This window comes from Pelodiscus sinensis, chromosome 3, assembly GCF_052426305.1.
Source record: "Pelodiscus sinensis isolate ZL-2025 chromosome 3, ASM5242630v1, whole genome shotgun sequence".
In the NCBI taxonomy this organism is placed as follows: Eukaryota; Metazoa; Chordata; order Testudines; family Trionychidae; genus Pelodiscus; species Pelodiscus sinensis.
The window spans coordinates 91,934,925-92,007,013 of NC_143054.1; the positions used below are offsets into that span (position 1 = coordinate 91,934,925).

At 41.2% G+C, this 72,089-nt stretch overlaps 1 protein-coding gene and 1 long non-coding RNA gene across 2 annotated transcripts; one reads left to right on the plus strand and one right to left on the minus strand.

Annotated features, from left to right (window-relative positions):
• Nucleotides 1-2,198: 2,198 nt before the first annotated feature.
• LOC149524677 (uncharacterized) lies at nt 2,199-10,720 on the minus strand. The gene is made up of 2 exons (XR_016349167.1): nt 10,394-10,720; nt 2,199-5,408 (listed from the first exon to the last, which is right to left on the minus strand). It is a non-coding gene; the product is annotated as an uncharacterized LOC149524677 (long non-coding RNA).
• A 33-nt stretch (nt 10,721-10,753) lies between these two features.
• Nucleotides 10,754-28,465, plus strand: CENPW (centromere protein W). Its single transcript, XM_075924117.2, has 3 exons — nt 10,754-10,934; nt 25,885-25,998; nt 27,475-28,465. Exons 1-3 carry the CDS (start codon nt 10,845-10,847, stop codon nt 27,499-27,501), a joined length of 231 nt encoding a protein of 76 aa, XP_075780232.1. The 5' UTR covers nt 10,754-10,844; the 3' UTR covers nt 27,502-28,465.
• Nucleotides 28,466-72,089: the final 43,624 nt, after the last annotated feature.

The following is a 72,089-nucleotide window of genomic DNA, read 5'->3' on the forward strand; positions in this document are numbered from 1 at the left end:
ATACTGGGCAGGGAGAGGCCATTTTTTCATCACACCTATGTCCCCGGTGGTCAGATGACCGGTTGCTGATATTCTCCTGAGAAGTAGCTGCTTAACAGCCATCTGTAACAGGGCCAATTTCTATTCAGACCCATGCTTCTTATCTTCAGAAGAGAAGAGATGATAAAGAAGCAGTGGGAAATACCAGCAGGAGTCAGGGATGGGTCAATTTACATCAAGTTCCTACTCATGGTGGTCAGAGCCCCTGTTCCTTCCTTCCCTTCCCTGCCTATTGGAGAGGAGAAACTGGAGCAGCAGAGGTCAAAAGAGGCCATTTTCCATCAGTGTCTCTATTCCAAGGAATCTGAGGAAATCATCTGAGAGGGTACAACCTGCATGAGGAAAACCAACAGGGAATGACTGAGTTCTTTATTGGAGAGGAATGTTAATACTTCTAGGAATAAGAAGAGGAGGTGATTCTAGCATTACTGGATAAAAAATATCCAACTCAGACAGGCCTCCACTTGGAAACTATTGCCTAGTCTCTTATTTCTTCTTTCTAGGAAATATTGTTGAGAAGGTTGCAAAGGTACAGGTACAACAAAAAATATCTGTCTATCCATTTTCCTTTGGAGCTTGTGCTGGTGTCCATCATTATTTGATCACCACATCTGATCACCAGTGACATTAGACTGGTATAGTAAGGGCCCTACTGGGCTTTCTGGAGTTTTTGTCTCTTCTTCTTTTGGAGTGATACCTGGCTGGGATAGATTTTTGGGAAGGGAGAAGTTATAAATATTCTTTTCGTGATGGGAAAAGTTTATCCGAAAGAAGGTCTTGCAGCATGACCTATAGGTGGATAGACTCTCAATTAATCTCATCTCTTCTAGAAGTTCATTCCACACCCAGACTTTATGTGTGTTATTCTGAGCTTTGTTGATCTGATATTTTCTGTTTTTTGGACTCCAGTCAGGTTTTAGACCTCAGAATATCTAGGAAAAGATATTAATTATAGTGGTTGATGACCACTTCAGGGGATTAGATGAAGGCCAAACATCTTTCTGCAGCCTTTGATTCTGCTTATGAGATACTGTTGATATAACTGCAGGCCCTGGCAGAGGTAGCTAGAATTGCTCATTGCTTTCAGTTTAGTCCGCAAGGATGGGATTTATTGATTGCACCTCCTTCTCAAAATCTTTTAAATGTGACCTCATAAAGGACTAAATTATGTTGCTTCTCTTGTTGTATGGAAATGTTGGCGGGTGTGGGGAAAATCTCGCTCCCCTAGGGTACAGAGCCCCCAGAAGGATCCGAGGCAGGAGGTCAAATCAGTGAGGCAGGAGAGAAATCTAGAAGGAAAAAGCTTTATTATGCATGCATGCAGGCTGACAGCAGAGCAATAGCAGTCAGCACCGAGAGACAGTTTCAGGGATTCTTTATACAGTATGTTCAGACAGTAGTTGTTGATTGTTTTTCTTTAAGATATCAAAGTCTCAGCAGAAGTACTCTGAGATGTTTTTGGTCACACCAGGAGTGCTAGAAGTAAGTTTTACAGTACACAAAGCCACATGAGAACTTGAGTGGAGGAGTCTACAAGGCAAACTGTGACAAAGATAAAGGTTTACATGACAAATTGTGACAGACTAGGAGTATTCATGAACTTGAGATAGGCATTGTAAGGGTCTTGATTAGAGTTAATTTGATTTCACTCTGATACAGGGAGAGAGACACAATTGGAGTTATTTGATTTTTCTCCCACAGGGGACCCTGTCTTGAGTACTGTCAATATGCTAATGATACTAGGCTCTACACTACTGCTTCATCTCACTCAAATATAATCTCTTCCATGCTCTCTCAATGTCTGGTAGAAGATCAAAGTCATTTAAGATTAATCTGCATAAAACAGGTGATGGGATGTGTTTTGACAAAATGGGAAAGTATATACTTACTAATTGGGACAGGGCAGCAAGAATATAATAATCTTCTGCTCTACAAATACAAATTATATTGTCCTTACTCAGGCAGAAAACTTCATTTGAATATATTTTGATCAACATAATTTTATGTATATGTTCTCTTTCATCACAATTAAAACTCCTTTAGTTAATGCTGCTGTGAGTCACCCACGTTCCCATGTGAAATTACTTTTCTTTGTTAGATGCATGAAAGACTGGAAGATTTTACATAAGGAAAGGCGAACAGATACATTAAAACTGAAAATTGGGACTTAAAATTTATTTTTATAGAAGAGAAATAAAAGACAAAATATCATTTAAAAATGGTTTCTGTTAGGCAGCTACAAAAATCCCTGTGATTATTAACTGGAGTTGAACAAGCTATTCAATACAGGCAGTCCCCGGGTTACGTACAAGATAGGGACTGTAGGTTTGTTCTTAAGTTGAATCTGTATGTAAGTCGGAACTGGCGTCCAGATTCAGCCGCTGCTGAAACTGACCGCCAGTTCTGACTTACATACAGATTCAACTTAAGAACCCCAAGCGTCCCCAAGTCAGCTGCTGCTGAAACTGATCAGCCTCTGATTCCAGGAAGCCTGGGGAAGAGCAACTTTGCTCTGGCAAAGCCTCAGAAGCGTGGGAACCCGCCGCTGCTGCGACTTCAGTCCCGGTGCCCCTGGTCTGCTGGAGACGGTCCCCAGCAGACCACAGGCACCGGGAGCGAAGCCGCAGCAGTGGCGGGTTCAGTCCCGGTGCCCCTGGTCTGCTGGAGACGGTCTTACGAACGGGGCTTTCTCGCCCCGGAGCTCGCAGGCAGCAATCCGCCACCTCGACCTCCTGGGCGAGAAAGCCCCGTTCGTAAGTTGGGGACTGCCTGTACAGAAAACTTTTACTTGCTGGATGCAGTGTTTTTTCCTGTTTGTTGTTGTAGCTATGTTGATCACAGGATATTGGAAAGACCAGATGAGTGATGTTATATCTTTTATTAGGCTGACTTCTGTTTGGTGAGACAGAAAAGCTTTCAGGCTTACACAGAACTCTTTCTCAGGTTGAAGAAACTAACTCAAGGTATGTCTACACTTGCCAGTAGAGCAGCACTGCTGCAATTAATATAGTGAGTGTTGCTTTTCACGAGACTCAGTAAATCATGTTTTCCCATTGATTTGTGTACTCCTCCTCCCCGAGAAAAGTATGGGAAGTTGATGGGAAATGCTCTTCTGTCAACACAGCATAGAGTATCCATTGTGGTAAATGGCTCTAACGTCTACTTCAGTTATATTATTTACATTAGGTCAATATACCGCAGTAGGGTAGACAAGCCCTCATTGTGTCACTACTAAATAAAAAGTGGAATATATTGTTTAGCATAAACAGTTCACACACATTTCAAATGACCATTCAAGGTGAAGTGACTCATTAATAGCCCTCATCATAGGGAGGGGAGAAGCAGCTGAGAGGAATCATTGTTAGCGGGTCACAGATAGTTGTCATACATCATAAAAGTAGTGTCTCCCGATGGGAATCCCCAAGTGAACATAAAAACATAAGAATGGCTATACTGGGTAGGACCAATGGTCCATCTAGCCCAGTATCCTGTCTGCCAACAGTGGCCAATACCAGATGCCCCAGAAGGAGGGAACACAATAGGTACCCTGTTAAAGTCCTAGCCTTCATCACATCCTCTGGCAAGGAGTCCCACGGGTTGACTGTGCACTGAGTGAAGAAAAACTTCCTTTTGTTTGTTTTTAACCTTCTGCCTGTTAATTTCATTTGGTGAACCCTAGTTCTAATATTGTGGAAATAAGTAAATGACTTTTCCTTATTCACTTTTTCCACACCAGTCATGATTTGACAGACCTCTATCATATCTCCCTTTAGTCTTCATTTTTCTAAGATAAAATTCCAAGCCTTTTTAATCTCTCTTCATACAGAACCCTTTCCAAACCCCTAATCATTCTTGTTACCCTTTTCTGAACCTTTTCCAATGCCAATATATCTTTTTTGAGATGAGGCGACCACATCTGCATGCAGTATTCAAGACGTGGGCATACCATGGTTTTTTATTGAGGCAATAAGATATTTTCTGTCTTATTCGCTATTTCCTTTTTAATGATTCCTAACATTCTATTTGCTTTTTGACTGCCGCTGCACACTGAGTAGATGTTTTCAGAGAACTATCCACAATGAGTCTAAGATCTCTCTCTTGAGTAGCTGTAGCGAAATTAGTTCCCATCATGTTGTATGTGTAGCTGAGATTATTTTTTTCCAATGTACATTACTTTACATTTATCAGCATTAAATTTCATTTGCCATTTTGTTGCCCAATCACTTAGTGTGGTGAGATCTTTTTGAAGCTCTTCACAGTCTGCTTTGGTCTTAACTATCTTGAGCAGTTTGGTATCATCTGAAAATTTTACCACCTCATTGTTTACCACTTTCTCGAGATCATTAATTACCTGTTGGCTTCATTGTTACATCTTTTTGGAATTTGGTATAGGGAATGTGGCAGGTAGAAATAAGGTGTCAGATCCTGTGACCATTTGTGCCAGTAAAAAAGTCACTCAAATAATCTCAGAAAGTGAACACAAAAGCAATCTCAACATGGCCAAAGCAAATTAACCAAAAATGTGAACAAATATTCATGAGCACAGTTTGGCATTATTTGCTGAGTGACTTACACTGAGCTAACATCTCAGATTAGTTCTCTCATATGGCAGTAAATAGAAACAAAGTAATGAACCCAAGATACAATGTGGCCTTTCATGAAATTATTTTAAGAACAGTGGAAATATGTGATGCAGCACTTCAAAGTATACATTTTATCAATACTCATTCCCAGGGTAGAAGGAACATATCTAAAGATAAGTGACCGCTGAACTCTAACTTACATCCCTTGATTTCTTACAGCATGGGTTTGTAAGTAGCAATAGGCAAGTGGACCCCCGTGCCTGGATAGAGACTCTTTGACTTTTAAAGGGGCTTTGTGCAATCTTTGGGGTCTAACTATGTCCAGCAGCCTGCAAGACTAGACCTTAAGGTATAATACTATAATCTTCTCAGTCCTTCCTCCCTTCACTCCCTTTTCATTTGTGCATTGCCTATTTTGGCTGCCTGCAAACAGACACAGTGAATGTTTTGAAGGCAAAAAAGCAACTTCTCATATCTGGTTAGTTCTAAATTCTTCTCTCCCTTCTTCATGGAATGACAGGATATGATGATAACCACCCCTCTTTTTGGACTTCTAGTATCTGCTGCATTAGAACTGGTGGTTGCTTCAGGGAATTTAGTTACTCCATTCATCTGTCTTATCACAATAGCCTTTTCTCTCTCTAATGCAACAGATTAGTTTCAAGTCCATGGATCGATGTCTGACTTTCTCTTAGTAGTTTGATGTTTGTCGGTTTGGTCTTTTTCTTCTCTTTGTCTTGATTTCCTCCTGCTCTTGATAAGGTTCCCAGCTACACACCAGTTGCCCTGCATACAAGCCATGGGAGAAAGAAATACAGATGCAAGATGTGGAGAACCATGCTGTTTACTTATAACCATTATATGATCAAACCTATCATCTACATCATAGCAGAGTTTATTTTTGCTGGATTGCTATGTTCTGTTTTAGAGATCTTTTCATCACTGATAAAACATCAAAAGACTTAAGGCTTTGGCATTCATATTCAGGATAATTTCAAAGTCTTTCATCAACACTTGAAACTGGATTAGCACCAGTAACTATATTACATTCATCATCTGACCAAAAAGAAAAAAAAGGTAGATACACACTTGACTGAGCAAGAATCTATGAAATGTGAATATTAATTAAAAATACCATGCATATATAAAATGAAATTCTTCATCTTTTCTGCAGTAAGGTTTTCTTTAAAGTAATGAGTTGATAAAGGTCAAGATCATGAAAGGACCAACATACTGGTGTTGGTTGGTGTATTTAGAAGCCATAAACACAAGAAACAGGTTAACAGATGGAAAGGCAATGTAAAAAATTATGTTGAACAGTTTGAGACAGGCTTAACGCATTTAAAAAGGTACGGAACAGAAAGGGACCACTGTTACTTAGGCCAGTATTTTTACAAACTTGCTTTCCTAACCGTACAGTTTATTCCAACATCCAACCTATGAGACAAGTGGGTAATTCAGTTTTTAAATTCATCACCTTCTCGAAAATGATGAAAATAGAAAATATTTTCTGGATTGCTATACATTAATGTTAGCACCTGACCATATTTCTTTTCAGTCACGCTTTGGAAGAGATCAATATGATAAGGAGTAAAAGTGACAAAATAATACCAACTAGGGATGCCAGGTGTCCAGTTTTGAACTGGACAGTCCAGTATTTGAGCTTTCTGTTTGGGAAACAAATTGAGAAAATATAAATGAGAAAATATAAATGAGAAAATGTCCGGTATTTTCTAAATAAGATGTAATATAGATTGTGATGTAATTTCAAGTGTGTCCGGTATTTTTGTTGAAACCATCTGGCAACCCTAATACCAACAGACATATTCTTAAATGTATGGTAATCACAAATATCTCTTATTTTTATATGACCTACTTTTGTACGTAGACATCAGCTTTCAGATACGATATACTAAAAGTATAGGGAACATATTCAAATTACAAGATACAGAAACACATACTCAAGGGCAAGTTTTAACTGGTGAAATCCATGCACAAATTCCTTCACTAGTTTTAACATCATACATTCTGTTCTATCTTAAGTTATTATATTTACTTAATTTTCAACTCTTTCTTGAAGTATACTAATTAGTTCTAAGTTTTTTTCTGTGAAGGAGAATGAAAAACTTACAAGTAATTTGACCCAGAGTCTGACATATAATAATATGTTATGTTCTATAATTAAAATAAACACCCATTAAAATATCATAAAATTAATTAGGCAAATGAAAATAAATAGCATTCATTTCAATTTTTATATTATATCCACATTGCCCATCTGGATGTGTCTGTAACAAAGAGCGTGTTTAACTCATGATCATTGTTTGCAGGCCATTAGATAGTTTTAAATTTGAAATATGTAAATGTAATCAGAAAAGTGTTTTTTTTAAACGTGTATCTGCTTTTTGCAGGCCACATACTACTTTTAGACCTAAATCCTCAGCTGGTGTAAATTGATGCAGCTGATTGGAGCTATGCTGATTTATGCCAGCTGTGAATCTGAACCCCAATTGGCATGCTGAAGTACTGTTGATGCCAGCGGGAGTTTGTCGGTGCAGACTGTAGTACAGTACAGACCCTAAGTGCCTTCTGAGTCATATCCATTTAGTTTACTGACAAAAGCAAATGTTTATTACTGTCAGCACTTTTGAGCCAGTTACTGCAACTATGGGGCTGCAGAAATGTAAGCTATGTTTTATCCTGCCTCATGAATCATCAATAAAATAATCTGTTCTGATTCCAGGATCTACATCACTGATGATGGCTGGTAAGTAATGATAGCCAAGGATGAAAAAACAGAGTCTGATTTTTCAAATACCAAAGCCTGCAGAGTTTGCAAATCATAAGCTTACTCTTTCTCTCGAATACAGCACTTCAATTCACGTTACTGCATATGCTGAAAAATTAGCTGAAACACTGAGGCATGCTGATGTATTTTAATACAACTGATGCATATCCTACTATCTTATAGGGCAACCTATCAATTTTTTAATATGTGAAAAGGAAACTGACTAATATTAAATTAAGCTCATGATACTGATCTATGCTGGTAGTTAGAATCTATTTATGTATGCACTTATGTACCCCCCTTAATCATAGCATCTGAATGTAAGAGTAGTGCTGCAGGCTATAAACAAGTGTTTTCTGGTTGAACCATTCCCTTGACACTGTCATGATTTGCATTCTCCACCAAAATTGACAGCAAGGGCATATTTTCACTTGGTTCTTTGTTGTGTAGACATTTATATCTGTGAAAAGTAGGTGTATCAAAAAATCCTACCATGCCATAAATCTAGCTCTCCTCTCTTACATCTGTTCTGCATAGATGTAAAAGACTACACAAAATATAAAGGAGCATTGGGCACACTCCAGTAATGGGACATTTGTGAACAAGCATTACAAATGCATAATATGTCCCTAGCTTTAACAAAATGGAAAAAAGCAAAAACTGCATGAATATACTCTGGAGTTGTGGTAATTGGTTTTTATCACTATGCAACAAAACAATGCTTTGTCTACAGAAGTTTAACTGTGGACCAAAATGATATGTGGGGTTGATCCTCAGCATAACTGCCTAGAATCAAGAGCTACATTAATTTACAGCTGGGCTACGTATACTCTGCAGTGCTATTTCAGGGTATCAGAATATCCCAAATAGCTATTCCACGTCTTCACAGCAAGCCCATTATTTTGGGCTCACTTTTCTGATGTCCCTGAAAACCACATTCTACGAGGAGTAAGGGATGTTTTGGAATAGCACTTTATTTTGGAATTTGGCTCTGTGTAGACAGTGCCAAATGATGTAATAAGCTATTTCAAAATAGCATCAAAATAAGATACACAATTTGCATAGTTCAAATTGCGTATCTTATTCTGAATTACGGTACAGTGTAGACACAGCCCTGGTGAGGATCTTGCCTTTCTTGTTTTAAAGACAAACAAATACCCTCACTTCCTAAATGTACTCCTTTTTCTAGGTCTCCCAATGCTTCCTATCTTGAAGGTGTTTATAGTATTTTTCCAAGTCTGGTTGTCTGGAACCTTTCTCATCAAAGTAGTCTGTTGAAATTGATAGGACTATTGCATAAGTCAGGGGTGGGAACCTAAGGCCTGGGGGCCAGATACAGCCCCTGGCTTGCCTGGATCAGGCCCCTGAGGCTTAGAGCTCCCCCCAGCATTGGGGAGCCCATGTTGACACGTCAGCCCCCGCCCCCCCCCACTATCTCCTATGGGGCTGGACCACACAATCTATTAGCCTGGGCTCACCTAGTCTCTCGTGTGTAAAGGGAATGTGGGGAGTGTCTTTCTCATCCTCAGTTAGGGGCAAAGTCACTGAGGATTTTTTTGTTTTGTTTTGTTTCTCAGTTGTGGGCAGCCCCCAACTGGTTTTTCTTGTGGTCAGCAGCCTCAGACCCCAAAAAGGTTACCTACCCCTGGCTCAAGTGTTTACTAACATCATAGTTATTCTCTGGATTAAGTACTTTCAGTGCTGAACTGGTCTTCATTTTGTCATTTACATTTCCACGCACATTGTATTTAAACCATAAGAAATAATACTAAAATGAAATAATGTCCTCTTATGCTTCAGTTTAGGATGCTAGTCCTTACACAACTACCTATTAAGAATACCAAATTCAGTAGATTTAGTATAGTATCGTTCACATTATATTTTCAAAGCAACATACTTTTATTAATTACTCTACACAACATCTCTGTAAAGCAGGTAAATATACTTATCCCCATTTTACAAATAGAAAACCCTAGGCAAGAGATTAAGTGACATAATTGTAGTTGTACAGCAAAACAGTGGTAGAGTTGGGATTACAGCCCAGGCTATCAACTCTGCAATCTACCAATAGACCAGACTAGACTGAACTGGTGAGTCAGCACTGCTGGCTGGGAGAGTGGTCAAAGGCATCAGGGGGTTGTGAGGTGTTTGAAAATGAGATGACAGTTCTAAAACACAATGTTTTAGCTACCTCAACTCAAAGTTTGTGAAGCCTGGGTTGTAACAGATGCAGCTGTAGCAATGAGTGTTTATGCAGGCAATTGTATCTCGTTACTTTGTTCTTTCTCTCCATGCACAATGTTATCAGTCAAAGACAGGTATTGTCATTTTCTCAACACACACAGAAACAAATTATACAGGCTTCTCTCTGATACCCCTTTTACTCCTCTAGCAAATACAAAGGAGTCATAACATATTGTGATTTCAAATAAGGGGGTCAGTGGGAAAGACCAGAACAGGCAACCACTGAAGCTCTGGCAGGGAAGGGATGGAGTGGGGACAAGCTGCACTCAAGGGAGAGATGAGACTGGGAAGAGTTGGGGGGGGGGGGGGGGGGAAAGGTAGGGGTTTACTGGCAAGGCCTGGGGCAGAGTGGTGTGTTGTGCACCTGCTGGGCCAAGAGGAAGCCAGTGTGTGTGTAAGATGTCATGATTTGTTTACAGTGCTCTCTATATTGCACACTGACCGACGAGCGCAATACTGATATTCCACGTGGTTTAGCTTTTTAATATGATTAACATGAGAAAGCAAAATGCAGGACAATGTAGCACTTTAAAGACTAACAAGATGGTTTATTAGATGATGAGCTTTCGTGGGCCAGACCCACTTCCTCAAAGTGGGTCTGGCCCACGAAAGCTCATCATCTAATAAACCATCTTGTTAGTCTTTAAAGTGCTACATAGTCCTGCATTTTGCTTCAACTACCCCAGACTAACACGGCTACATCTCTATCACTATGAGAAAGCAAGTCATTTTTGAGTACCGGCGTGCTGTGGGACTCGGGTGTTGGCAGGCCAGCAGGCTCTAGGGAAGGTGAACTTGGGGTAGGCAAGTCAGTCTCCTGGAGGACGCGGAGTGGTTCGGAAGAGTTGAGAGCCAGGGCACTAGCTGCGCTCCCCGCAGGACCACGTCACTAGGAACTAGCAGGCACCGCTGGAGTCCCTGGTGCGGCTCCTGGCCCTGTCACCTTGACTTTCATTGCCGAGGGGCAGCGGAGGGAGAAGTTTCCGTTCCCCAGGAGGTGCAAGCAGGCAGCGGGGAGGTCACGCGGGGCAGCGCGCGCGTAACGTCCCGCAGCGCGCGCTTAACACTAAGGAAAAAGGGGGAGGAGCCTTCGCCTTCACTGTGGGGAGGGGCGGTTGCGTCAGCCAAGCGTCGTGGTGCGGCTGCGCGGCGGTTGAGCGGCCGATTCGAACGGCGCCCCGGCGGGGAGCATGAAGCGAGCGGCGCCGCGCAGCACCTTGCGGAGCCTCATCAAGAGGCACAAGCCCCAGCTTCGCCTGGCGGCCAACGCCGACCTGCTGGTGAGCGGCGCGCGGGGGCGGGGGATGCGCCCAGCGGCCGGGACTAGCTCCTGCGTGTCGAGCCGTGAGGGGCTAACGAGCAGGACCAAGTCACGGGGTGTGATTCCCCCCCCTCCACCCACCCACCCAGCGCCCCTAGCCCCTCGCTGAGCTGGACGCGGGGTGAACGGGAGAGCTGTGCTGCCCCACTCGGTGCGGGGGGCGAGGTTCTGGGGTTGCGGGTTGGGCCCAATGGTGCGTCTACACGGCACCCTAACAACTCCTAACAGATGCGCAGATTGTGTATCTAACCTCGATGCTATTTCGAAATAGCTCATTTCCTCCTTTGGGGTATGTCTAGACCACAAGCCTCTTTCGAAAGAGCGTCTAGACTGCAACCTCTTCTTTCGAAAAAGCAAGCCGCTTTTTTTGAAAGAGAGCACCCAGGGGCTATGTCCAGACTGCAAGCCTCTCTCGAAAGAGGCTTTTTCGAAAGTGTCTCGACTGCAAGCAGTACTTTCGAAAAAGCAAACCACCTTTTCGAAAGAGAGCACTCAGGCAGTCTGAATGCTCTCTTTCGAAAAAGCCCTGTTTGCATTCAAGAACGCCTTTTTTCAAAAGAGCACTTTCAAAAAAAGGCGTTCTTCCTCGTGAAATGAGGAGTACTGCTGTCGAAAGAAAAGCCACGTTCTTTCGATTTAATTTAGAAAACACAGCTGTAGTCTAGACGCAGGTGAAGTTTTTTAAAAAAAAAGCTACTTTTTTTCAAAAAAAAAACTCTGCAGTCTAGACACAGCCTTGGTGGTGTTTACACAGTATCAGCTCTTGAAATAAAGCGCTATTCCGAAACATCCCTTATTCCTTGCAGAATGAGGTTTGCAGGGACGTTGGAATAGCGAGCCCAAAATAACGGGCTTGCTGTGAAGCTGTGGGCTAGCTATTGCTGGATCCTCTGGTATCCCCAAATAGCATTGCAGTGTAGGTATAGCTAATAGGGGTACATTAAAAGATACTACATTATCATCAAGGACATGAGATTGGCCATTGTATTGTTAATCTTTAGGCTAGTAAATGTTTGATTGTGCCCATGCGACCCAATTAAAAATATTTCTGGCCCAAATCAATATCTGCAGATGGAAAAAATCAGGAAAGTGCTAATTAACAATTGCATTAAATTTAATACTTGGTGTATTTTCACATGTGGTAACTTGTGTTTTAAAGGTGTTAATTAAATTTTTTTGAAACTCAGGGCAGTTCCACACTTAAAATGCCGCATTCACTATAGCTGTACTGCTGTAGTGCTTAAGTGAAGCTGATCCTATGCGGATCCCAGAGCTTCTCCTGTTGGAGTATTTAATCCATGCCACAGTTGATTAGAGAAGCACTACCACCAGCATAGTTCTGACTATGGTTCGATTGGTACAACTATGTTGCTCAGGGGTGTGGGTTTTTCACAGCCCTGAGAAACAGTTATACTGATATAAATCTGAGGTAAGGTCAACTCTACAGTGTTTGAGTCATTGAATTGTCTGACATTCCAATAAATTCCTGAAATTATTAATATATACATTGATAAAATTGAAAAAATACTTAAACACTGATATTATCCATCAAAATTGTAAAGGAAAATTGCATTCTGCCAAGCCTATTTTATTTTTCAGTTACTTATATAGCAGGGATGGGCAAAAGGCCATGGAGGCCCTACTGCTCCCCTACCCTGAGGCCAGTTCGGGGTGGGGGGAGCGCGTGATGTTTCCTCCACCCTGCCAGGAGCACGTGGCGCTTGGAAGTAGCATGCGCTCCTGGCAGGGCTGAAGGAGGCTTCATGTGCTTCCCTGCTCCCAGGCCAAACAGGGCCTGGGGGCAGGAGGAGTGTGTGAAGACTTTGTGTGCTCCTCTGCCCCCAGGCACTGATTAGCCTGGGGGCAGGGGAGTATGGGAAGTATCCTCTCAGCCAGGAGCATGGGCACCTAGTGGAAAGGAAGGGTGGCTGGGCAAAGGCACTCCCCCACCCACAGACCAGTCATGGTCTGGGGATGGGGAACCCAGAAGTATCTCGGTTCTGTCCCTTCTGGTGTGGCCTGGGGCCACTACAGAAATTTTTGAAGTGCCCCCTCCCCCCCTGCAAAAAATTATTGCCCACCCCTGCTATACAGGCTCATCAGATACAGACTCCTCAACTATAGTACAATAGAGTGAGTAAATGCTTCTGAAGAGTTTACAATTCAAACCAACCAACCCCAGATTAAGGGAGAGAGGATAACACTAAGAGGATGTAAGCAATTGTAGCCAATCAGCAATAATTGCAGCCTCTCAGTATCCTAGCTCTTACTAGATTGCAGTTTTCCATATGTATTACAGCATAGATGAATTAGCCATTAGTTAGTAACTATATGGTTATTTGGCCTACCTCTGATAACATGCAGAACTGTTGGTTGAACTGTTTATAACTGTATATAGATGCTATATTTTGAAAAAGGAGGGGACTTGGGATAAATGTGTGTAATGCCAGTATTGTTTTGCTATTGAAGGGCTTGTTGACTGTCAGTTAATTGAATGTTGGTTAATAAGATATTTATTGAATGTATGCATCTTAAATTGTGCAAGTCCTGAATAGAGGGGAGAGTGAGCGAGCATTCCATCTAGTAATTTGAAGTGTGCCAGGCATCAGAATTTCCTAGGTTCCATTATACCTGTTCGACAGCAAGAACAGATGGAAATACAAGATGGATGTAGGGATAGAAAATCAGACATCTACTGCAGAATTTCAGAAAATGGGGGTGATCAGAGCTATGCCGAGGATGTAGTGTATTGATATTTTGGCTATACTACTACTACTACTGACTGTAGAGATGGGATGGCAGCATAGGAAATGTGACAATAGCTGTTTAGCTAAGGGTAGGAAGATCCTTAGGTGGCAGGCTGACTTTATGTGAGCTTGTGGTAAGAACACAAAGCTGTCCTCTTGCACAGAAGTATCTGGATCTATATAGTTTGGGATGAGATCAAAATACTAAAATCTGTGTTTGGAAGTGGTGTTTAGTTTGCAAATTACTCATTATAGAGGAATTTTGTTTACGTTCCCAAACAGGGTGTTTGAATGCACTACTGCATTCAATCACACATTTACAATCACAAAATGTTTCATTTAAATTCAAAATCTGCTAAACATGGAATTTGGCAGCATTCCTGAGGCTGGGATTTAGAATAGATAAATATAGATATACCAAATTAAAATAGAAATAATCATGTAGAAATAGCGACGACGAGTCCTGTGACTAACAGGCATCTTATAGACGAACAGATTTATTGGAGCATAAGCTTTCATAGGCAAAGACCCACTTCGTCAGATGTCTATAAGGTACCATAGGACTCCTCGTCGCTTTTGCAGATTCAGACCAATACGGCTGCCTCTCTGAAAAATGTAGAAATAGTCATTGCTCATTACATGTTCTAAGGAACTGCCCTCAGGTCATGTGCTTAAAACAATGTGTGACAGATTCAGCGCTCAGAACATGATAGTTAACAATCATTCTTGAAAAACTTTGTTAAAAATATTTATAGTTGCTGAACACACTTCCTGTTGTAAGCAGAAGCTATTTGTTTCTCCTATGTTTTAGAAGGAATGTCTAATCATCCATAGGTGACATCCCTCTTGGTTACAACTGCTCCTTTCTAGCAATACCAACTACTATGAACTGGGGATGTAAGTGATTAGTTGGCTATCCAATAAGCAAATGCTTATTGGATAGTTTAGCAGCCACTTGACTAGTCACTCCCTCCCACCTTGCTGCCTCTGTCAGAGAGGCAGCAAAAGGGGGGAGGAGCAGGAGCTGGTCCTGAGGGGCATAGTGGGGAAATAGCACGAGAGGGGACTGTTTTGAGTCCCCTCCGGGTTTACAGTGCTGGCGCTTGTACATTTCAAAAGCAGAAGTGCCACAGGGAGCACAGGGTGAGCGGGGACTTAGGCAGTCCCTGCTGTCTGTGCGCTCTCTGTGGCTCCTCTCCCTTGAGAGGCACATACCACTGTGAGAGGCAGTAGGGTGTGAGGGGACAGGAGCCGGTGCTGGGGAGATCCTGCTTAAAAGCTGGTTCCACCCCAGCACCATCTCTGGGGTGCTGTCTACTCCCTTCTCTCCTCCCCCCCTCCACCCCCGCTGTCTCTATCAGAGGCACAAGTGGGTTGGGGGCAGTAGGCGATGCTGCTGGGAAGCAGCCCCTGCCCACAGGGGTCTCAATGAGCATGATTCAACAAATCCGCTTATCTACTTGCCTGCAAGTAGATTTCAGCCGGTCACCCCGTTCACTGGTGGTTTGCGCATGCGCAATGCAGGTCTCGCGCATGTGCAGTGCAGGGCTGGCGAGTGGTTTTTGCCACTATCGTCGAGCCTTGCCAATGGGGACCTGTGCTTCCTGTGAATAGGGGCTGTTGCCACCAAGCAGCCTCTTTGTGGCAGCCAGGGCTGCTCCGGCACCATCCCCTGTTTGCAGCAGCCAGGAATGGCCTGAATAGTCCCTTTCCATGACCAGCCCTGTTCACCGTGAACAGTGGCTTATCCAGTGCCAGTCCCTGTACATGGTGGACAAGGCTCATACTGATCACTGTGCCTCTGCATTAGAAATGTGAAATTGTGGAACTATTAACTGTCGTTTGTAACCTATCCTTTAAATCAACTTCCGTATCTAATGACTGGAAGATAGCTAATGTAAAGCCAATATTTTAAAAGGGCTCTAGAGGTGATACCAACAATTGTAGACCAGTAAGTCTAACGTCAGTAGCAGGGAAATTAATTGAAACAATAGTAAAGAATAAAATTGTTACACATAGAACATAATTTGTTGGGCAAAAATCAACATGGTTTCTGTAAAGGGAAATCATGTCTTATTAATCTATTAGAAGCTTCAGCAGATAGCCGAGTTAGTCTATACAGGACTCTATTAGAGTTCTTTGAAGGGGTCAACAAATATGTGGATAAGAGGATCCAGTAGGTCTAGTGTACTTAGATTTCCATAAAGCCTTTGACAGGGTCACTCACCAAAGGCTCTTACGTAAATTAAGTTGTCATGGGATAAGAGGGAAGATCCTTTCATGGACTGAGAACTGGTTAAAAGACAGGAAACAAAGAGTAGGAATAAATGGTAAATTTTCAGAATGCAGATGGGTAATTAGTGGTGTTACCCCAGGGTCAGTTCTAGGACTAGTCCTATTCAACTTATTCATAAATGATCTGGAGAAAGGGATGAACAGTGAAGTGGCAAAGTTTGCAGACAATACTAAGCTGTCCAAGATAGTTAAGAACAAAGCAGACTGTGAAGAATTTCAAAAAGATCTCACCAAACTAAGTGATTGGTCAACAAAATGGCATAAGAAATTTAATGTGGAAAAATGTAAAGTAATGCACATTGGAAAAAATAACCCCAACTATACAAATAATATGATGGGGGCTAATTTAGCTACAACTAATCAGGAAAAAGATCTTGGAGTCATCGTGAATACTTCTCTGAAGATGTCCATGCAGTGTGCAGCGGCAGTAAAAAAAGCAAACAATGTTGGGAATCATTAGAAAAGGGATAGAAAACAAGATGGAGAATATCTTATTGCCCTTCTATAAATCCATGGTATGCCCATATCTTAAATGCTGCGTACAGATGCAGTCGCCTCATCTCAAAAAAGATATATTGGCATTGGAAAAGGTTCAGAAAAGGATAACAAAACTAAGGGGTTTGGAATGGGTCCCATATGAAGAGAGATTAAAAAGACTTGGACTTTTCAGCTTAGAAAAATGGACACTAAGGGGGGATATGATAGAGGTCTATAAAATCATGATTGGCATGGAAAAAGTGTATAAGGAAGTTATTTACTTGTTTCTGTAACATAAGAACTAGGGGTCATCCAATGAAATTAATAGGTAGCAGGTTTAAAACAAACAAAAGGACATTTTTCTTCATACAGCGCACAATCAACCTGTGGAACTCCTTGCCAGAGGAGGTTGTGAAGACCAGGAATTTAACAGGATTTAAGAAAGAACCAGATAAATTCATGGAGGTTAGGTCCATCAATGGCTGCTAGCTAGGATGGGTAGAAATGGTGTTGGCATTAGAAAAGGGCAACTAAAATGATTAAGGGTTTGGAATGGGTCCCATATGCAGAGAGGTTAAAGAGACAAGTCTTTTCAGCTTAGAAAAGAGGAGACTAAGGGGGATATGATAGAGGTATATAAAATCATGAATGGTGTGGAGAAAGTGAATAAGGTGGGGAAAGTGAATAAGGAGATGTTATTTACTTGTTCCCATAATATAAGAACTAGGGGCCACCAAATGAAACTAATGGGCAGTCGTTTAAAACAAATAAAAGGAAGTTTTTCTTCCCATAGCGCATAGTCAACCCATGGAACTCCTTACCTAAGGCAGTTGTGAAGGCTAGGACTATAATAGGGTTTGAAAAAGAGCTAGATAAATTCATGGAGGTTAAGTCCATTAATGGCTGTTAGCCAGGATGGGTAAGGAATGGTGTCCCTAGCCTCTGTTTGTTAAAGGGTGGAGGCGGATGGCAGGAGAGATATCACTTGATCATTACCTGTTTGGTTTACTCCTCTGGGACACCTGGCATTGGCCACTGTCGGCAGACAGGTTACTGGGCTAGGTGGACATTTGGTCTGACCCAGTATGGCCGTTCTTATGGTCTTATAACTGTAGTAAGTGCCCAGCACGGAGCAGCAGTACAGGTGGCTCCAGAGCCGGCTCCTGGAGCTACCTCTGCTGCAGCTCTGCATAGCAGAGCTTATTGACTATTCGTATAATCAATAGGAATGATATCAACTATTCAATTAGCCACATAATATTTTAACACACTTACTATGAATTGGCAAGTAAAATCCAACAATCGATGTGCTTGGATGGACATTTATGAATGAGTACGGGAAAGTGGTTAATCCATTACCCTGTATGTGCGTGGTGCCAGTTAACTTGTGCTTGGAGCAGCCCCCAGCCCGCCATGGAGCCAACAACAGGGCTGAGATTGGGAGCCTTCTGTTGCTGGTGGAGGCAGCAGCCCAGAGAGCCTCCTTACTTGAGGTAATGGGAGAACAAAAAACCTATTTGACTGCTTTGTTTTGGAACCACAAATATGTGTATGAATCACAGAAACCATCTTAGATATCATCCTGGTGCTGAATCTTAAGAAATAGATCTTGCACTACTGTTTCATTTCAGGTAAATCCTTCACTTAACAGCTAGGTGATAGCAGTACAACAGAAGAAGCTTGTACTGATTCTTTTAGTACTATTTTCATTGGGGTAAAAGGGAGGAGTGTACTCGAGTGATGGCAGTCTGGCATCTTCATGATGACAAATTTTTCTAATTTATGGGAACTCAGTGTACAGGTTGAACCTCTTTAGTTCAGCACCCTAGGAACCTGACCCGTGCCAAGCCAGAGAATTTGCTGGTCCACCAGAGGTCAACATTGTCTAGCAGCATTATCAAGACTTATACTGTTTACTGGGATGACACACAGAGGTAAATTAGTATTCTATGCTATTTTTTAGCTTGAGAACCAAGACTGATGGCTATAAATAAACTTTATGGAACCTTGGAAAACTTCGCCACACCCATGATAAGTGGACATCCGGCTAACTAAAATCATGCCAGTCCACAGGTGTTGTTGGATCATAAAGTGCCAGATTAGGGAGGTTCAACTTGTATTGAATCCTAATTTAGGGTTAATGTTGCAATGAATAATGTAGAATTTTGAATAGCACCTTTTTTGCTTTAGGTATACAGGAGACCCCCGACTTGTGATCGGTTCTGGAGGAAGTGTTGCAAGTTGGGGGTGTCATAACTCGAACCTGCATTTACGGTAGGCACCTTTGTAAATGCAGGCTGAGGACATGAGTCGGGGGTTTCTGGCCCCTTCTATACTTACAACCATTTTTGTAAGTGCAGAGGATCAGAACTCAGGAGGTCGCATTTTGGTGAGCCTCGCGTACTAGTATAATATACAGCGATTCGATGACTATGGACAGAATGTGTGGATTTACAATAACTTACTTGCTTGGCCACTTTGTTGAGAGGATCACTTCCCCCCCCCCCCCTCCCGCTCTCCCTTTCCACTTACCTTGGCCTACTTACTCCTAACAAAATGAGAGAATAACAATATAGCTGGTCAGAGAAAGAAACACTTTAAAGGTAGTTTTAAAATGAAGGTTTTTATCTTTTGTTGTTGTCACAGGAAAGGATAAATGAATTCATTTTTAGATTAAGAATTTAAAATGTGGAAAGTTTGTGTAGTTACCATTTCCAAAAATATAATCTCCATGTTGATATGTTCAATAATCTAGGTTCTTATGCTGAGCATTTTAGTGCCACTACTGTTTGAATGTTTCAAATATTCTCTGCATGAGTAGTTAAAAAAATTTAATCAGATTAAAAATTGCTTTGATAGTTTGCCAGGCAAACCTGCAAGAATATCTGTTTTTTATATACTGCATATATTTATGTAAAAGTTGGCATGATTTGGAAATATCTGTTGCATATTAATACTTCTGTAGTTCAGCAGATTAAAACATTTCATCCATGTGGCAAGCGAGCATTAAAAATATGCTTGTTCTCAACTGCAGATCCTCTGTGTGTATTGTATGTCTATTACTAAAGCATTTCCAGGAAATAAACTCTGAATTGTGTTTTCATTGTTTATATAATTTTCTAGCTCTGTGAAACAGATATATTGAGAGAAGCAAGAAATTGCTTTTATATTTTTATGCTTACATGATAAGAAGGAAATATAACTTAATAGTCATATTCCAGTGGTCTTTTCTAAACTTTCTGGTTGACAATGATTTTTTTTGTATCTTGTAGATTTTATGTAAACCACATTAGAGTCTTTCTTCTTTCTCTTGTGAAATGCCTAACAGATTTCATTTACTCTATTTAAAATTCAACCATTAGAGTCTTAGACCATTTAGTGTTTGAAATTCCATTGACCATCTAAGTCACTTATTTCTTATGGCAGAGATTTTATTCTAAGTGCTTTGCAGAACAGATATATTCTGTGGAACATATAATACATGTTGAAATACTCATAACTGTGATTCTCTGATCGGCTATGGATGTTGCAGGACCAGAGAGTCCCAGGAGAGGACCAACAGCAAGGATCCCTGCAGGGCTTGCAGGGCAGTAGGCTGCTTGCAGGAAGCTAACGGCGGGACAGTAACGTGTGCCAGTGGTGCTGCCTAGTGGGTTTGGGAGACCTGCCGTGTGGCTGCCCAGGAGGGTGGGCAGCACGTGCATGTGGCTGCCCACAGTGGGCCCTGGTGTGTGGTGTGCTCATGGCTGCCCAGGGAGAGCCCCGGCAGTGAAGGCTGCCCAATGGGGTCCACAGGGCAGTGGAGCCAGCAGGAGGTGGGGAGCCAGCTGGGCCAGGGAGGCTAGTGGCAGGGGTCCAAAAATGACCTCCACTGGTCCAGCAAAATCCCTCATCTGGGATCGGTCAGATCCCAGGGGTTCATGGCCAGGGAGGTCGAACCTGTATCTCAAATACATATAAGTTTACAGCTGAAAATTTAGACCCATGTCTACCCTTGATCCATGATGGAGTTTCTATTGCTGTCAGGGAAAAATTACATATGGAGATCAAGGGCAGTGTATAACAGTCTTAAATTGGTCTCTATTAAGATTACGAGAGTGGGTTTATTCAAGTAGCTCATGGGGATGTTAGTGACTAGTTGGCTATCCAATAAACATTTGCTTATTGGATAGTTGAGTAGCCATTGGACTAGTGACTTCACCCCTTCTCCTCTTTCTACCTCCCCTTGCTGCCTTTATCAGGGTATGTCTACACTAGCCCCCTAGTTCGAACTAAGGCTAATGTAGGCATTCGAAGTTGCAAATCAAGCCTGGGATTTAAATATCCCACGCTTGATTTGCATCTTCCCGTCCGGTCGCCATTTTTGAAATTTACAAGTCTGGACTAACTACACGCGGCAGGGACCCGGTAGTTTGAAATAAAGCCCTAGTTCGAACTACCTGCTGTTGCTCCTGGAATGAGGTTTAACAGGTAGTTTGAACTAGGGCTTTATTTCGGACTACTGGGTCCCTGCCACGTGTAGACGCAGGCAGTTAGTCCGGACTTGTAAATTTCAAAAAGTGGTGACCAGCTGGGAAGATGCAAATCAAGCGCGGGATATTTAAATTCCAGGCTTGATTTGCAGCTTTGAATGCTTACATTAGCCTCCCTAGTTCAAACTAGGGAGCTAGTATAGACATACCCTCAGAGAGGCAGCAAAGTGGGGAGGAGCTGGAGCTAGTACTGGAGGGAACTGGCTTTAAGCCGTCCCCCCTCCCCCCCCCCCCCAAAGCACTGTCTCTTTGGGTAGCAGGGGAAGCAGAGGCACCACAGGAAAACAGCACAAGCAGGGACTGCTTCCCCACTGGTGCTGGTTCCCACTGCTGGCACTTCTGCTTTTGAAATGTACAAGAGCCCCCCCCCCCCCCCGGGACTCTTGTACATTTCAAAAGCACAAGTGTCACAGGGAGCATGGGGTGAGCAGGAACTCAGTCCCTGCTTGTCCTGTGCTTTCTGTGCGCCCCCCCCCCCCTTGCTGCCTCTGAGGCAGCAAGTTGGGGGGAAGGGGGACAGGAGCTGGTGCTGGGGGAGCCATCTTAAAAGCCTGTTCTCCCCCCCCCAACACCGTCTCAGTGGTACCGCCTGTGCCCCCTCACTGCCTCCATAAGAGGCAGCGGGATGGTGGGGGGAGATAGGGGACACTGCTGGGAAGCGGCTCCTGTCTGCAGAGGTCCCAGAAGGGAACTGTGCCCCCCATGAACAGGGACTGTTGCCACAAAGTAGCCCCTGTTTGCGGTAGCCAGGGCTGGCCACAGACCGGGGCTGGTGCCTGAGCAGTCCCTATCCATGGCTAGCCCTTGCTTTCTCGAACAGGGGCTGCTGGGCTCAGCGTGAGCCAGGACTGAGCATTCCTTGCTCGTGCTGATTGATTGCTTGCACCTCTGCATTTTAAATGTAGTAAAAGCTCAGTGGCTCTTACTACATTTAAAATGCAGAGCAGCAGTGTGGGTGGCTCCAAATTGTATTGACTATGTGATTAGCCAGATAATCTCGTTAATATCCTTAGTAGCTCATTTAAGTTAATTGGGGCACTTGTGAGTAAATTTGGGGGGGGGGGATTAAACCTCTGGCGAATAGTACAGTTTAACAGCAATGCGTAGTTTAGTTTCTCCTTTTCTTTTCTCTTCCTTTGCAAACTGGGGCACTACATTTGTCAAGAGATTAATTTTTAATCACCTGTCTAGCATTTGCATTTTATGATTTAAGTTCAACTTTTAAAAGCTATTTAGCTTGTTAGAGATTACTCCATTTATCAGTGGGGCCGAAGCACCTTAAACTCACTCTTCACAGATGCAGAATAAGACAGCCAACCTAGATGTCATATTTAAATTCCAGGGCAAAAAAAGAATCCGCATGGAACTTTGTTTGCACTGTGTTTCTTTAATGAAAATTCAAACACTATTGTTTGCCAGGCTGAAGCAATTATTCTGAGAGATGAGTCTCTCTCTTATTGTTTTTAACTTCTCATATTTGTAGTCGGGGACAGACTTGAATTTTTAGAACTAAAAAAATGATGATCTACAAAAGGAAAAAGGGGGGGCGGGGGGAGGAAACCATACCAGGGATCAACAAGCTGGATTGAAACACGCATTTCAAATTGTGCTAATTTACTTCTCAGTTCAGTTTAATTTTAAAAAGCCCACAGGACATAATAGAGCAGTAGTGTTAAATTTAAAATACATGGTGGGGATGCTTTTTTAAGTATGAGAATATTACTGTATTTTTAAATTTGATGTTTGTTTCTTGTCAAGTTCTCTGAAGATCTATGGACTGGCCGTGAATTTTTTAAGTGACTAGAGACTTTTTTTATTGGTTTTTGTCTGAAATGTTCTGTAATGTTGTTTTTATCACTACATTTTGTGTATTATATCCATCTTCTTATAAAAAATATGTGGCTCTTTGCACTCTATCCACCTTTATTTTGGCTTTCGTGTCTTAGTTGGCCACCCCTGATCTAGATGGTGCTTGGTCCTGTCGTGAGGACTGGACTCGATCTCTCAAGGTCCCTTCCAGTTCTAGTGTTCTATTATTCTATGAAAGCGGCAGCACCGCATGGAGCCCGGAGCCAGCGGTGGACTCTCTGATTTCCCCCACTGCCCCTGGGCACCGCACAGTGTTTCAATATTTGAAATGCACAAGAGACCCTGCTGGGACTCTTTTACATTTTAAAGGCGGCATGCTGTGCGATACTTCCATCTTTGAAATGTAGTAACAGCCGGGCGAGCTCTTGCTACATTTCATAGCAGAAGCACCCTTATTGACTATTGAATAGTCAATGGAAATTCCATCAACTAGTTGAATCTAATTTTAACATCCCTAGGATAATTTGTTGCTTGGTGTGTGAAAAAGCCATGCCATAAACAACACAAATTATACTGATCTAAGTGCTGGTGTGGACAGTGCTATGTCATGAAGAGAGCTTCTCTCTCGCATGTGGGGGTCTGGAGTAATTAACCCAGTGTGGCTGACAGACTTCTGTGGGCAAAGTGAGGAAGAGGGGGTAGCCTCTGGGCCACTAGAAGAGGCAGAGCATGGGCAGAAGTTAGCCTCCCTCAGCAGATGTTCAGTGCTGTATGCTGCCTAGGGCTCCAGTGGTGATTTAAAGGTCCCAGAGCTCTGGTTGCTGCTGCGGCAGCAGCTAGGAGCGCTAGGCCCTTTTAAATCATTGAGCGCTGGGCCAACTGTTCCCTTCTCCCCTACATCCCTTGCCTGTCATTGGTGGGCCTGAATTAAATCTTAAAGCTCTTTTCTTTCACGTTAGAGCAGCTACTTTTGAGAGTTTAGTGGCTCAGATGTTAGTCAAGCTGTGCCATGGTAAGCTGTCTAGTGTAGCTGTAGCCTGAGAGTTGAGTGTTGACGGAGCATTATTGATCAGAGCAATGCCATCTGCAATATTGACAGGGTGTGAGGGATCAGTTCATTTGACGCAGGAGATAATTGCTGCTGCTTTGCACTGCAGGGCTGGAAATGAGAATCTTGGACTACTGGGGAAGAATTTCCCAAACTAGTTTGTGGACTATATTTGGTGATGGCAGGGAAGAGTTAACTTGGGCTGGGCAATAATTTTTGATAGGGTGCCACTGTAAGAATTTGGAAAGTAGTCAAGGGCTGCATGCTTGCATGTTATTAATGGCGGAGGTGCAGGTTCTGGGATTGGAGATTGGGTGCAGAAGGGAGCTTGGGGTGAAGGAGGCAGTTATGATCTGGGGCACTGGACTGCGGTGGAGGGGGTTGGATGGCGACCTAGGGCAGGGAATTGGGGTACAGGAGGGGATGATGGGATTTGGGTTGGTGAGCTAGGGCAAGAGGGGACTGTGATCTGGGGCAGAGGATTGGGATACTGGATCTGGGAGGGGATATGGGTACAGGAAGGGGACCAAGGATTTGAGTATGTGGAGTAGGGGACAGGAGTGGGGGGCAGAGGGTTGGGCAAGCGAGGGAGTGGGGTGCCAGAGGCAGGATCTGGCCAGGAGACTTACCAGCCAGTAGCTGTTCCTGAATCAGCCTCCCTGCCTCCACACAGGCTGCAGCCATGTGCTTTGGAGAAACTGGCCAGTGGGATTGTGCTGGGGGTAGGAGCAGCTCCTAAAGCTTTCGCCCCTCCCCTCTGGACTCAGTTTTTAAAGAAAAACCACCCTGCAGCTGCATTTCTGAGCAGCATGGGGCGAGTCACGTGGGAAGCCTGCCTGGGGTTCCTCACAGTGTCTGTGGGCCAGATGGTCACTAATTGCTGCTTCCCCCCTTCCCTCCCCCAACTACTAAAGAATGGTCTGATAAAGAAAATCTGTCTCTGAAAATAGCTTAAGTAAATATTCGGCACAAAATGAGAGGGCTCTAGGGCAGTGGTTCCCAACCTGGGGTTCGCGGACCTGTGATGGTACTGTAGGGGGGTCCATGGAAAGCTGAGGAAAGGAAAAGTGAGGATCAAGCCCACCGTGGGACTGGGACTGCCCGTCAGCTGACTTTTCCTTGGGGTTTGCTGTTTGCAACCAGCTGCATGCACGCTGCCTCCTGCCCTTGGGATGGGATCTTGATACCCCAGGAGGCACCATGCATCTTCCTGTTGCCAGCTGCACTGCCGTTTATGCTCCAGCTCTCTCCCTCCTCCCAGTCCTGTGGTGGGTCTGAATCTTACTTTTTTTTTTTTTTCTTCAGGGTTCTGTGCGTGGCCACGGGCAGAGTGCCAGGGCAGAAGCTGCCTTTGGCCGTAAGAGCCCTCTCTCCATATCCTCCGTGGAGGGGGTGGGAGCTGAGGAAGCAGTGTGGGCCAAGGGGCGTGCTGGCCACCTCTGGGTCTGTAAAATTGTAACAGATTGGAAAGGGATCCATATGCTTGAAAAGGTTGGGAGCCACTGTTCTAGGATAATTCATAAAAAATTAAGAAAATCCAAGAGGTGTTTTTTAGATACTGCCAAACTGAGTATACGGTTTGAATGTACAAATAGAACTCCTAATCATGGACAGTTTTTTTTAATGAAAGATTTGAGAAATACTAAAATATATTATTTAGGAGCAAATGTTATGCCTGTTGTGTGTTTGTGTGCACACCTTTATTTTTTTAAAGTACAGTGTGTTTTGGGTTTTTTTAAAGTTTGAGTAAATGGAAGATGTGTGTGCTGGAAACTTTCAAAGCAATAAATGTTCAGAGCTAGAAAAATCAAACTGTAGCTGAATTAAAGGGTTTTGCAGAAACCCCTTCATAGTAATTCAGATGTTTTGCTGCATCCTTTGAGATAAATAATTGAAGCTTTTTAAAAAGAAAGTATTTGCTAAATCAGTATATATAATTAACTGTTTATAAGCATATTATTGGACACCTACTTGACTGTATTGATGTTTTGTACTTCAAAGGTGCATTTGAACTTCTTGCTGTTTCTCCAGCGATTAGCAGAAGAAGCCAGGGCCAATGCTTTCAAGAACAAGAGTAAAACAATTAAATCTGAACATACTATAGCAGCAGCAAAGGTAGTAAGTTGAAATTTTTCTCCCTTTTTTTTGTTTAAACACTCAATATTTATGCAACTGTATTCACACTTTTGTTACCATTTAAAAAAGCCAGAATTCACAACAGTAAATATTCCTAGAGAAATGCTATATTTGCCATGTTTTTTATTTATAAACAAAACATTAAAAAAAGCCCTTAGTCCTCTGGGCACTGCAATAACAAATCACAGTGCTATAAAATCTACTACAATAACATCAAAAAAACTGCCAGCACATCAACATACTCCCCATCTCTTCTCATAACCTCAAATTTAAAAATCTTCTTCCAAAATGAAGATAATTTCCCTGCCCTTCAGTTTCTCATTGTGGGGAGCAATGAAAATCTGGACTCTTTGTGACCAGCAATGGGATCCTGTTCCATATTGGAGGGGTGTTTGTGGAAAATGCTACTGTACCAAAGGAGCTGTAAGTTGAGTAGCTCTGTTGATCTTAACTACAACAATACATGTAGGTCTGTTGCCACTGGGAGAGGTGAGGAATAACATCTTGAGCCCAAGATGTGAAGGTGGTCTGAGAGTGCTTCAGAAGTAGGTATTCTTAAACTGCTTCTTGCTGTTTCACACAAATATCAGCAGAGGGCATCTCCTTTCAGTCCTAGACCTCCACTTTTGTTTCCCGGGACTCTGCCCTGTTTTATTTAGGCAAGAGAAGCACTGCATGGAGTGTGGGAGAGAAATACTTGGATGGGCTAGGCCGCATCAAAAACAGTTTCTTTTAGTTGCTGAGTCATCTTTGCTTCTACTTGAATAGGGCTGGATAAAATGGAAAATTATGCCATTTGACTTTACTAGATTGGAGGCCATGTATCCCATGCTTACTAAATCTTCTAGTCCTATATTTCCTGTAAAATTTTATCTGGATATATTTAATACAAAATATAGGAGGTTTGTTGTGTGCCATGTTAAATATTGCAGTTAGAATCTTGTGCATTTGCAATCTGTGCAATTTTAACATTATTTAAATCTGTTCTTTTCTATTTTTTAAATGAAAAGATGGAAAAAGAAGAAATTATCTTGTTTTAATAATGTTAACATCGAAATAGTCCCAATAGGGCTGAGAAGTTAATTTCTCAATTTTAAACTCTAAACCAAAAAATGTCCATCCAGCACTCTTGGTGCCTTTTGCATAATTTTTTTAAAAAAGCTCAATGTGAAGCATTACGAACAAAAATCAAGCCACAACAGCAATACAATCACATTTTATAACTTCTTGTGCTGTCTAGATATAATGGGATGAGAGCATTAAGGAATGTGGTGAGAATGTTGAAGAACAATTGAGACTTCTGGGTGGCCTCTAGAAAACATTTGTTTTAGAAAGTTTTGCTTTTAAAGTTCCATTTTGTCTAAAGTATGTTCTCCGATATGAATTTCAATATAACGGATTTTGTTTGACTCTGAATGGGCATATAAGTAATGATGAGTATACTTTCTTTCACAGGTTATCTTAAAGAAGAGCAGAGGCTAGGAAATCAAGAGCAGAGGCTAGGAAATCTAATCCCACTTGCTTTACCCAGTGTATTTTATTATCTTTTCAAGTATTGTGATTAAGATCCTCAGTTGGTATAAATATGCATAATTTCATTGAAGTCTGTAGAGCTACACTTCTTTACCTTTGTTGAGGACTTGGGCTTATGTTCTTAAACATCCATGTTTTTATGAGATTTGTACATGTATCTCTTACCAAAGCCATGAGGCAAACGCTTGTGGTAGAGGTATTTTTTTAAATAATGTAAGTTTAGTTGCACCTTCCACTAAAACACTGGGAAAAACCTATAGCATTTCCCTTCCATGCATTTACTGATGTCATAGTCTTAATTAGACAGTATTTCTTATTAATCACTCAGACAGATGTATGAAGGTGTTTACTCTGCATGTCAGTTGAGTTCTTGTTATGTAGACAAAATGTTGTCTTAAAGAAGTCTGACAGTGTTGTATCAAATCTTAGTTTCAGATTCTGAAATAAGACATTTATAAACATAATTCTTGAAATAATTTTAAAGAACAGCACAAGTTGCTTGAATAAAACTTAATATTTTTATTAGTGCACTAACTTTCCCAAAATTGCTCCATTGGCTTTCCAGTGGTATATGTCAAATGAGCAGCTGATCTTAAGCTTGTGGACAGGAGCACTTCAAAAACTGATACCAATTGCTATTGTTGAATTAGACCTAAAAGAGGCATCAAGAGATCAGCTATGCATAGATACTATGTCTGTTTGAACCTGTGGTGTGTGGACATGTATATATTTTACACATATAGCACATCAGTGTCAAATGTCTAGCATTCTTATGAAATTAAACTTTTAAAAATGTAAACTTGCATCTTATTCTTTTGTGCAATGACACTTTGTTCTTTGGTGTTTTGTCATTTGCGTAACACTAGTTACATGAATATGCAAATAAACTGTTTCTGGTCCACGAGCCCACTTACCCATGGACTCTGTCTTGTCACTTCACATTCCTCTACCTCCAACGCCAGAACCCTCCAACCCCATCCAGCCAACCCTGGTACTTTGTGTGTCTATTATTTAACCTGCCAAACCCATCTGATATCCCCTGTATCCCACTTACCCCATTACCTCACAATTCTGTCTTGCCAAGCCTGTCACCCCAGTGCCCATCATCTCCTGCTTCCCAATATCCCCTACTGCCAGCTTCCTTTTGTCAGCCACCCCTGTCTTGCCTGGAGCCTGTCTGCATCTGCTGTCACTACCAGCCTTGGCACACTGTGTCCCAGTGACCCCAACTTAAATTGACAACCTCCCATCTCTCCAGATCCTGCCCCACTCTCCCTGGTGCCCCTTGCTCCACAAACTCCATCACTGCCTATTGTGCCAATCCCTGATCCTGACCCAGCAACTGCCTGTTCCACAAGCTCTGAGGCCCCCGACCCTACTCGGACACCCTCAAATCTGCTGCCTTTTGAGACAAAAGCATAAGCTGCGCCCACACCTATCTCCATAACCACTGACCCATTGCAACCCACTCCCTCTTGCCCTTTGACCTCTAATCCCTGCCCTGGCCTACCCCTCTTCACTCTTAGCCCCAACTCAGCCCCTTGTTCCTCAGTGCCTAACACCCTTTGACTCCCACCCCTATATCCTGTACCCATTGGCCCTTTAACCTCTGACCCCTACAGCGCATGCCAATACCCTTGTGACCCCACCACACCTTCACCCAACACCCCTTTGATCCTACTGCACTCCCCAGAGCAAAGCTGCTCCCTCTAGGGCAGTGGTCCCCAACGGGGTGCCCGCGGGTGCCATGGCGCCCACCGGGGCACTTGTGTGCACCCGCCGACAACATGGGCCGGTCCCGCCCCAGGCGCGCGGTGCACTGGAGGTGCCCGCCCTAGGCACGCAGCGCTCGGGCGGCCCCAACCCCGGGGCACATGCGGGTGCGCGGCGCCGGTGCTGGCCCCAGGCACGCGGCTCAGGCGGCGGCGCCGGCCCCGGGCCCACGGCACAAGCGCTCGGGTGGCTCTGGCCCTGGGGCATATGCCGGCGCCGGGTGCAAGGGCATCCCCGCCCCACCCACATGAGTGGTCCCACCCCCAGGCACCCGGGAGCCTCTATAGGTTGGGGACCACTGCTCTAGGGAGTGTTGCTGTTACTGCCATGTGAGCAGGGGGGAGTAGTCTTTGGCTGTGCATGTGTTCCCTCCTCCTTCGCACCCCAGTCAGCTCAGCTGGGCTGCTATCTTACCTGGTGGGTGGGGAGGGAGAGACACAGACCGCTGCTGCTGCCTCATCCCCAGCACTGCTGCTGAGAAAAATCAACTTCTACAGCTGCTGGAGCTGAAACTGGCTGCTGTGCAGCTGTGCCGCCGCGAACAGTCAGCTTCAGTTCCAGTGGCACCAGTCTGTGGATCAGCAGTTGGGAACCGCTACCTTGGACTTGATGGAAAAGGTCTATGTCAAAACAAAATTTTCTAGAATTTTGTCAGTTGCACATATCTGTCCTGATGGGCAAGACTTCCTTGGATGCTGTTCAGAAGATGATGGTTATTTGCAAAATTAGTGCAACTGAATCGTTGGCTAAACCCTACGTATTAGCAAATTTTGGTACTCTGTTGTATAGTTAAGTTTTTAGAGTAAACTGCATCTTTTTTAGAAAGGATTGTCAGGCAGAAATGGTACAAAGTATTGCATGATGCTATATTAATACTTTTTGTACATTATATATTTTTGTGGTGGTTGAGGATTTATACGAACATGTTACTGGAAGTGTTAAGGTTACAGAAACATTGACAATGACATTTCCTACTTTTTGAATGCTTAGTTGTACAACTATCTTTCCATACATCAGTATTTTAAGAGAATGTAGTTTCCTAGAGTTTTGTAGAAGCTAGATTTTTCACTTTCTAGAGTCTAGCTTTTGAAGCACTGCTGGCTTGCATATACTGCTAGTGATCCATGGAAATTCTATATATCTGGCACTGAAAGAACTTGCTTAGGTTCTGTGTCCTCCCTAATATGTAGGGGACAGAAAGAAACCATTCTTATAAAGCTTAGGAGCTTCTCTGACAAGAAGAAAAGGCAACACTCCACTTGCCATTTTTTACCTTCTGAAGCACTGGTCAGTGTTCCACGTTACTATCAATATCTCAACGCAAAGAACCTTACCCCACACCCAAAGATCCCAGAAAAGATATAGTATATATATATTTTTAAAGTGAGTACTAAAATACATCACAAAAGAAACAAAATACACCATGCCCTCAAAAATCCCTGCAAATCCTGAGAAGAGAATTGTGCAAGAATCCTGTAAGAATATATTTTTAAGGGGGAAGGCTGAAAGTTAAGTAATTATTTTTTTCCTTCTTTAAAGGCAACCTTAAATGGGATTTTTTTTTCCAGTCATAGAGTGTAAGTACCTTGGGAAGTTGCATACTGAGTATTCCTATATTTTAGCACAAGACTTTTTTCCTACACACATTTTCCTGGAACTTGCAAGGGCTTAGGCCTCAGATTCTAAGGATCCTGTAAATAGTCACTGATCTGCTCTGCGTGTACTCAGTCCTTCCCTTCCCAATTGCATTAGGAAAGAACAGAGGTCACCATTCCAGTGCTTCAGAGCACAAGCAATTATTACCAACTGTACAAGTGCACTGAACTAAGCTTAGGGGCTGGCATAGGGCACTGTGTCTGTCATTACTTCACAGACATTTTGCTTGGCAAGTGCTGTATTGGTTCATTAACAAATTTATTACAAGATTTAAAAAAGAACATGCAGGTACTTTAGACATTTTATTTTTGTATGTACGAGTATTAGCATTTCTTGACTGATTGAATTGAGTAATATTTTCTAACACTTTAAATAGAATTTCAGATAGTTCTAAACTCTGCCAAGTGTCTGAACAGTATATTATTGATCTTATGCTTTGATTGTCTTCCCATTCTAGTCCAAACTTGTATCTGTTCACATTTAGGCCTTAGGCTATGATCCAAAAACCACAGATTGTCCCACTGAACTCAATGACACTGATAATGCATAAAGTTATTTACATTTATGACTATTTGCACAAGTGAAGTCTTAAGTTTTAAATTCCACAATGCCTATTATGATGACTCCTTTCCCCCAGTGAGTGTGGGTATGAGAATTACTAATATATGAAAATACACTTCAGAAATGCACAAACTCATTTTTCAACATGTATGGAAGATCCTTTTCTAAACGTAAAGTGGGGATAGAGTGAAAATAGTCTTTGCCTTTGAGACATCTATTATAAGAAAATGTTTATTACTAGAATCATATGCTGTGACACTTCCAGAATTTTGAAGCTTACCACGTTTGGACTGCTGACAGATGAAGGGCAATTAAGCAGTCTTTAAAAAAAATTGTTCCTATCAAAAAATGGAGGAGCTTTGTTGATCATGACAGAAAAAAACTAAATGTGCTAAGCTTTGAAAGCATGTTGAAGATGTTGCATTTTTCAGGCTGCTGGAGTAGGTTCTGTGGTACTCCAAATTATTCAGCAGTTCATTTTGAACAATATAATCATGGTCAGAAGTATTCTATGTGTAGTTGTGTGTATTTATTTGCATATTTCCCATATAACAACTAACTGTGCAACATAGTAACTTAAGCAACTACTTTTGTTAGCATGAGACTTCATTTCTTTAATATTATGCTTGCAATCTTTCAGTAAAATATGTAAGAGAGCTGATAAGTTTCCCCCACATGGAAAGCATCACTAAGTTCTCTAGGGTTTGTTCACATTCACTTCACACAAGAATTTGTACTGAGGATTGTTTGCAATTGGTAGCCAATACTATAATGTTGATTAAAAACAATGAGGAGTCCTGTGGCACTTAAAGACTAATAAATGTATTTAGGCATAAATTTTTGTGGGCTGGAGCCCACTTTGAAGTTTACACTTCATGCAGCTGACAGTTTGACAGATATACACACACAAACCAGTGCTAAAACATAAAGGTCAATATTCTAGAACTTTAAATGGTATGTGAGACTTTTAAGTTATTCAGATTACTTAAATAAAACTTTTAACACTATTCTAGTAATATATTGAATAATATTGGAATGTGGGCTGCTCCTCCTTTAATGTATGGTGGAGCTGTTCTTGGCCTATGTGCTAATGAGAAAAAACTAGGTTTCATCAGATTTCTTCTCCATATATCTGAGCAGTTGCCTCAAGCCTCACTACTCGGAAGAAGCTAGTCAGAAAAAAAATCTTTACTTAAATTGCTAAATAAAAACCTTTTTATTATTTGTATAACCATAATGCCTAGATGTCCTATTCATTAGGGTGCATGTGGTAGGTATTATGTGAAGTCAGTCCCTGCCCCTAAGAAGCTTACAATCTAGGCATAAGAAAATAAACAAGGGATGAATACAGAAAAGATGGGGGTGTACCATGAGACAGTACTGGTTGGCATGACAGGCAGGCCTCAGCACACCAATAGCCTGACTTGTCCAGATTTATATAGGTATCAAATCAAAGAGTATTTTGAGGGCAATTTGAAAGTGGGTGATACGCTACCTTTGTAGTATGGGGAGCGTTTCCTAAGCGTGAAGGTGCGCTGCTTTCCCCTCCTCCCCCCCCCCCCCTGCAATTTAACAAGTGGCTAATGGAAATTGCCAAAATGGTAAAGCAAGGTACAATAGCAATTGAGAGAGAAAAGGTTGGATCGACCTACAGACAACTTATGTTTGATGTAATAAAAAAGGGGGTGTCAATGTAGAGATTCGAGGAGGGATGACATGGTCAAAACACCCAAAAGCTCACCTACCCGAAAATACTTGCCAGCTTTCTTCACCTCATGTAGCCTGAGATTACAGATCAGTTCCATCAGAGTTCATTCATATTATTTCAGGAATGTGTTGAAAGTAGCACATCAGTTTCTCTTCAGGCAATGTTCATCAGATGCACATTGGATAATGATATATAATATCTCTTCTGTTTGAATATTAATGTGATTTTGACTAATCTGCTGAAAGGTATTTTTAAGCCACTTGATACCTGTAAGGTCAAGTTTCTTACAGGGAAGGCCATTAGCTTAGTGGGAATGGTTTCAGCTCACAGAGAATTTAGGCAAATTATGGAAATCCACAGTAAAGTTCATCCAAATTATTCTAACATTGCCTCTGGTTTATCAAACAACTGTAGACACAAACTTTTTTGTCAATAACTTAGTTTTGCTTATCCACTGCAATTAAGAATTTCCTTCAAGAATAAGCTGGATAATTTTATGGTATCTGTATATTATGGTATCACTTAACCAACACTGTATTTGTCTTTCATTAAATTTACATAACTCTTGCCTTCTTTTATATCCGTACAAAGATCACAGAAAAAGATACCATACCGCTTCAACATTTCCTGGATCTCAACATACAAAGGGCAATATTCTAAAAAATATATAATTACAAGTGTCATTAGAAACAAGTACACTATTAATGGATCCAATCTCCTAGGCTTGGATCTATATTAGGAAAGTTGCACTAAAATTGATCTAGTTACACATTTGTAAATTTCTAATGTGAACACCCTACATGTAGCATTGCTTAACCCGGTTTAGTTTAATTTGATAATTTGGTCCTCAAACAATTTGGCTGATTTTAGTAAAACATGCAAGACTTGTGTGTAGACCAGCCCTTACTAAATCAAAAGAAATCAGTTTAAGTGAGACTTAAACCAATTTTTAAATATAGGGGCTTTATACTGTGGGACTTTACTAGACTGAGGGCACATCTACTCTTGCAGGAAGATCGATACTATGGCATTGTATCTTTTAGCATTTGATATAGCAGGTTTAATATAAACCAGCTAACTCGAATGCTGGGGCACCCCCCATCAGTGCCAGTACTCCTCACTGCCATAAGGAGTAAGGGAAGTCAGCAGGAACACTTCTTCCATTGACCTCCTGTTGTGATGACGGTGCCAAATATCGACCTAAGATATGGCAACTGCATCTGCGTTATCGAGGTAGCTGGAATTGCGTACCTTAAGATGATCTTTGTAGCGTAGACCTGCCCTGATTTTTAAGTTGATTTATTTATATGGGTACACCTTTTATAATATTAACAAGCCTGTAGCTTTAGCTCTTCAAGGAACTACCTGGGTAAAAGTCATAAATTGTACCATGGTGACTAGAGTTAGGTGAAGTTTTTGGACCAAAATGTTTTGATAATCAATGTGCATTTTGCAACACCAATACATTTAATGTTTTTGTGTTAATATTGCAGAATTGTTCTTTAGTAGGGTGGGAAGACAGCAAAATATCTAAAAAATTTAAATATTTGATCATTTCAAAATGAAATATTGAATGACTTTTCAAAATTTCCTTTTAGTTTTAAACTTTTAATTAAATGCTTAAAATCAGAACAAAACATTATATTTAAGGTAATTAAGAATTTTGAAAAATTTTATTCTGCTATTTTTCTTCAACTTTTCAAAAATTCCAGCTAACTGAAAAATTTGTTGTTTACCTAGCTCTAGTGGTAATGGCTCTCACGTACAGAGTTTCATAATGTCAGAATTCTGTAGTATTTCTAAACTCCAAATAGTTTGGTTCTGGACATCCAACACTCTGGCCATCTAAAGAAGTGGGCTGTGCCCACAAAAGCTTACGATAGCATCTACACGTTTTGTTAGTCTTTAAAGTGCTACCAGACCATTTGTTGTTGTTTAAGTTTGTCCTGGACAGACTAACTCGGCTACCCCTGAAGCTTTTAAATTCCAAAGGTGAGCCTTACAACTAGAAGCCCTTTTCCCCAAAATGCATTATTTGTGCAACTGTACCTTGTAGATGTCTTAAACCTTGTAGGATTATTACATATATATTTTAGAATGAACTAAGGAAAAGTACTAATCAAAGAAGACCATATAAATATAAGAAAGGTATTAAAGAAGGGTGAAAAGATGGATGCCAGTGCTTAGTTATGATTGGCTGGCCTTAACTGTATACTTCTGTGCTTACCAATGTTTGTTCTTGGTGATTTGTTTTTCAAGTGGAAACCTAATTGTGGGTTTCCAGGATTTCCAAGGTTTAGCGTTTGGTGCGTTTTTGTTTTTGGTTATAACAGCAATCTTCTTCCAAAGCTCCTTAATGCTATTGTGTGCTCAACCTGCACTATAGTTTAACTAAGGGGAAAGGAAGCGGGTATGGTGTTTGGTCTTGGATTCCTTCCTAAAATGTCAGAATTCCACAATGAACACTCAGACAGCATTTTCTATGTCCATGTGCTCATTCTGAGGAGGTCTTTCTCCACAAATTCAGTGTCAAAATGCCACTTCCACTTCTATATGAAGTGGATTAAGATACTTGGAAAGACGTATCAAGAGGAAGTACAGGCAGTCCCTGGGTTACATGGATCCGACTTACATCGGATCCCTACATACAAACGGGGTGAGGCAACACCGCAGTAGCTGCTTCCCCCCCAGCAGACCAGGGAGATGCGAAGCTAGCGCCCTCCCCTCCCCCCTCAGCAGACACTTCAGCTTGAGAATAAAGGACTGAGGGAAGTGAGGTGTGGGAGAATAAAACTGACCTCTGGAGAAATGTTTGGCTAGAGTTTCCCCTACAATATGTACCAGTTGCGACTTACATACAAATTCAACTTAAGAACAAACCTACAGTCCCTATCTTGTACGTAACCCGGGGACTGCCTGTATCTGCGAACTCTGAATTAATTTTATTAGTCTGGAAAATACAGAACAGGGCATATTAATTTTATTTCAAAACTTATATTACAGGTTAAACCTCTCTAGTCTAATCATGGTCTGGCATGATTTTAGTTAGCTAGATGTCTATTTATCATGAGTATAGCCAAGCTTGGCATGGTCCCATAAAGTTTGTTTACAGCCACCAGTCCTGGCCCTCAGTGTTCTGTGCTGCTATTTATCTCTAATTTACCTCTAAATGTCTTTTAAGAGTCCATTAAACCGTGGAAGTGTTGGTAATATAACTAGACAATATTGATCTCCCATTGTTTGGCAGGTCTCGAGGTTGTGAGACTACAGAGGTTCAATCTGTACTGCACAATGTTTTCTTCTTCCTGATATGATTGTACAACAGAAAAATACAATGCCCTTTTACAGTATATCAGGAACAATGTATATGAATAGAATATAACCCTCCCCAAGCAACAACAAAAATATTACTGCCAAGAGCATGAATAAATCTTAATTTCCTCCAGAGGCATCTTCATTACATAAAGTAGGAGAATAGAGAGAAAACCCTTTATTTATCCAAATGTATTTATTCATTAATATTCATGACAAGCAAGCTTATCAGATTTAGTTCTGTGCTACACTTTATGAAGAGCCTGTTTATAGTTTCAGCTGTAGAATCTCAAAATGAGAATCACTTATGACTGGTATACTTTTGGGGTTTTTTTAAAAGTAAGTTAGCAAAGATGGGTAGCTTAAAGATGATACTGAAGTTTGATAGGCACTGTAGTCGGTAAAAGAATCCTTCAGCAGTCTGTTGGTTTTGAAATGTATACCTAGTTCAATGAGAATTTAGGAGAAAAGCTTCAAACAACCTGTCAGCAGTTAGATGAAGCACTTTGATTTTTGTTCTCTTTTCAAATTGAAGACTGAGTGGTTGTCTACAGAGAATTCCAAATGAAAAAAACACAGTCAAGTTCTATTACTAATGCTTTAGGTTTGCATAGCACTTTTTATACAAATGATCCACAAGTAGGGGTATGCCTACACTACAGAGTTTTGTCAGAAAAACGACCATTTTTCTGACACAACCTGAGTTACGTCCACACTGCAATCGCATTTTTCCGAAAGTAAATCGAAAGAACAGAGTGGTTTTTCTGGCATTGGTAATCCTCTTTCTACGAGAGAGAAGTCTTTTCCTGAAAGAGGTCTTTCGGAAAAAGGTTTGTGTGGACAGGTGAGAGGGAGTTCTTTCGAAAGAAGAGGAAAGAGGAAAAAGCACAGGAGCCCTAGTGGCCACTATGTCCATAGTAATCACAGCTTAAATGCGAGATAGCATCCACAGTGAATGGACACTATCTTTCAAAAAAGCAGGTGGCTTTTTTGATGTGCTTTTGTGTGTGGACGCTGTCTTTCAGAAGAAGTTTTTTCGGAAGATCTCTTCTGAAAAAAGGTTCTTCTGACAGAAGCCTGCAGTCTAGACATAGCCTAGCTTACAAACTGGCTCACAAGCTGCCTTCTGCTACACAAAGTGGAACTGAGAAAAAATCATTTGAAATACTCTTCATTTCAATCCCAAATTCAGGATTGAATACAAAAGGCCCTGCAGCTGTGTGGTCTGCACTGTGTAGCTAGTGTTGGTGTGCGTGTGCTTGCAGGAAAGGGACAGGAGCTAAGGAGCAGTTGCTTTGCACAGCATGCTTCCCTCTTGTTTGGGCAGATATCCAGAAGCTACTAAGTGTACTACAGCATCTGTAACCCCTGCTGAGGTGATTTCTGAGCAGCTTTACTATGGAAGGACCTCAATGTCTCTTCCCTGCAGATTTACAAGATGCACAAGCTCCAACATGAGGCTCAATTACCTTTGTCCTGTAATTTTTTCCTGATCCCTGTAGCCCCTTCTGTAGCTTTCTCTGCATGTATGAAGTGTTTGTTTGATCTGTTAAGTATTAATATTTTCAGCCTTAAGAGATGAAAAATGATTTTTTAAATATGTTTTGGTCTTTTAATTTTTACAATCACTATTGTGGTATTATAGTGATAGAAATGTAGCCGTGTTAGTCTGGGGTAGCTGAAGCAAAATGCAGGACAATGTAGCACTTTAAAGACTAACAAGATGCTTTCTTGGGCCAGACCCACTTCCTCAGATCAAATAGTGGAAGAAAATAGTCACAACCATATATGCCAAAGGATACAATTAAAAAAATTAACACACATGAAATGGACAAATCACATTTCAGAACAGGAGGGGGATACGGGGGTGGGGGGGAAGGAAGGAAGGTAAGTGTCTGTGAATTGATGATATTAGAGGTGGGGAGAGTGGGATGTCTGTGAGCTAATGGTATTAGAGGTGATAATTGGGGAAGCTATCTTGGTAATGGGTAAGATAGTTTGAGTATTTGTTCATTCCTTCTCGGAGAGTGTTGAATTTTAACATGAATGACAGTTATGTTATTGTGGTATTAGACTTTCATCTATGCTGGTGTGTAGTTGTTTACACAATTAACTGATAAGCCTGGGCTTATTGGTCAATCCTAATGATGACTATACACAATCCCCCCTTATCAAAAGCAGCAACGGGTTGGGGGTGGGGCGGGAGCTGGTGACCATGAGGAGCAGTTTTTAAGCCAGCTCCTTGTGAGTGCCAGCTCCAGTGAAGCCGCACCTACTCCTGTGGATTCCTGCCTACAGCGGCTTCCGTGGAGCCACCTGCCCACCACCCGGCAGCAAGGAGGCAGAGAGGGTAGGCAGAGCTGGTGCTCGTACCTGCCCCCTGTGCATGTAAATGTGTAACTGCTGAAAAATTCGGCAATTACACGTTTACAAAAATAAATGTTTGCCAACATCCCTAATCTGTGCCAAGTAAGATATTGTGTAATCATAGTCCAGTGTATATCAGAGGCAGTTGATAGCATACTCAGAAAAGAGCAAACCATTTTTTGGAAAGATCAGATCTTCACTCTACAAAATATAATAGAACAATATTCAGAATGGCCATGGCAACTCTACATAGACTTTGAGTAGGCTTTTGTCAGCATTCACGGGGCCAACCTATGATGCATTGTACAGGCATACAGCATCCCTCTCCATATACTCAATATCATTAAAAGCTTTTATTCAAACTTCACATGAAAGCTTAGTTTGAAGTCAAAGTAGGAATATGACAAGGGTGTGTGATGTCTGCAATCCTCTTCAACGGAGCCATTGACTGGGTAATGGCCAACATGCATCTGGAAATCATCAAAATACCCCCCTCTCATCACTGGAAGACCTAAAGTTCAGAGATGATCTTGCTCACCTATTACATATCCAACACCATGTACAGGAAAAAACAACCTGGCTTATCATAGCTAGCAAATCGGTCTAAAAGTCAGCTGCAATAAGACAGATATCATGACCCTTAATATTGTGTCACCATCACTATGGTAAAAACATTCACTGCTTGGATAGCATCATCTACCAGGATGGTAGAATGTACCAGGATATCTGGAACAGAATCAATGAAGCCAGGAATGCCTTCAGGAGCTTAAATGCAATCTGGAAATTATCAAAATACACCACTAAAACCATGCTCAAGATTTAACAGAACGGTGTAGTTTCAACAGAACTTTATAATGCAGAATGCTGGAAAATGGAAAAAGCATGACATTCCAAACTGTCTTCATTCCATACAACCTGCCACAGAAAAGTCCTCTGCTTTTTTAGGCCCAAAACAATCTCAGACCAAGACTTGCACATATAATGCAGGAGTATCGTCATTGCCTGGAGGTGTTGGAGGTGGATTGGCCATGTGCTTCAGATGGAAACTGATTCCATCACCAAGATGGACACCTGTCGGCAAAGTACAATGAGGCTATCCAAAACCAACATGGCAAAGAGCTGTGGAAGCTGGGCTGTGTCTAGACTGGCAAGTTTTTCCACAAAACCAGCTGCTTTTGCGGAAAAACTTGCCAGCAGTCTACATTTGCCGCTTGAATTTCCGCAAGAACACTGACGATCTCATGTAAGAAATCAGTGCTTCTTGCGGAAATACTATGCTGCTTCCGTTCAGGCAAAAGTCCTTTTGTGCAAAAGCTTTTGTGCAAAAAGGCCAGTGTAGACAGCTCAGATTTGTTTTGCGCAAAAAAGCCCCGATCGCGAAAATGGCAATTGGGTTTTTTTTGCGCAAAAGCGCGTCTAGATTGGCAGGGACGCTTTTCCACAAAAAGTGCTTTTGTGGAAAAGCATCCGTGCCAATCTAGATGCTCTTTTCCGCAAATGCTTTTAACGGAAAAGTTTTCTGTTAAAATCATTTGCGGAAAATCATGCCAGTGTAGACCTAGCCCTAGCCCTGGGGCACAGCTGAAGAAGGATCGAAAGGCTTGCTAGAAACAGGTAGGAGTGGATGAGCTTTGTTACTGTCCTAAATGCGAGAGATGTAATGGGTACTAACTAATTTTTAATTTTTGATCTTCCCCTGTTAATCCCCTGTGTCTTGCATGTACATGTGGCAATTTTTAGTGTTGCCAATCTTTCAAACAGATTAGGTAGGGTGATTTTTTTTTGTTCCCCGTTAAAGGAGATCTCACTCCACATTATGTCTCCTGCCAGTAATTAATCCTGTCCCCCCAACCCCATCAGTTCAGCCCCGACCCCAGCTTCACCTGTGCTGCTCCTGGGGTTCTTCAGCCCCCATATATGCCTAGTTGGGGGCTGAAGTGAAACCAGAAGCAAGATTCCTTTCCTCCTTCCCAAGGTGGGGGGAGTAGTGCCATGGGCTCTTTAATGGCCCCCCTCTTTCCCAGGCTGGATGCTGCAAGCAGGAAGACCAGAATCAACACCTGCCTGTAGTTAATGCAGGAAGGGAAGGAGGATGAGGGAGTAGGGGCTGGCCTGGGGGGGTCCCTAGGCCTGCCGACAGGGGGTGGGGGGAGCATAAAGGGAGCAATTGCCCCGGGTACCAGTAATTCAAAGGGGCCTACACCTACAGCTGCTCCTGCTGCTGCTGTGGCAGCAACAGTGGCACACAGAGCCCCAAGCCCTTTAAATTGCCATGGGAGCATTATGACACACGTTCCAGGTGGCTGTTAGGGCTGCCTTGGGAGGTGGGGGCACTGTACAATATGCTCCAGGAAGTGCTGAAGGGGCTCTATGGTTTGAGGAGTGCTGAGGATTGGCTGCCCTTGGCCCTGTCCCTTCTACCTCATCCCCGCCCCTTCTAGGAGCTCAGAGGCAGCCACACACACACTTTGCCCAGGGACCCAGCATGGCTGTCTGCTCCCCTCTCCCCTTCCTGGAAGAATGGTAAGTAGAGAGGAAAAACTCTGCTGACTTCTAGAAGGACTGCAGTTTGAGAGGGAGCTGGAGGTTCTCGTGTCATTCCTAGATGAGCTGCAGTCCAGTTTTGCTCTCATTTAAAAACTGCTAAAGAGATTTTGCTTATGATTTCCAAAGACACCAAGCATGGAATTTTTCAGCCCAGAAAATTACCATTTCTAATGTTTTTGCTGTAGTGTGTGTTTCTATATTTGTATAGATGTGTATATCATGTCTATTGTATACACACACATGTATATGTAAATTTTATAAACAAGTTAGGAGCATATAAAATGAGATGAGAAGTCTTTTAAAAGCTTAATGGCAGCCCTGGCTATATTTAATAAAATGTCTCAGTAAGATATGGGCAAATTATTTACAATATATTATTGGCCTAATTAAAGAGTTGATGGCACTAAAACTTGAGTCTTTTGCCTAAAAACACACTAACCTTGAATTATTAATATGCTATAATTTGCTGCCTGTTGTGCCTTATGCTGCACAGTTCTTATTCCCTTATGTTATTGGCAGTTACAGCCAAGAATCTAGGGTATAAGAAAGATTAAATGCATAGAACAAATGCAGGCAAAGTAGTTTCACATTTAGTGTATTATTTTTGTGACTATTGTATTAAAATTGATACTTTGTGAGCTTTTCTTGGAACAGGAAGAAAGCATCTTTCTTTACTATTATTCCAAGATGTCTCTATTAGGGAATAGTGGACATTTAATTACTTTGAAATTCTCCATAACAAATGTACTAGTCTTGCCCCAAATTGTCCCTTGGATATCTGTGCATGGAAAGAACACATTCCCCACCCCTGCCCATGTGCTGGATGAGGAGGGAGATAACTTTCTCCAACGAACTCTCTGCACTGGCACTTTGCTTGGAAAGGGCTCCCTGGGGCTTCTGGAAGAGCAGGAGACTGTTTGTTGCCATGGTACTGTTCCCTGGTGACTCACAGCATTTCCAAGTGGAAATTGTTTGAGAAATTAATGGTAGCCTGAAAATAGAATTTCACATTTTGTTTAAGATGTGCAAAGAAGGCTGATAGGATTTGACTTGTATATTAATTTTTTTCTGTGTTGGCGATTCAGTTCTTGTCTATCACAGAAGTCCTCTTGAAGCACTCTGACTACAAGAGTAGTGAATTAATGTGAAAATATGACTGAAGACTGAACAGTTGTGGGGTTTTTTTTTTTTAGAATTTGTTTAACTTTAGCGACTAACATATTTTGGAGAGAGAATGTTTTTGTTAAAGGTTCAGTACCCCATCTCTCCTTATTCCTCCCTCTGTCTCAGTCCTTCAGCAAATCCGAGGAAGACTAGACTTGACATTCCTGCCATTCTTAAAGGAAAAAAATGTAGGAAAAAACATTTATACCCCCTCCATCTGTCAGGAGGAAGTAGCAAAAAGGGGTCAAAGATCCAATTTTAAAATAAAACCTTTGCATGTCACTCTTCATAGTTTGCAGTTGCATTAATTTGTGGGTTTCATACTACATCTGCTCTTAAACAACCGTTCTAGGATTTAGATAGTAGCAAAGCTTCAACAGGAGTCATGATGGTAGGGAAGACATGGGGCATCACAATAGAGTGGAGAAAAGCATCCATATGGCTCAGCAGAACTGGATGTCATTTTCCTCATGAATCCACTTGGATAGGATAACCATATGTCCAAATTTTAAAGGCACAATCCAGTATTTAAGCCCTCCTGTATGTGTTCTGGCTTTTTCTTTAAAAAGGGCAAATTGTCCTGTATTTTCTGTCTCCTCTCTCATCAGCACTGGGGGGGTCCTATTGTTGGCTGGATCCTTGCTTGCCAGCCATGTACTCACCAATGGTGAGTTGTGGGGGTCCAGTAACCGAAGATAGGGGTGGGTGTGCAAGGCCAGTGGTGAGGTAAGGTGCGTGTGGGGCTGGCCGCTCCCTCTGCTAGTCTGTGAGTGCATCCCTTGTTGTGTGCCAGCTCTTGGCCACCAGGCTTCCACCTCTTGTTTCGTTTCTGGCCGGCATGGCTGTGAGCTACAGTGGCTGGTGAGCATGGACATGTGTCAGATGGCAGTTATGTTTCCCCTCTGCTGCCTACCAATCAGCCCTTTAGTGTGCCCCCTCTTGCTGTTGTCTCCCTGCTTTGTCCTTTCCCTCCCTCCATCTCATCTCATCTCATCTCATCCCTGAAGCTCCTTCATCTCCCCCAGCAAGGCATCTTGCTCCCAGCACTTCAGAGAAACAGACCCTGATTGGAGCACTCAGCTCACTAACAACCTGGCCAGCAGTTTCCTTCCTTCTCCTGCTGCCTCTAGCTGGGCTGGTGCACTACCAAGACTCCAGCTGGCTTGGCTGGATCTGGCTCCTGAGGCTCAGGGTTCCCCTCTCTGCCAGCACTGGCACACCAGCCCCCCTGCCGTCCCCATCGCGGGGCTGGAGCACACAAAATCTACTACCCTGGGCCCTCATAGGCTATGGTATATGAGGGGGAATGTGGGGTGTGTCTTTCTCCTTCTCAGTCGGGGGCCATCTCAGTGAGGATGTTTTTTTTTTGGGATGGTTGTTCTTTTGATTTTTCACTTGTATGTGGCCCCCAACTGTTTCTTCTTTGAGTCAGGGGCTCCCAACCCAAAAAGGTTCCCACCCCTGCTCTGGTCAGAGAACTTGTCCAATCCCTCATGATCCCAAGCCACTTCCCCTCCTTGAGGGGACAATTTGCCAGGAAGGTGCCCCTCTAACTGCTTCCTGCATATTTCTCAACAGAAAAAGTTGTTCTGTCCCCTTGTTTAGAAAGATGAAAATAGTGTCCGTTTTAATGTAAACATAAAACAAGATAGATTCAAACTCCACTCATTTTTTTAGAAATTAATACATTACAAAAATGATCCCAAAATGCTTTCTACCATTATACTTTTGGCTGAGGCATATGTGTTCAATTGAGTCAATTTTCTCTTTTCTGTTATAAAACAGAGGATTAAATAACCAACATTAAATTTATGAATTCCCAATTGTAGTAGTTGCATTTTGTGTTGAAGAAATACAATTGACATGAAAATGTTAAACAAAACAAAAAACACAAATTAGGAAACTCAAAATATCAGATTCTTTAATATTTTGCAAAACGTGCAAAATTGCATTTATTGGAATGAACATGTGTAATATTTGCAGTTTCATTAAATGTAATTCATGTTTGAATTCTTCTTTAAGAAATGTATTGTAGACCATGGTTGAGGCATAAGTAACAAAATACCTTTATTTCTGTTTTAATTTAATTTGTACATGCCTCTGTTATGCAGGAAGCATAGTTTTAATAAAAGTCATGTGTGTAGAGCAGTAGTTTTTGACATTCAAAATAAATTGTTGTCTTGTAAACTGTTTGATGTATGCCCTAAACTTACTGTAAGTAAAGTTCCCTTGAGGAGTAGATGGATACTGTCAGCTATTTACTCAACATTCTATTGAAAATAAATAAATCTTAGCTGCTATCAATTTATGTGGACAAAATTGTGATAGTCTACATTCATTTCTGTTGCAATACTTTTTTGCTTAGGTTTCTTACACTGTATTAGGAAACTTAGACAAGTTTATTTGGGTCTATCTTTTTTTATTCCTCTCTGCTCCCCTTTGAAAGCAGTGCATAGCACTATTCGAAACACTTTTCTGACCTTTTCCAATGTCAAAACATGAAACAGAGAGGAGGATATCCTACGGTTTATAGTGTGTTAAGGGAATTACCTCATCAGCATGAAAGGTCCATAGCTAATGAGCACCAGAGACAAGTGAGCTATTGGAGTGCTGCACTCTTGAGGATATAAAACAATATGTCAAAACACACTTGATATTTTTTCCCTTGTTCAGTCTTTCCTTAGCATTTCAGTAGACAATCAGGAACATGAGCATCCTTGGATTTTGGCTTTTCCCTCTGTCGCACTTCCATCTTTTTCCATTGCTTTGCTCCCCTTGCCCCAAGAATAATATATAGGAAAATATTAGTTTTATAGAATTTTAAGGGGGAAGGAGCAAATCTTGCTTTTATAAAAAGAAGACTTGAACAATTTGTTTTCCCCAGCATGTTATTTTTACATTAGCAAACAAGATTTTTGTCTTCCCTGCTTTATCTTGGAAGACTCTAAAGACAACTGTGGAATCAGTGTGGCTGAGACATCACAAAAATCAAGCAAGGGACATCTTAAGAGGGAACTATTTTTTCCAAATAGTTAAACCTTTTGTTTGTTCTTAACAAATGGAAGAAAAAAAATCTGCCACTTTTTTTCAGGAGTAGAAAACTGGAATGGAAGTAGTATTTTATCACCCAGAGATAAAGTAGTTAATTGATTGCTTTGAAATACTCTAAATACAACTAGCATTAAACATCTAAGGGGTTGTACATACCAGTCTTGCACCAAGATTTTTGTTGATTTCAGTGGGAAGTTAATGACTTGATGATGCCAGAAAAAGTAACTTGGTGGGCCAGAACAAAAAAAGATTAATTTGAGAAAAAATGCTTAAGCAAATAGAAGGTATTCTCTCAATACTTATTTTTAAAGGAATTTTATAAGTGCTATTCAGGTTTACAGTTTATGAGCATAGCAGTAGGAGTTCTGGCAGGACTAGCTTTTAGATCATCTTCTGGTATGAGGCAGAAATGTATTTTTGTAAGGTTGGGGGCATGACAAAAATTGCTTAAGTCTGCAGTCAGGAATCCTGATTTAAAAATATTCTTGGCTTTGAAAGTTGAAAGATCCTAAGATTAGATTAAAAATAAGAATGCATTTTTCACCACTAGTGAGCTAAAAAAGAAACTATTTTCTCATAAAAATGTTTTATATTTTGGGTTCTATGTAGGGGGTTTTGTTTCAAATCCAAAAGACATGCCTTAGCCAATGTTCATTTGAATTCCTTCATCTACCAATACTATGGAAAAGCGAACTGATTTTGTGCTCATGTATAGACCAACGAAAATTAGTGGGCTCAAAAGGAGTATTGTATCAGTGTTGGTGGTGAAATACCCCAGACTTGTCATCATGAACAGATGTAAAAGTCCAAAAACTCTTCTTGCTTGCTTCCTCGGTCTTTAATATGCTTTTTCTGGTCCAATCCATACAGCTAATCACATTTTGGTCTTTTTCATTCCATATCATTATCGAGACCATCACAACCCAACTGTTGTCTTAATCATAACCATTGCCTCATTAAGGCAGTGATCAGAGCTCTTCCTGTTTTCAGGCCACAAGAAAGACACCTGGTCCTAATTCAACCACAAAAACTTAGACTTTATCCAGTTCTAAAGCATACTAAAGGACAGCAGCACTCAGCCCACAGGAAAAAGGTTGATGATATGATGAATCAAGATCAGTATGTGGTAGCCTCCACCATCCTTGCGTTGTCTACTTTCTTCCCTGTAGTCTACCCAGAGCCCTGTGCTTTTCTGATACCTTGTGCCAGATACAGACAGAGAGTAGGAAACTTGAGTATCTATGGTAGAAAATGGAGGCTGAAACTGAACTTAAACAATTTCTCAAAGCTTATGCTGAGATTGTATTACGAGCCAAAAGAAAGCTCCTTTCATCCTCCTTTGAAACTGCCAAATCCCTAAGGAGATATCCAGTGTGGTAAACAGTTTCATCAATTCTGAGTGCCTCCAGACCACAACAGAAGCCAGCACCAAATGTTCAGTTTTCAGTGTGGAGAGCTCATGAGCTCAGCTGATTATGGGGACACAAGCCTGCCAACGTGCTTCAAGATGTGGAGAACTCTGGAGGTGTCAGATCTTATTGCAGTGTGGAAAGAAGAATTCATGAAGGCAGATCACTGATCCAGCGGAAGAAATGCTGACATCTATGTCAATATACAATGTAACAATATATGGTGGTAAACCTCTAACGGTAGCATGTTCATTAGGTTACACCTTCAAATAATGGTAACAATAACAATGCCACTTCACATTCAAAGTTATAACGAGCTTGAGTCCTGGCATCTCTTTCATTACAAATTAAACATTGCTTACAAGGCACAAAAGCTTCAGGGGGTAGCTGAGTTAGTCTGTACAGGATAAACTTAAAAAACAACAAATAGTCTGGTGGCACTTTATAGACTAACAAAACATGTAGATGGAATCATGAGCTTTCGTGGGCACAGCCCACTTCTTCAGATAAGTGGACTGTGCCCATGAAAGCTCATGATACCATCTACATGTTTGATTAGTCTTTAAAGTGCTACCAGACTATTTGTTGCTTTTTAAGTTTACAAAGGCACAGTTTTACAAAAGTTATTGCAATAGTGTGTAGGCTGTGGAAATACAGAGGTATAATCTATCGTACATCTACAATGTGGAAATGCTTTAAAAAAACCTATAAGCATGTAGCTAAACTCAAGACAACTTCTGTGAAACATCTTTGTGAAACCAAATTGTATTTTTTCTCTTCTTGGTTTCAGAGGAACAATTATGTGTCCTTTTAGTTAGAACTAATTATTGGACTCGCTAATAAGGGTTTTGAATATGAGTAATCCTATTCCCAGGGAAGGATCAGGGGTCGTTTCCAATAGGAAACTTTTTTATGGACAGAGTCAGGATTTAAGTGTAGTCTGACTCAAAAGCTTTACAGAATAATGCTAGTGGGCAGTATATTAAACATACATGTACTTGCCAAAATGAAGATGCTTTACTCATTAACAAAAACTGTAAAATCTTCAGGTGTTCTAACTGGTGTTCTAGAACAGTGTTTCTCAACCAGTGGTACATGTACCCTTAGGGATACTTGAGAGAGGTTTGGGTGGTATGTCAACACAACTGAAATTTGGGGAAAACAGAATTTTTGTTTTAAGTTTTGCAGCGCTTTATTATTTTTGTACTTTTTTACACCCCAAAATTTCATTGCCCGCCTGGCTACGAGTAAGTTGTTTAAACAAATGTGTTGAAATTGTAGAAAAAAATTTTGAGTGTCTGAAAACTATAGATATTGGGGGTACTTATAATTTGTTTAAAAAGGGGTATTTTATAAAAAAAGGTTGAGGAAACACTGTTCTAGAGAATAATATCAGATATATGAGTCTGGAAGTGTAGAGATCAATTCAGTCATTCTTTCCACAGTGATATATAAAGCTTTTGAGCTTTAATAGTATAATTTTCCTTTTACAATGTGAAATAGTACATTGATGGTTAGTCTTTCAGAGGGAGACAAAATCTGAAGTTTAAATAAAAAAGACCAACACCCCAATAAAAACAGCCCAGATCCTTGGTGGCACATATAACCTGCAGAGATGGGATGGGATGAAGAGGATGTTGAAGGAATTGATTGTTTCCCTGACTCTCAGTCCAGCTCTCTGCTTGTGTCGCTTAGAACAGACTCAGAGCTTCTGTAAACAAGCCTAAATGGCAATGACCCTCAGGGAGCTGATCATGAACTGAAATTAGCCAAGTGCTATTGTGCTCTAGTTATGTATCCTTCCATTATAACATGCTCCTTGTGCCAGGCCATTAGTATATGGAAGAGGCAACAAAGGAGCTGGTTATACTGCGTGGGCAGAATTCCCTGGCTTCTGAAAGCTAGCTAATTTCTGGCTTCCTTGTGCTGCTGCAACAATGCAAAAGGACCAGAGCGGGATAGAGAATCAGGTCCAATGTTTTTAAATTGGCATCAGTATCTAAGTCTTGTTCACAGAAAGCAAGAATCTGCATCCAAATTCTACTCCTGGTTGTCTTCCACATCAGAAGGTGTTTGCAATTTTCTCCCAATATGAGTGAAAAATACAAGCTGCAGGCTGGAAATGGTTGCCAGGATTCGGATTCATTGTGCTGCTGGCTTGATATATGCTTCCCCCGCTCTCTTTCTCATGTACACTATTTAAACTATGGAAGAAAAGGCATCAGGGGGTCTGTTTCTGACAATACAAACCCGTTTGCTGGTTGGCTGTTCTTTGCAGGGCTGAGGATTATTTTCTTAAAAGCTACTGTGACATTAAAACCTTTCTACAATGCTAGATTTATTTACATCTATATATAGCTTACAAAATCAGCCTCTTAAAATGAGGAAATTCACACAGATAAAATTTTTCCTGAAATATTATCTCAGGTAAGTAAGTGTATTGTTCTGTTTATAGCAAAGTATGCATTCATGAGATACTGAGTCACTGTTAAAAAAGTGCCCGTTTTGCCTTAGCTAAATAGGTACAGGAAACAGTATGTGCCAAATCAGAGTCACCATTATAAACATATTGTGTATCAATGAATATTTTGTGATGTACACTTATTTTGAAAAGCAGTACGAAAGGAGGGCTTCAAGTGCTCCTATTGAAGTATTATGTAAACTGACAAACTCTACAGTTTGGAGGCAAAAGAATAAGGACTCTGGATTAATGGCTTCTCCCCAGTCTAGAAGGTGGAGGATTGGTTGGAAATGATCCAGTAGAAGGATTGAGTTTCATTTCTGCCTGAATCAGGGTTGAGGTAACTGACAGGGCTCATGGCCAAGAAGGTGTTGGCTGCCATTATGGCTGTACCCAGTGTGGACTTTAGACAATGGGAATGTATCTCTGGTTATTTTTAGTTGTTATGGTACTCCTTCCTCTTTTGAAGAAATTCTTATGAAAACATTATCTTGTCATCATGTGTAAATTATGTCGTATATTTTCAATATTATAGGGTGATGTCCACCCCACAGTGGGTTATATATTACGACTCCTGCAGCTGTTCTGCACAGTATTTTACTCTGAAGACACTCCAAAGTTCTGGTTGACTTCAATTTGGAATGAAGATTTTGCTGTTATATGCTTTGTGCGGGAGGGACTGGTAAATGTCTGGACTTTGGAACTGACTTTGTGATGTTTGGATAGTACTTACACTCCATGGGGTGAATTAGCATGTGGTGTTCTTATGCAAACAATAAAAACAAAACAAAGAATGAATTAAAAGTTCATTTAAGAAAAAGAACTTTGGCATATGACTAAAACAGTGCCATAATAGCAACAGTTTTTTTAGCAGAGGTACAAACTTGCCAAAAATATCTACCAGAGTGTAAAAACCAAATGCTCAAAATCATCAGTTTATCAGTACTTTAGATGCTGTTACATAGTTCAACATCATTTATCATGGATGGCTTAAATGCTGTCTTGAGACTACAGTTACAGTGCTTAAAAGATGGCACATATCAGTCGGCTAAAACACTGTAGTCCCAATTCTGGCCTCGGTTATAGTACTGTAAATCAGTGGTGTTACTTTGGATTTACACCAATGTAATGAGAGCAAAATTTGGTCCAGTAAGTACTTACAGGTGAAAAAAACCTTGTTATTAAAGTCAATATTGATGCATCTTGTGAAAAACTCACCCAAAGGGATCTCCTGCATCCAGTTGATATTTTGACTCTGGCAACTGCAGAGCATAAGGGCTCAGTTATCAGGCTGGCTTACATCAGTCTGTGGAATATATGGTCCTTTAAGGAAGTGAAAAAGAGTACATCATATGACTAGAGTCAGGAACTTACCTATTAAAAGGAGCATGATTATACACAAATTCTAAATGTTGATCCCATTAATGCTAATAAGAGTTTTCAAATTATTCAGTTAAACCAAAATGTGTGTCCAACTGCAAGACAACTGACAGATACACCAATAGAAACAGTAGCTTAGGATGTCATGAATCTTAACAATAGAGAGAACACAATATGGCAAAGAAATTGTTTGCAAATGTTTACTACTTGGCTTTTGTGAACAGTTAAAGGCATTAATACTTAGGATCTTTTAAATGGGAACTTACATCTGCTCTGTATATGGACTGCCTTATGTACTTGGTCAAACTGCCTCTTCGTGTGTTATACTGAACGCTTTATGCCAATATGATGGTATTCTGTTCCATGAAAGAAATGGCTCAGTTTCAGAAATGTTGTATTATATATTACTAGATGATTTACCCCAGCATTGCTTGGCTCCTTAACTTGATTACTTTTTGATTTTTGGAAAACAAAATGAAAATGTACATGCTTCATTAAATCATTGCTTGAGGGTGGGGCAGGGGATAAGGGGGTTCAGTATGCTGGTGACCCTGATGAGAGAGAACTAGCCAAGCCCTCTCTCACCACGGTAGCTTGGAGGCCAGGTGAGAAGCACCTCTACTTGGCCCCTGCAGCTTTGGCGGACACAACTGGGGAAGGGGACAAGGAGTCTTATAGACTAACAGATGTACTGGAGCATAAGTTTTCATGGGCAAAGACCCACTTCATCAGATGCATGTAGTGGAAATTTCCAGAGGCAGATATAAATAGGCAGGCCAGAATAAGGCTAGAGATAACAAGGTTAATTCAGTCAGGGCGGGCGAGGCCGACTTCTAGCAGATGATCTGGAGGTGTGAACACCAAAAGAAGAGAAACTGCTTTTGTAGTTGGCTAGTCATTCACGGTCTTTGTTTAATCAGGATCATCAGTGATCTACAACCCATTCTGAACTATGATCCTTACTTTCACAGGCTTTTGGGAGGCAGGCCAGTCCTCGCCCACAGACAACCTGCCAACCTGAAGCAAATTCTCACCAGCAACTATACACCGCACCACAGTAACTCTAACTCAGGAACCAATCCATGCAACAACCCTCGGTGCCAATTCTGCCCACTTATCTAGACCAGCGACACCATCACAGGACCTAACCAGATCAGCCACACCATCACTGGTTCATTCACCTGCACATCTAGCAATGTAATATATGCTGTCATGTGCCAGCAATACCCCTCTGCTATATGCATCAACTAAACTGGACAGTCCCTACGTAAAAGAATAAATGGACACAAATCAGTTATTAGGAATGTCAATATACAAAAACTTGTAGGAGAACACTTCAATCTCCCTGGACACACAGTAGCAGATTTAAAGGTACCCATCCTGCAGCAAAAAAAACTTCAAGACCAGACTTCAAAGAGAAACTGCTGAGCTACAGTTCATCTGCAAATTTGACACCACCACCTTAGGATTAAACAAAGACTGTGAATGGCTAGCCAATTACAAAAGCAATTTCTCCTCTCTTGGTGTTCACACCTCCAGATCATCTGCTAGAAGTGGGCCTCACCCTCCCTGACTGAATTAACTTTGTTATCTCTAGCCTGAATATTTATACCTGCCTCTGGAAATTTCCACTACATGCATCTGATGAAGTGGGTCTTTGCCCACGAAAGCTTATGTTCCAATACATCTATTAGTCTATAAGGTACCACAGGACTCCTTGTCGCTTTTGCAGATCCAGACTAACATGGCTACCCCTCTGAAACTGGGGAAGGTATGCAGGTCAAGGTTCATCTGCCCCTGCTCTATCTGCCCCTGCTCTCTCCAGCCAGAGTGAGGAATGCAGCAAACTGTGTACTTTTCCTTCTATAAGAGGGAACAGCCAGCAATGGCCCTGTACAAATGAGGTGGGGAAGGAGCTTCAGCCCCCCGACCGTCCTTGAAGGGAGGATGGGAGGCTGAGACCTGGGGCAATTCCGGATGGTGACTTTGTCCCTTTTTTGTATGGTTTTATGAGAAGCAATCTCATTTTTCTGGCACAAATAAACCCTGACTTTGCTTTAAGTTATGATAAGAGGAAGCTGTATACCTTATTTGGTGGTCCTAGCTCTTACTCTTTAAGAAGAGCTCTTGAACAGATGGACAGACAGAGAAACTCTCTCAAATATATAGTAGATAGTTGTAAAGTGCTTCAGGATGAGTACAAATTGAATACTATAAAATACTTTCCATAAATATTCATTCAAATCTTTAAATATATTTTCTTTGACTTTCCCCCAGATATTCTAATGAAAAGTTTATTGTAGGGAACTTGGAGTCAAGAATTTTAAGTGAACATTGGCAAATGTTTGCTGATAGCAAAGTTTAAGTCTACATTCAGCAAGTCCTAAAAAGCTTGGATTCTAAGTCTTACTGCATTCACTCAATAATTGAAAAGAAGTATGATATAAATGACCAGTTACATAGTATAAGAGGCAAGGAATTATTTGACTGTATGATACAAAATTAATAGAGGCTAAGTATTTATTACTGACATATATGTGTGTGTGTGTGTGTGTACACACACACAAACACACTATGTTGGAGCTGCTGTAAGAAGGAACGGAGGGTCTGGTGGTTTAGCGGGACTTTTATTGAGCTCCATGAAGGCATGACACCACGGGATTCTCAGGCTGACCCTCTGAATACTGCTAGGGGAAAAAAATCTTCTGGGCACACCTAATTGGAATGGACTTGAGCAACATGTCTTTCCCCATAGATTTTTGTTTCCTTGTACCCAGATGGAAATGTGTTTCAAAAAGGTGACTGATACTATAAAAAGGAGGGACAAAACCCCCGAGGCCCTACCAGTCACATTGTTTTCACCTGAAGTGACAAAAGAAGCATCTGTTGGATTCTGGGAGAAGAAGGCTCAATGTAAGAAGACTGCTGAATGCATACGGTGAGAAATGTTGCCTGAATCTGATACGGTAGGCAGCAATAGCATTTTAACTTTATTTTCTTGTAATAGTTTCTGAATGTCTCCCTATATGTACTCCCTTGAAATCTCTCTTTGTAGTGAATAAACTTCTTTTATGATTTTTCCAGTGTGTTTAAATGGAATTGCCTGGAAAAATCCATTTGGGGTGGCAAGTTGTATGCATATTATTTCTATTAAAGAAATAACGGTTTATATAAACTTGTATTGCTCAAGGAAGGGCTGAGCAGTACAAAACATGCATTTCTGGGGGTTGAGGGATCTAAGACTAGGAGTATATTGGGTTACTCTGTAGTGTAACCAAGATTGGTGAGAGCCAAGGTACAGCTGTCTACAGCACACACATATCTGGGAATGACTTGCATGCTGGAAGCTGTTTGTGAGCAGCCCAGATTTAAAGCTATGATTGCAAAGCACACTCCAGGTTAGAGGGCAGGGTGACATTAGTCACAGCTACTCATTAGTTTCAATTGTAGCCTACTATGCCATAGCAACATGTCATGGTTCTGTTTCATTAACAGATTTACATGCCATTTGTAAAAGTTAGTAAAATCAAATTCTTTAACTATCTACCTATATATTTTAGAGATGTGCGTCTGCCTGTCTGTCCGCCTGTGAGTCTGTTTGTTCAAGAACTCCTCATAAACAGTAAGAGTTTGGACTACTAAATTTGGTGTGCTGCTTAAAGCAAGTTAGGATAAGAGGAGTTTGCTTGTGCCAGGTTTGCTTGTGCCAGGAAAATGGGATGTGCCTGGAATCCGATTGTTTTCTATTACATGAGAAGGGAAGGAGCTAATTGGAGAGACAGCTATATTGCAGAATGGCTACTTGAATGCTGTTTTCATGTTCCCTTTCAGTCTTCTCTTTTCTAGACTAAACACTGAATTCTTTCAATCTTCTCCCATAGGTCATGTTTTCTAGTCTTTTAAATATTTTGCTTTTCCCTGGACCTTCCCCAATTTATTCACATATTTCCTGAAATGTGGTGCCCAGAACTGTACACAATGCTCCAGTTGAGGCCTAATCAGGATGGAGTAGAGTGGAAGAATTATTTCTCGTTCCTTACAACACTCCTGCTAATACATCCCAGAATTATGTTTGTTTTTTGCAATGGTGTTACACTGTCAACTCATATTTAGTTTGTGGTCCATTATGACCCCCAGATCCCTTTCTGTAGTACTCCTTCCTAGACAATCATTTCACATTTTGTATGTGTGCAACTGATTGTTCCTTCCTAAGTGGAGTAGTTTGCATTTGTCCTCATTGAATTTCATTCTGTTTGCCTCAGACCATTTCTCCTGTTTTGTCCAGATCATTTTGAATTATAATTCTATCTTCCAAATCACTCGCAACCCCTTTCAGCTTGGTATCATCTGCAAAAAGTGTGCTCTCTCTGCTAGTATCTAAATCATTGATGAAAATATTGAACAGAATTGGACCCAAAACTGATTCCTGAGGAACCCCACGCATTATGGTCTTCCAGCATGACTGTGAACCAATGATAAATATTCTCTGGGAATGGTTATTTAATCAGTTATGCACACACCTTATAGTAGCTCCATCTTGGTTGTATTTCCCTAGTTTGTTAATGAGAAGGTCATGTAAGACTGTATCAAAAGCCTGATTAAAGTCTAGGTACGCCACATCTATCACTTCCTCCCATCCACAAAGCTTGTTACTCTGTCAAAGAAAGCTATCAGGTTGGTTTGACAAATCCTTGCTGATCTTTACTTATCTTATTATCTTCTAGATGTTTGTAAACTGATGTCTTAATCATCTGTTTCACTGAATGTATAGACAGCTCAGTATTGGGAGAAATGTGTGCGTTGTGGTGCAGTTCTATTTAGAAGGTCTGTACAACCAAAGTGAGTCTGTATATGCTTGAGTTCTGAGGCGCTGTCTCCTTCCCTAAGCTCTGCTATGGCAGTTATGGTCAGATGAGGCATTTAATCTAATTCTCTTTAACTTTTAAGTATGAGGGTTGGTAGCAGGATATTCTTGGTGCTGGTGATGGGACTCAAGTTTAGAACTTATTCCACCAACTTTGTCTGACAGAGCCTAAGTTTAATGACATTTTAAGATTCTGTTTGAAGTCCATTTAGCTAATCAGAAATGTATTTGAGATGGTAAAGGATGTCTGTAGAGTCTGAGGGTATGTCTACACTACCACCCTAGTTCGAACTAGGGTGGTTAATGTAGTCAATCGAAGTTGCAAATGAAGCCCGGGATTTAAATATCCCGGGCTTCATTTGCATCTTGCCGGGAGCTGCCATTTTTAAATCCCCGTTAGTGCGGACTCCGTGCCCGCGGCTACACACGGCACGGAGTAGGTAGTTAGAATTAGGCTTTCTAATTCAAACTACCGTTACTCCTCGCGGGCACGGAGTACGAACTACCAGGGATTTAAAAATGGCAGCTTCTGGCAAGATGCAAATGAAGCTCGGGATATTTAAATCCCGGGCTTTATTTGCAACTTTGATTGACTACATTAACCACCCTAGTTCGAACTAGGGTGGTAGTGCAGACATACCCTGTTAGACTTCTGAGAAGGCATGGAATTACTTGCATTTCTGTGCATTCAGTACATTTTGTACATACCATAAAATCGCAAGTATAAAACACACTTTTCCCCCAGTTTTTAAGGGTTAAAGCCGGGATGCGCATTATACATAGGAGGTCATCTGTAAAGTTTTTGACTCACCCTCTCCCCCCGCCCTGCGGCAGGCACAGCTCTCAGTGCTGCACACGTGTTCCCCGGGCGAGCCTGCAGGTGGGAATGGCCCCTTCCTTCCTATATATACACCGTAAAATCGCAAGTATGATGGGGGTGTGCATTATAGATAAGAGTTCAGTTTATGCCGGGATTCTGATGTTTAAAAGGTAGGTGCGCATTATGCATAGGTGTGTATTATACTCGAGATTTTACGGTATGCTTTATTCTCTATGGGAGGTTGGATTTTATAAATACAAAGAAAGAAATATAATTCCTGGACTCAGTTCTGTACAGTTTATTCAGGCAAAACTCCTATTAGAAAATATAGTTTTAATCTCGTCGAAGTAGTGAAGTAAAACAGTCAGGCATTCATTAGCTTAGGCTTATATAAAAATTGTGCTATTTTCTGTTTTTTCTGGTTCTAAGGATTTATCCAGTATAAGAATATTCCAGTCTTAGACTCCTGAAGCTTTGTGTACTATCATAAAGATTATGTTGTTGGCTTACTTATATCTCATTATTCCCAGAGACTGCTAAAATTATAATTTGCTGAAGCTGCAAATTCCTAAACCCATTCTGAGGTTTTCATGGCTATTGTAACTAAACATATTAGATACAGTAAGAACAGCTGCATTATAAAGGTTGTTAGAAGCAAATAAAAAATGCTGTAGTGTTCTTTCCTTACATAATAGATGTTTCTATCACTATCTAGCGGGCATCTGAAAATAATGAAATATGAAATATTGGGAAATAATTTGCTATCATTAGAGATTTTTTTAATTCACACATGATTTTTGTCTCTATCATCTGGTAAGAATTACAGAAAACTATGACACAGGAATTCTGGTCATGCAAATGTAGGTCATGACAATTCTTTTAGCATTTTAGCAATTTAAAAGCCTACCTAAATCAAATGCAATAACTTACAGGTTATACACCAATCACTCTGTCTCAGATATAATATCATTTGCATATGCCAGACAAGGACAAGAAAAAAATGAGCCTAATTCTACTCTCCTGTACACCAGACTTGAATATGATTTGTAAACACATACAAACAAAACAAAACAAAACAAAACTGTATTAGTATTTTGTATGTGGCTCCTTTGCTAAGTTAAAAAAAGGGTTAAAAAAAGAACTAGATACATTTAGGGAGGATAGGTCTAGCCATGGCTACAAGCCATTGGTTTCCAGAAACATGAGAATTGGTGATGGGGGATAGATGAGTTGATGATTACCTGTTTTGTTCATTCTCTCTGTGGCATGTAGCATTTGCTCTGTTGGGAGGACAGGATGCTGGATTAGATGGACCTTTGGCCTGACCCAATATGCCTATTCTAATGTAAATTCACTCACTGATTAAACTGATTTTTTAAAGCTTGATTAAACTTCTGAAACCAAATTATTTATGTTATAAAAATAACATAACTTTTTCTCTTTATGTTGACTGCCATAGGCATTTAGGGTGCGATTACGGCTAGCTCTCCATGACCCCTGCTTCCCTGTGTCAGCAACGCACATTGTTGGTTGCAACACATGTAGGAAAGCAGCCTTCATAGCGTTGCTACTCCCATGTGGGTGGATATGAGGGATTGAGAAGAAAGGATCCTGGCAACTGGCCTGGATGGTTTGGGTGAAGGAGTGAAAAATGACCCATGGATTGCAGACCTGAATAAGGGAGAGGATGGTGGTGGTGCTGATGGTGACAGACAAATGGAGAAGGGTTAGAAAGGAAATAGTGGGTTCTGTTTTGGCCCTGTTCAGTTAAAGATGTTGACAAGAAATTTAAGAGAAGATTTGAGAGAGACAAACCATGGAATTGGATTGAAGGAGTGTGGGGAAGAGAGATTTATGAGCCATCAGCACAAAAATGAAATGTGAAACTATATGAGCTGGTAAGATTTCCCAGAGACAAGGTGTGAAGTAAAAAAAGCAAAAGGTCAAGAAAAGAGCCCAATAAACTTGCTGAGAGTGGGAGAGCAGAGAAGGACCAACTGAAAGAGATGCTAAAAGAATGGTTAAAGAGATAGGAGATAATCAGGAGAGGATGGTCTCTCATAATCCTGTGATGATAATATATAAAAAAAGACAAGGTAATTGACAATTGCGCTTGTGACCCAATTACCCTTTAACCCACATCTCTTTAACCCTGTTGGTGATTCCCTAATGTTTTACCCTAAACAACATGTGTAACCTTTTGCAACACACTACATTGAGAGAGGACAAGTCTGTCCATGCCCTTTGGCCAAGTTTGAGCAGGTGTTTTATGCCCCATAAATTCTATACCCTTTAGCACCTCTCTTAGAGATACTGCCTTGTTTTTTTCCCTTCCCATTGGCCAAATGGCTTGAAATGATCCTACAATAGTCCATTCTTTAAAACCAGATTTATTAAAATCAGTAAAGTCTGAATAAGTGTCCACATTTTGGAGAACATATGTATAAAGTATCTCTAAAACTTTTCAGGTTCACTTTTTACTAATTGACATGCTTCCCTGCCTTAAAATGTATGGGCACACTTTGGAACTCACATTTAGTCCTTTCTCAGATAAAATGTGAGCCACAGAAACAAGACCTGGGTAAGGTCTGTGGGACCATGCCTTGTGACAACTGGGCAAGGGGAATATCTTATCTCCTTTTACATTTAGCTCAGTCTGAAAAATCAGGAAAAAATCAGCTTTGACCATTTAAAGCAGGGGAGCTACACAGCAGAACTTTTAAAAGTAGTGCTGTGTTCAGAATCATGCATTGAATAACCACATTTCAAAAGAAGCATTTCAACCAATTGCTGAAATATAACTGTCCATGCAAAATCAGCACATATGGGAGGATCATGCTGGTTAGCAGGTGTAACAAAGTGAGGTCAATGTAAAGAAAAGGCAAGATTCCCAGTGGCTTGGTGCACACCTATTTACTGAGACCACATAATAACTTTAGGCTGATGGTATCATTTTGTCAACAGGCTGCTATTTAAGCGACTTTTCCTCTGCACATATTTTAATCTTCCAACCCTATCTTTCTTTAGTCGAGTAAAATGATAGCTTTTCCCTTGACAACAGGAAACAAACAGGTCTAAATCAGGTTCAGTGTATTGTGCAGTAAAAGATGAGCTGGTGATTATATTTCAGACACCAGAAAACACCAGAGGAATGCTGCCTGTTAAGGACTTCGAGTTCATAGGAGAAACTTAGTTTTAAAAATAAATACAAGTTGCACCTCCCATATTAAGGATTCTCTCGCCTGGCAAAATCTGTGGTCTGGCATGACCACAGATGTTTCTGGATGAGAGAGACCTGGGGCAGGTGGGCCAACAGCTGGGAGCCCAGTGCAACCCTCTGAGTTTGCTAGCAGTGGGGCTGCAGCAGCCTGGGCGGAGCATGATCAGGGCTGTCTGCTGCCCAGCTGTGGGGCTGGGACCCCAGCATTCCAAGAGGGGAAGCCTAGACGAGCTGCATCAGCTTGGGAGGCAGTGGGGCGGCAGCAACCCAGGTGGCAGCGGCAGTAGCATGATTGGGTCTGCCTGCTACCTGGCAGAGGAGCTGAGGTTGTGGCTACAGCAGCCTGGGAGGGAAGGAGAAGCCAGCCACGGCAGCCTGGCAGAATCAGTGTGGCTGGGGCCATGTGTCACTTGGCAGCCCGACTGGGCAACATGCCATTTGGCAGTGGGGCTGGAGGTGTCTGGCCAGCCAGCAGCATAACCAAAACTGGTGCTGGCCTGCAGAGAGCCCAGCTGGGCTGAAGGAGCCAGTAGCAGGGAGGAGCAGCAGGCTGAGGGGCTGGTGTCAGGGGACCTCCCATTGTCCAGCAAATTCCCTCATCCGAGACTGGTCAGTTCTGGAGAATGCTGGCAGGAGAGGTCCACCCTGCATCACTTATAACTTGAAGGACTCATGAATCTTTCCATAGTTTAGCTGTCCACTGATAATTTCTCTCTCTCTCTCTCTTTTCCTCCTCTCCCCCCTCCCCCCCCGATATTTCTAAGGGTATGAGGTGCTGGAAATATCATTTCAGATTATCTTATTCATATTTAAGAAATAGTTAACATCTGTAACCCAAAACATAGCATTTCTTAACCTTAATCACAGAGTAGCTGAACGGCCTCTGGCCTTTATGGTCACGTAAGGCAAGTCTACACAACAGGGCTAAACTTGAAATAAGCTATGCAAGTTGAGTTACGCTAATTGCGTAGCTTAAGTTGAAATAGCTCATTTCGTCTTTCGGTGCTGTCTACACAGCAGTTACTTTGAAATAGAGCACTCTTCCCTGGCTTCCATTACTCCTCATACAATGAGGGTTCCTGGAGTCGGAGTAAGAAGCCCATTATTTCAAATTTATTTCAAAATAACGGGCATGCTGTGTATATGTGCGTTGCGTTATTTCAAGATAACTGACATTATTTCGAAATAATGCTGCTGTGTAGACATAGCCTCATTGTTCACAGAAAAATGTACTTTATAATGTCCTGACATACAAATCAATCTCCGTTTAAAAGTCTGATCCTGGGATGTGAGGAGACTTCTCAGCCTCTTGTAGGAGGTGGTCAACTCCTTTTAGTACTGGGTTTTATGATTCTCAGTGCAAGACAATTTTCCAATTGTACACAGATACAGCGTTACTGCATCTTCTGCATGCAAACCTTTCAGGTCCACAGTATGACACTACAGTACTTGTTATATGAAAAAAGCAGAAGTTAGTTTGGTGATAATACACCACTCTTTATATCAAGGCTCTTTGTACATAAACTAATTACTGTGCCAGTGATCTGTGGCAAAACAAGTTTTTTCATGATTTAAAGGAAGGTAAGGTAACTCTAGAATAACAGAGTTAAAATAATTTGAGTACTTTCACATTAGCCATATTTCTTCACTTGCATTTCATTTAAATGGTTTGTCTTAATAACTGCATTGTTCTGTAAGGATTTTTCCTATTAGGTTACTGAAACGTGCTCTTAATTTTAATTCAGTTTCAGGATTTTTTTTTGGTCTGGTATCTTCCATAGTTTTACAAATATTACTGAGGGGTCTATTGAATGTGTAATCATCATGTTGCGATTGTAATTGAAACAGGAGTGCAGGCCATGTGTAATATGACTGTATTCCTTAACTCTTCATCCCAAACTTGAATACCTTTGAATGTTTTGAGCTAGAAGGTGCAAAATATGTAATCATAACTTACTGGTAATAAATATACTAACAGAAACTTGACAAATCAAGACATATAGAACTTTTAAAAGACACCAATGAAGTGATGTCTTCAGGTACTCAAATTATTCCAGTATATCACAGCTAGTTGGTATAGATTCACTAGTTTATGAAGGCATCATGCATCATCCATCTTTGCTTCAAAAAGAGAACAATTAGTTGTTGTCACTTCATTAAATTAGCTGATTGTTCATTTGGGCCCTCATGAACTGGCGGTATGTTTAAACCTATATGTAAACAATATATTCTGAAGTATGTGCCCTATTTCTCTGTCAGTACCAGAAAGAAGTGTACACATAAATACTACATACATCACTACAAAATCATGGTTTGGAGGAGAAATATTAGGTCTTCACTTTTCACACACTTCCTGGTGTTGTCAATAGAACTTCCACACAAATGTCAGATGGTAAATTTGATTCAAAATGTTGTGAATGAACAATAATGTGCTTCTCTGCAACCCTCATGCATCCAGAGAGCTTCTTTTTTTCTCCTTCTTCAATTGATTTTCTATGATTGCTTTCACATTTGACAATTACGACTTGGACCCCAGTGAAGTCAGTTGGAGTTTTGCCTTCAACTTCGCCGGGGCCAGAATTTCACCCAAGTAAATGTTTAAATTTGCAGAGTACATAAGCTCATCAGAAGGAATGCTTTGCAAACTCTGCAACCCCTCTTTTGCTAGGTTTATAAACTGTGAATATTTGCAGTCACAGCAAAAAAAATTGAGCCAAAAGTATGATTAGCCAAATGAAAACTTCATGTCTCTTATTGCATTCAGATAACTGAGGTTGCGCTCTAATGTTGTAATCCTGGAGAACTACATGTTTTTAAATACTATGGTAAGCCAGATACTTGCTAGAATCTATTAAGTTTACCATACAGTATTGTGGACAAGTAAAGATACTGGAAGAAACAGCACAATGAGGGAATGTTTCCAGATTATCATCATCCCTCTTTGTTCAGTTTTTCCACACAAATTCTGTGTGTACAATCAGCATCCACACATGAGGATTTGGAGATTTATCAGATAACCATCAAGATCAGTGTTGGGTAGCAACCCAGCATGTGAATATGGAATAGTGTTCTATGGAATATAGTCATGAGACTTTCTAAACAACTGTGCTTATTGCATTTGTTCAAGTACTCTGTTGCAAGTTGTGACGTAGTGGGGGTACTTGCTGGGCTGTGGTGACCCCTGCTGTCTGGAGCAAGACCCAGCAGGGAAAACCTCGCTAGGCAGAGGTAATGCCAAACTTGTTGAGCCAGGGGCCAGACACCCCCCATAGAGAGGAACAAAGGAAGGTGGAATGCTGCCCTGGTTGGGGGCAGGGCTGGAAGTTGGTTAGTTGGTGGCTGGCTGTCTGTGAACATGGAGGAGACAGCCTAGGGAGAGGAGCTGGAGTTTAGGGGCCCAGTCTCCCCCCAACTCAAGGGGGCCTGAGGCATCCTAGCCCAGCTCTGTGACCAGATTACATCTGTGCTGTGCTGTATCCTGGAGAGGCAATAAACTTCCTCTATTCCACCGGCTGGTGCGGTCTGTTTGTGCCATTTCGGGGTGCAGGAGACAGGGGACCCCCAACGCGCTGTCACACAAGTCAAAAAGAGTTTGTGTCATCATTGGACTTTGGAAGCTTTCTCATCTTCATAGCAGAGTGGATAAATATTCAGGGGCAAGTATATGTCCATATGGCAAAGAAAACTCCACATCTGGCCGGTGTCAGCTAAGTTATATTCACGGGGCTGTTTCCCTGCTCTGTAGATTTCCAGGCTTGGGCTGGCACCCGAGCTCTGGGATTCTCCCATCTTGCAGGGTCTGAGAGCCCAGGCTCCAGCCTAATCCCAGAAATCTACAGAGCAATGAAATGGCCTGAGCCCAGTGAGCCTGAGTTGGCCAGACACAGAGTCCTGTGGCTGTGTAGTTGCTGTGTAGGCCCAGGAGATGTAAAGCCTGCATGAGTTTAGCAACCCTGGCAGCTAGAGCTAGGTTCTCTAAAAATGGTGGGGAGGAGTTATAATGAGCTGGTTGAGGCCACCCCCAAGACTCTTCTTACATGCAAGCCAGGAGAAATAGCTCAGGTTGAGGAGGATTAAAGGCTGGGATGCAGGGGGCTTTGACATACAGTCTTCCCTGTGCTGCCTGCATGGGCCACCTCCACTTCATGATCCAGAACGGTCACCACCAAGGATAAGAGAGTAGTTTAATCGAGTTTCCTGTTCAGTTCTTGGCTTCACTGGTGAGATCAGCAATAGCTCTTCAAATGGCAGCGAGGAAATTATAGTGTGCCCCTTACTCACTTCATACGCTTGTTCAGGAGCACCAGCAGCAGAGAGTTAAGCTCTTATTTGGGCCTTAGAAAGGGCAGTTTACTGGTGTCTACACACAGAGCTTTTTTCTTCCAAAGTATTCAGAAAAACCAAAACTCTTCTTGGCTCTCCTCCTATATCTGCATGCATTTCTCAGATATTTCTGTAGCTAAATAGTATTCATTTTATGCTCTGTCCTTCTAGCGAGGCAGTCCTTAGAGGGGATAGGAGAAGAACACATCAGGCTAATTAACTGAGTTTTTACAGCATAGCTAAGCAGATATGGCCATCTTTGCACACATCACACAATCAGCACTTTTTGTAGCTATTTGTTTAATTAATCACAACTTTGGATTTGCTCAGAATGGGCTGACAGTGTCAAGTGACATTAATATAACTAAACCTGTGTGAGAATTTGGAAGAGCATAAAAATAAAGGAGGCAGTGGAATTGTTTAGGGTGGTCATGGGGGCCATAACAAAAAGTAACAGAAGGAAATTTAGCAAAGGAAAACTCAGGCTAAAGATCAGGAACTTTTTGCTAATGAAGAGGTCTGTTAAATTGGACAATAATTTTCCAAGCAAAGGGGTAGAATACCCACCCCTTGGAATATTTAAACATGAAATGGGCAAAGCTCTGAAGATTATATTGTAAAGAATAATCTAAAATTGGCCAGGAAGCTTGAAAAGATTACTTAATAGCTTTTTTCCATACCTAATTCTATAATTCTTTGCTACATTAAAAACCAAATTGCTAAAAAGCTGAAATGATGCAATGCTATTTCTATAAACAAAAGAGAATATCCAGGAGGAAGAGAAAAGCATCAACTGGGTGTTAATATATAATTGCCTCAGATGGAAAAGAAAAACTTTGAAAAGAAATTTCTACTCCAGGAAAAATGTGTGCAATTAAAACCTATTACCAGAATTATTTGTAGAAGATGTAACATTATAAGTGATGAATGGACTCATTTGAATGAATGTTTGTCTCCTTTGCCTAGTAAAATTCTATTTTTCTTTCCAAGGTTCAAGGCTATAAAGAAAATGTGGTTACTTTGGTGAATTAGCCTCACTTGTTTTATGAGTAAGAGACTTTTAAATTCTTATTCTCATCATAAAACAAGGGAGGCTATCTCCACGCATTTATGCAGCATTAGGCTGATTGATAGCGATGACTGTGCTAAAGACAGAGCTTAACCTTTTTTGAAAACTGTGCCGATGAATACCTAACACTTCACATTAGCAAATGGATACAACTAAATATTATAAATAGTAATAAGCACTATTTCCTATTGATCTAGTTGCTTTGGACAAAAATCTTCAGAAGAACTGAGGCTGTTCTAACTTTTACTGGGATCCAGATCTGTCTCTAGCCACAGTCAGGGAATGCAATGGTAGACTAACAATATGCATGGATGTTGCTCATACATTACAGTGATGGGCAGCAGAATAAAACCTTGTAATAGATAAAGTCTATCTTTCTCTGGGTCTTGCACTAAGTGGAGCTCAGATGTGCCCTAATATCTGGCCTCAGAATCTTGGCTACCATGGTAGAAAGACCATCATGATTTTCCTCAAAACCCTACAAGGTAGCAATTGCACCATGTTTTTATCTTCTATTGTTACTTATTTATACATTCATTTCCTTCAATTTCTCCAGACTTTTTAACTTGGTTTAGAGCAGCGGTTCCCAACCTTTTCCAGATGGGGACCCATTTTGACAATTTAGGAAGACTTGGTGACCCAAGGCAATTCAAAAACGGGGGGAGGAGGGAGGGCAGAGCCACCTGGGGAGGCACTTGGTGACCCTTTTGAAATGTAATGGTGACCCATATTTGGGTCCGGACCCATAGGTTGGGAAACCCTGGTTTAGAGTAATAAATTAAAACTCTGTGGGTACGTGTCAGGCACACAGTTATATGTTATTTAATTTCTAAGCAATTTCCATTTTTGTGGTGTACATTGATACCATTTTGGCCACAGTATATTTCAGTCAACCAGGAAAGTGCTCTTACGAAAGTGCTACTCATTATTATGATATCTTTTCAAAAAAAACCTCATAACTTTCAGGACTTTTTAAATTAAAAAATAATTGTCCTAGTCATTGAAGTGAGTCCACTATTGAGAACCACTTGTTTGAATTTTCAGATCGGGCCCCCTGATTCTCCAGTGTAGTGGGGTAGGGAATAGTACAAAGTTTTGAACTAAGATGTAATTAGTATTAAAAGGTGGTAAAACATGATGAGGGAAATGAAAAATGTTGACTTTTCTTATAATTTCCCATGACAAATAATTTATTAATTAAGGCCTTGTATGCCATAACTTTTCCTTTTACTTAGCCATGACTAACCCCTTTAAGACAGAATGTGAATCTACAGCGCACTAGCCTGCTGTATATTGACTGGCTGTGAAGACCCTGTGCTGTTTCGACATTCTGTACTGTAGCTTGATAACCTGGGCAGTACCCTAATGTAGACAAGCTTGAGTCTGTTGGCATTTTATTTTTGCTATTGTAAGCTAGTTCTTAATTCATTTTTTTTTATATGTCAAGTAATCAACCCAACTACCCCCCCTGAGAAACCTGGCTTTTTAAAATACCACACTGTAATATATTTAATCTGAATGTTAAAATGGAAAGATCCAATTACAATTTAAGCTTCCTACAGAGTATAGTCTTCTAAATTCTCTGAGCTTTATTTTACCAGAGCAGTATATAAATCAGGGCAATCCTTTGGCTTTTCTAATAAAAATATTAAAAGCTAATGAAAAGTGCTTTATTTTGATGCTTGTCTTACAACAATCTTGAGAATTCTGTTTCTGAAGTGGAGAGAAAAGTTTTAGTTTGGATTCTCATTTTCTCCAGTCTCTGGTCTGCAAGCAGGAATTCATAGATTAGGAGGCCAAAAGGGACCATTGTGATAATCTAGTCTGATATCCTGTACAACACAGACCATAAAACTTCCCCAAAATCATTCTCAGAGCAGATATTTTAGGGGGAAAAATCCAAATTTATTTAAAAATTACCACTGATTGATACTCACCATGGCTTTTAAAAAAATGGCTTCCGTGATTAATAACTGAATATTATGCCTGTATAACTGTGTTGGCTTGAGTAATACCAGTACAGCCCTTAACATAGATGCAGTTATACCAATTTAATGATGCTACCTTCTTCTTCAATGCCCATTCCTCAGTGATAACAGGCCCCAGGAAGTCTTCCACCTCCCCACCCCATATCAGTTTCATTCTTCTTTAAACCTTTTGGTTTTATATATTTTTTTCCACCATGCTTATCCAATGCACCCTTGTTTGTCCTCTATTTTTAGCTCCTGGGTGATGGCGACTTCATGTCTTGAATCTTGGTTCTCAATGCTTACAAGAGGCAGGCAGTGTTCTATTTTTATATGGACACACATTTGGTAGGAACCAGACTGATTCTTTTCAAATTGAATTTTAGGGCAGGGTGAGCGATTTAGTAAAAGCTTCAAGACCATCTGAACACATTTTGTTTAATGTGAAAATTGTGCATTCAGCAAATTGTGCATATTCAACAGCAGCAGTTCACTCCATGCTCTGGGAGCATATCCAAATAAATGCAGGTTCTGGCTGTTACATTTGATGAACTTGAACAACCCACATAATGATGTAAGTGTCTTTATATAACAGTTGCTGCCAGGAACAGCTTGTCCACCAAGAAATGAATGTAGATAGCAACAGGAGGCAGCGCTGTATGATGGATATAACATTGAACTGGGAGCTAGGAAATCTGGATTCTATTCCTGGCTCTGCCACTAACTTGCTATGTGACTTGGACAAGACACTTCACTTCTCTGTGCCTTGGTTTCCCCAACTGTAGAATGGGAATAATGATATATATCCTTGTTTTATTTAAACATTCTGAAAAGTTCTAGTCAAGAGATTATTACAATTATTATAGTTAAAAGAGGGCTGAAAGCCTTAAAAATGGTCAGCCAAGAAGATTTCAAGAAGCCTTCCCCCAGAAGGAAAAATCCAGCTATTTATCTATATTGACACCCTTTTTCTAACAGCCACAATCCTTTCCCAGGGTGCAGGTTAGCCTAAGCTCCTGTCATTCTGTAATGACACCCTCCTGAAAGGTATGAGTTCAGAAGGTTTGGAAGATGGAAAATGGAACAATGATTTCCTAAGGGTCACTCTTTCATAATCTTTTAGTGGTTAACTTTGTAATCCTCCCTCGGCAACAAACCAGAAGGTTATCAGTTGAAGTTCAACTGAAACTCACACCCCTTTTGGATAGAGTAGGATAGTACTAGTAGAATTTAAATTTATTCTATGACCCATTTAATCCCTAAAAATATCAGAGTATTTTACAACAATCAGTATTTAATTCTTACCACACCTTATTAAGTAATACTTTAACAGTGGCCTCTTCATAGCTAAGATTTTGACCATATTCTATTTTAAAGCCCTTTCATGTTCCTACTAGAACTTTGGCTTAGGAAATTAGTTTGGCCTGAAAATCGCCATATTCACTCTGAAAGTGAAGGCAAATGATTTGGTAAAGTTTGAAGAAAATAAGATGGCTTTTGAATTCCGTGTCAGTTAAAAATTATCCTGAACTGACTTGTCTGACCCTTCCTTGTCTCCATCTAGCTTGTCTACAGTGGCTTGTTCGCTACATAAGCAAATTAGACAATACACAAATTAAGTGACTTGTCCAAAGTTGTCCACACAAGCCAGGCACCAGGAACAGAACCCTGAAATACCGACCTTCATTCCCCTGCTCAAACTTCTAGACAACATTGTCTTTTGTTGTGAAGAGGCTGGAGGCAGCAATCTACGCAGTAATTGTTCTGCTAAAAAACCACACGAGCCTGAATTCTAGTCAGCATAGCTCCATTGACTTCAGTTGGCCCTGTACTTCTAATGTCCATCTATTTACACATAATGGAGATAGAGATTTTTATTTCTTTACTGCAAGTTTATTATTTTAACAAATGTATTTCTTGATCTGGGATAATACTAAAGTGAAAGAACTTCACTGTATTTTTATATAGCTGTAGTTTGATTTACAGAAAATGTATGTACCTCTTCAATTAACTGGTCTTCTATATTCTTCTGAGCAGGATTTTCCATAACCATGGCAGTTATTGTGTAATAGTTGGTTATCAGTGGGGTTACTATCTTTTTAGTCTTCAGCAGCAGCTTTTTCAGTAAATCTTGGCTCCATTAGCACTAGGAAAGCTGTTTCTTGTCAGATTTCTTGGCTGATGCTCTCCTTGATGCGACCTCTCCCTTTGGGATGCGGGAGTGACATTGAGTTATATTGCACAGCGTAACATAACATTGTGGGCTTGCCACAGCATGACACTGCAGCGGGGAACTTTAACACGATGAGATTTTTCTCGAAGAATGAGTTAACAAGGATGATATGCCAAAAACAAATTGGGACAGACTCTCTTCCCTGTGCTGGCCCCTTCATGCTGCTGTATGTCCAGCCAAGTGAAAATTCTCTCTGTATGCAGGAGTTCATATCAGATACAAAACTGGCACAGTGAGACCCTGTGACATCTTCCTACCAGTACCAGTGCAGGGAATGGTGCCGGGGTGAAATGGGGCATGGCTGGACTGTGACTGGGCTCCAGTTCTTTGTGATCTCCATCAGTTGGGAGCTTCTCTACCCTGGAGCTTCTGTACCCTATGTTGGGGTTGGTGTCCAGGAGGGCAGAGACTCAGGGAGTTATAACCAGAACCCTGATGACTTCTTCATTCTCTGCTGAGAAGATCTGGGTGACAGCACAGAATCTGGCCCATTGCACCCTGGGAAAGGGAATCACTTTTAAAATAATTTTACCATGATCTAGTACTGTGGGCACAGAACTAGAGGTTAGAAAAGCTGGGCTCTTTTTCCAGGCTCTGCCACTGATGTATTGTTGTATGACCCTGGCCAAGTCCCTCAACCTCAGTTTCTACATCTGTGAAGGCTTTATGAACTACAGAGGAAAAGTAATGGACATTTTTACTGTGATGATACTTTATGTATGATGTAACACAGTGCCCAGCCTCACTCTGCACTGCTCCCTAGTAGATAGCAGAGTACCAAAGACCACATGATCACTGCTGTACTCAGTGGATGATGGGAATTAAGGTTGCCAACCCTTCAGGATTGCCCTGGAGTCTCCAGGAATATAAAGATTACTCTCCAATGAAAAAATATGTCATGTACTAAAACCTCCAGGAATACAACCATCCAAAAGTGGCAGCCCTAATGGGAATTCAAAATGTACAAACCTTAAAAACTTCAGATTAGCTTAGGCAGTTATAAAACCCTTTGGGAGCAATCTTCTGTGCCCAACTTTCTCCCTTCCCTCCAAGAACAATTCTACTTTTTTCAACCTGCCATGTTGCTCTCTCAGGGGTTGAAAGAGGTAGTCTTTTACCTCTTTACCTCTTGTCTTTTAGGTAATCTGCTTTCCACTTCAGCATAGGATCTTCTTGTGTTTCTATACTTCGAAGCAGCAAAGCCCACTCCCAGTTGGGCCAAAATCTCAGAACAGGAGAATGGGAAAGAAAGAAGCAGCTCGCTGAGTGTGGATTTTACAGTCCTGCAGTGTGATCTTGCATGGCAATGGTCCCATGGCACCACTAAGTTGAACAAGGTCAGAGAAAAGGGGCTGTTGAATGGGAGAGGTGCAGCTGGAATGCAATGGTCCAACCCCTGAAGAAAGGGTTTGGAACTCATCAATACCAACCCTCTGTTGAGCAAGGAGGTTGTTAAAGATATGGAGTATTCCCTTTCTACAGTGGGACTTATCAGAATGTTCCTCATCCTGTTGTCCTACGAATTAAAAATGAACACTCTAGATTTCACTTAAGCTACATTTGAAAATGTCTATCGACATCTATTTATAACATCCACTTTATTAACTGTCCTATATTTCTACAGCCCCAACCCTTTTTTGGGATTTCAGCGCACGGTCTCCTTTGCCCAACTGGAATCCTATGGACTTCAGTAGGACTCCCTATTAACAGAAGCTGATGCAGGATTAAGTTCAATGTAAATGCAGTAGAGTCCCTATGATCCAACTTAAATGGGACCGACACATGGTCGGATTACCGAATATGTCGGATGATACAGACTCTACTGTAGAGAGCAACGGAACAGCTGATGCCGCTCCTACCGGGGACAAAGTCCCTGCAGAGCAGCATCAGCTATTCCGTTGCTCTCTAGGAGCCGCTGCTGCTGCTCTCTTGCTCTCTAGGAGAAGCTGCTGGTGCTGCTGCCACTGCTGCCGGGACGCTTCCAGGCAGTAACTGATGCAGCTCCCCAGGAGCTGCAGGGTCAGATAAAGCGGAGTGTTGGATTACCGGGTGTTGGTTAATCCAGACTCCACTGTGTTTCTTCTTTTTGCTTCAAAGGCTGTTAAAAAGGTAGTATAAAAAGTAAGTGAAGGCTGTGTCGCAAACCAAGAATGAAATTCTCCATAGGAGAACTGGGTGACCATATTTGCACAGCATGAAAAACTAGTAAAAATTCTGGCTTTTCTCCAAACGTGTTTGAATTGTATTTCATGTTGTAGAAAAAAAGCTTATTTCAGCTGATTGTTCAGTCTGAAAAGTAGGTGGCTCTGGAAGAGGGAAGCTGCACATAATATATACAACAAGGTTAGAATGAGAGCTTTCATTCGGTGTTAGTGGAGGTATTCATTGTACTAGGAACCAAGGGCACAGTTTTCAAATGTAGGTGCCTATATGACATAGTTAAGCAATGAAATAAATGAGGCTGCAGAGGTTCCAAGTGCCTGCAGCTCCCGCTGATTTTAGTAGGAGCCTCTTCCTTCTTAAAATTTGTCCCATTAAATGAGTTGACCATGGGCATGTCATGAATTGGTGACACAACAAGGAATTCAGTCTTGGAATCCTAGCTATGAGTATCCTATTTGTTCTGTTGGAAAAATGAGGCTATTGATGGCC

Coding starts and splice junctions, on each gene's coding strand:
- CENPW (XM_075924117.2), top strand. CDS start 10,845: ATGAAGCGAGCGGCGCCGCGCAGCACCTTGCGGAGCCTCATCAAGAGG. Junction 10,935..25,884: donor CGGCCAACGCCGACCTGCTG/GTGAGCGGCGCG, acceptor TGTACTTCAAAG/GTGCATTTGAACTTCTTGCT. Junction 25,999..27,474: donor ATACTATAGCAGCAGCAAAG/GTAGTAAGTTGA, acceptor TTTCTTTCACAG/GTTATCTTAAAGAAGAGCAG.